At 52.4% G+C, this 51,941-nt stretch overlaps 2 protein-coding genes across 10 annotated transcripts; one reads left to right on the top strand and one right to left on the bottom strand.

Moving 5' to 3' along the window:
* Positions 1-709: 709 nt before the first annotated feature.
* On the top strand, positions 710-23,576 carry TNS2 (tensin 2). 9 transcript variants are annotated; one of them, XM_056798152.1, is made up of 29 exons: positions 710-940; positions 12,802-12,910; positions 13,210-13,247; positions 14,300-14,338; positions 14,515-14,553; positions 14,671-14,720; positions 14,995-15,166; positions 15,383-15,433; positions 15,845-15,967; positions 16,044-16,108; positions 16,404-16,487; positions 16,949-17,061; positions 17,144-17,204; positions 17,365-17,440; positions 17,551-17,680; positions 17,775-17,840; positions 17,910-18,026; positions 19,229-20,416; positions 20,550-20,706; positions 20,842-21,404; positions 21,511-21,600; positions 21,686-21,811; positions 21,923-22,015; positions 22,111-22,188; positions 22,319-22,396; positions 22,534-22,702; positions 22,785-22,853; positions 22,933-22,962; positions 23,045-23,576. In XM_056798152.1, exons 1-29 carry the CDS (start codon positions 890-892, stop codon positions 23,181-23,183), a joined length of 4,164 nt encoding a protein of 1,387 aa, XP_056654130.1. In that variant the 5' UTR covers positions 710-889; the 3' UTR covers positions 23,184-23,576. The 9 variants fall into 9 exon arrangements, with proteins under 9 accessions (XP_056654130.1, XP_056654129.1, XP_056654132.1 ...); XM_056798151.1 differs by having other exon boundaries at positions 734-940; positions 14,992-15,166; XM_056798154.1 differs by lacking the exon at positions 710-940 and adding an exon at positions 6,581-6,605 and having other exon boundaries at positions 14,992-15,166.
* A 64-nt stretch (positions 23,577-23,640) lies between these two features.
* Positions 23,641-39,065, bottom strand: SPRYD3 (SPRY domain containing 3). Its single transcript, XM_056800622.1, has 12 exons — positions 38,971-39,065; positions 38,440-38,583; positions 36,265-36,411; positions 35,210-35,285; positions 34,691-34,815; positions 34,181-34,316; positions 33,092-33,280; positions 26,550-26,699; positions 26,263-26,320; positions 25,300-25,419; positions 25,057-25,229; positions 23,641-24,812 (listed from the first exon to the last, which is right to left on the bottom strand). Exons 1-12 carry the CDS (start codon positions 39,063-39,065, stop codon positions 24,678-24,680), a joined length of 1,548 nt encoding a protein of 515 aa, XP_056656600.1. The 3' UTR covers positions 23,641-24,677.
* Between the last annotated feature and the right edge of the window lie 12,876 nt (positions 39,066-51,941).

Below are 51,941 nucleotides of genomic sequence, written 5' to 3'. Positions count from 1 at the left end.
CCCCAAGGTCTTCTCCAAGGTGGTCCCGGCCCATTTCCCCCGGTCTTGCACAAGGGCCAGGAGTTGTTGAGTGTCGGACAGGGTCAGTCTAGTCGTGCCTTCTTTTCCTCATTCTTATCTTGATCTTCTAATCCTTGAAGAAAGGGCAGCTTCTCCCCCAGCCCTTCATTGCAACAGAAACCCAGGGGTTGGCTCTTCTGTGGGCCAGCGTGGAAGGAGCAGCCGTTGGTGATTGTGCCTTTGGGAGCGGGGAAGGCTCGGGTAGAAGCCAAGAGTCCTGAGGAAGGAAGGAGCCTGGGAAAGGTGGGGCGCGAGGCCTTCACCTGGCAGAAAGGGGTCAGGATTTGGGGATCCTGCTTGGCCTGGGCTCTAGGCATGGGGCTGGCTGTGACTGCCCAAATGGCTAGGAAAGTCACTGCATCTCCAGCGGTGGCCCTGGAGCTCTGAACCCCCTTCTGTTGGGCTCTGGGGCAGGCACAGGCCCCCGTTCTGGCCACGCTGGTCCCCAGAGCATCGCGGCAGGGCGGTGCCTCCCCACCCTCGGCCAACAGCATCTGGTTTCCCAGGGCGCCGCGGGGATCGCACATCTGCTCCAGAAAGTGTATTTGCCAAATAAATTCTGTCTCCCGGCAACAGCGCGGCTGGGGGGGGATGTGGGGCTCCACCTTCCTCACCCTCATCCCTGCTCCAGGAGGGGGGTAGCTGGTCTGCTTTCCACCCGCCAGGCTGGATGACCTTCCTGCAGACAATGCAGCCTCTGTCTTCAGCCTGGAGAGCCGCCCCGGCCCCGGCCCCTCTCTCAGCCCCTCCAACGAATCCCCCCATCCCAGCTGGCGGAACCCGGGACCCTCACCAGCCCTCCGAGAGGAGATAGGAGCCTGCCGGGGCCATGGAAGAGGGGGCGGCGCCGGCCAGGTGGGCCACCCTCTGTGGAATCAAGGTGAGAGGGGAGGCGGCTTGGGAGGGCCCCCTTGTGGGCCTTGGAGGTGGACGGGGAATGAATGGGAGCTATCCGGCACTGCGGGGGAGGAAGCCCAAATCTAAGGCCCCAAGGTAGGGCCGTGGCATGGAGGAGCCTGGGGAGAGGCCGGCCTGTCCGAGGCTTCCCTCATCTGGAGCTCGGGCTGCGGCTCGGGGAAGAGAGAGAGCCTGGGGTCTCTGCTCCGAGTCGGGGCCTTCCTGGCCCCGTTGGCGCCGGCCCTGGCGTCCCGCCCCCTCCTAATCCAGACCAGATTGCTCAGCCCCAGCCAGAGCCAATGACAGGGCAGAAGCGGAGAGGAGAGGAGAAGCCTCCCCGGGCAGGACTGGCCGCTTATTGCAGTCATTCTAGTGTCTGGCTTCGGGACCCTATTGGGGGTTTGCTTGGCAAGGGTACTGGAGTGGTCTCCGGTCATTTGACAGACGGGGAAACTGAGGCCACGACGATGGTTCCCTGCCTCGCTGTCCCCTATTGCCAGACTTCTCATCCTCCGCCCAGAGTGGCTTTCCTAGAGCACTAGTCGGTCATCCCTAGACTCGCTCGCCTCCAGCAGCTCCTTAGGACCTCCAGGATCAGATGTCTAAGTCCGGGCCTTGCCTGGCCCCCTCCCTGCTTTGGCTCGGGCTTCCCAGCCACCCCGGCCGTGCTTGTGCCCTGATAGGCTCCAAGATTCCGTTCGGATCCCTTCTTCGGCAGGGAACCTTTCCTGGCGCCCCCACCCCCACCCCCGGCTCTTAGAGCCTCCCCTCCACGACGTCCAGACTTCTAGAATTTGGGTGTCTCTCTTAGAGCTCCCCGAGGGCAGGGGCTGCTTCTGTCCTTTGTCTCCCAACCCCAGCCCTGTGGCTGGTCTAGAGCAAAGCCAGAGAGAACAATTAGATGGAACGTGGCCGTTGGGAGTCCCTCTGAAATGGGCCGGGATTAGAGAGGAAAATCCTTCCAGACGGGAGACTGCTGATGGTTAGGTGGAAGGGCCTCTCTGGGCTCCCTTCCCCCCTCTTGGTGAATTCTGAGGCAAAGGGGGACAAGGTCTCTGCCAGGAAAGGAAGGGATGGATCTTCCTGTGGCCTCATCTGCTTCAGCACCACGATCCCACCTGGCCTGAGTGTTTGGCCTGAGGCTGGGGGAAGCACATAGGACACGCTCTTCAGTTCAGTCTGCATGATGATTTCCTCAATTGCTGTCTCAGACACGTCCCAGCTGGGTGACCCTGGGCAAGTCACTTGACCCCCACTGCCTAGCCCTTCCCACTCTTCTGCCTTAAGAGTCAATACACAGGATTGATTCTAAGACAGAAGGGAAGAAGAATCAGCATGCCTTCCTGGACATCCTCTCCTCCATTCTTCCAAAGGGACGGAGGATGAGCCTCAAAACAAATCAGTAAATGGGGCCCTGACTTGTGGCATTGGCGGATTCATCCCTGGCTCTTAACAACCTGTCCCTCGAGGCTTTCCATAACCTAGCGCCATCTTGGCACCTTCTCTCATGTATCAGGCTAAGCTGAAGGCTCTATTCCCTAACCCAGGGACCTGTTAGGCTCTTGTTTGAATTCCTTCCCTTCTTTTATTTAAACGTGCATAGAGGCAAGAAATGTTTTGGGGGCTAAAAACGTGAACACCTGAGTAGGGCCTCTCACCCACCAGATCCATATCAGGCCCTCCTTGATGACAAGAACAGATAAGAAAAAGGGCTGACAGCCCATGTAACATTCTGACCCAGTAGCCCCCAGACCTTTCCACTATAAGGGATGAAGAGAGACGATTCATTCTCTCTTCTCCACCATCACTGGCTTTGCCATTTCTCTGAGTTCAATTTTCTTTTATTCTTTAAATACTATTTTTTTCATCAACCTTTTCTCCTTCCCATCCCAACTAGCTCCCCCCTCCCCCACTGACTGAAACACAATAACCCCTTTACCAATTTCCTTGGGGGGGGGGGTTGGATGTGTTGACTTGTTTGTCATCCTCTGCTGTCTCCTCTGTAGTTTGATGTTTCTTTAAGTAGAAATTATTCCCAGTCAAAGGCTTTTTTTTTTTATGTTTACTTTTGGTAGTTACAGGTTGTCATTCTTGGGTGTGGGTGGCCATTGCTAAGTTAGTTTTTCTTCCCTTCCCAGCCAGGAGTCTGCGTGAGGAGAGTAGGCAGCTCTCTGTAGGGAGCTTCAGCAGTTTTGCCCTGAGTCTGCCGCGTCTGCTATGGGCAGCCCCTCTCTGCCCTCTCTGCACCCAAGCTTTGAGTTTCTCAGCCTCCTGGGTCCCAAGTCTCAATGCTCTCAGGGGTAGGTTTGGGGTGTCCTCAGCCCGGCCCAAGAGAACCTGGCCATTGCCCCACACTCCTCTGACTGGTGGAGTAGTTGCAGTGGGGGAGGGTGGTCAGTTCCCACCTTGGTAGGAGTCATTTTATCCCCTTATAGCATGGAAATGTCCAAGTGCTGCCTACCTTCGAGGCTGCACCCTACAGTAGAGCCCCTTTGACCATCTCCTTGTCCTTTTGAGGCTTTTCCCATCGGCTGGTGGTGAGAAGAAAGAGCCCCTTGAGGGAAGCCTTCAATAATCCCGTTACAAGCCGGTAGTCAAGCAGATCAAACTTCTTCATTGGCCATATCATATCCAGAAAACATAGGTCTCATCTTGCACTCTGAGTCTTTCACTAGTCAGGAGGTCGTTAAATGCTTCACCATTAATCTGGAATTGTGGCTGATCATTAAACTGAACATTGTTTCTGAGTCAGTCGGTGCCTTTGCCAAACTGTTGTCATTGTATCACTTACTCTGGTTCTGTAGACTTCACTCTGCATTTGTTCAGACACATCCCAAGTTTCTCTAGAAGTATCCGGTTCTTGTTGAACAATGTATATACCGTCCCTTGTTTATCCATCCACCAAACCCGATTCCCATTCTCGGTCACCTCAAAAACGGCCACAGGTTTCGTGTTTGTCCTGACCCGTTTGTTTTGCTTAGGACTCTTGCCATAACCCTAGAACTGGGCATCCCTCTGCGAACCAACTCCGTGTTCATATTCTTCCCACTATTGACCAGTTCAGATGAGAGTAAGGTCCAAGTGTCCGTCATTCCTCCCCTCCTTGCTTGCTTCTGTGCACAGCAGGCATCAGGGATTCCTGCCTGGGTTATTCCTCTGCAGCCGAGACACTGGTCTGTGCTGCCTGCATGCAGCTTGCTTTTAGACTTGCTTATGCCATCTCTAACCTGGTATTCGCCAGGAGCCCCACCCCTGAGGGCAGGTACTTTGGATCCGTGGCTTGAAACTGGATAAGAGAGGAAGACAACCCAGAAAAGGAGGCTGAAAGGGGTGAGGACACGGCAGAGAAATCCAGAGATGACTGGTCTGAGCAATCTCCTTAACCCTAACCCTAACCTCTACCCCCCTATTAGAAAAGCCCCAAAGGCAGAGGATACTGATAAGACATGAATTCCAGGGTTCAAGTGGTTTTTCAGGCAGAAAGCTGTGTTCCTGGGGCATGATGGTAAATTCCAGACGAGTGCATTTTGGCTCTGCCCTAGCTTCTTTTAAACTTTATTCTATTTCTGCCTTTGTCCTTAAATTAATCATTTCCCACTCCTATCTCCACGAGCCCTCCCCTGGGACAAAGAAAAACATCCTGGGCAGAAACCTTGTCTGATAATTGCATGCGGTATTCTGTCAGGAGAGAGATGGGATGTTTGTAATCCTCGTCTCCAGGACTTTTTTTTTAGCCCTTTGTCTGTTTTTAGTATCCATTCTAAGATAGAGGAGCACCAAGGCATTTGGGTTGAGTAACTTGCCCAGGGTCACACAACTAGGAAGTGTCTAAGGCCAGGTCTGGAACCCAGATCTTCTTGACTATCTGCTACCAGCTGTCCCTTTAAGGCTTTTTCAAAACACCCACATGTCCGGGTGCCTTCCAATGTTACACGTATGAAACATGTTTAAAAACCCAGAACCCTTACCTTCTGTCTCAGCATCAAGTGTCTGATCTCCACTGAGTCCCTTCTCTAGGATTTTGCTGATTTTCCCATGATTCAGAGTTCAACTTTTTTTGTCATCTATTTGTTTACCTTGTTACCGTCATTCTTGGTTTTGCTTGTTTCATCTTGTGACATTAATTCACATAAATCTTTCCATATAGTTTTGAATCCTTCATAAACGTCTGTCAACAAGCATGTATTAAGTGTTTTATGTGCTGGGACACAAAGGCAAAAACAGTCCCTACCCTCAAGGAGCTCATCTTCTAATCAGCTAGGTACAGGATGGCTAGGTGGGTCAGTAGTTAGAGAGCCAGGCATGGAGGAAGGAGGTCCTGGGTTCAAATGTGGCCTCAGACACTTCCTAGCTGTGTGACCCTGGGCAAGTCCCTTGACCCCCATTGCCTAGCCCTTACCACTCTTCTGTCTTGGAACCAATACACAGTATCGACTCCAAGATGGAAGGTGAGGATTAAAAAAAAAAATCTTATTCATCTGACCCACTACTTGAGCAAAAAAAAGGGGAGAAAATCCGCAGATGGGGTTCTGGATGCTTAGAACGCTGGGAGGGCCAGAGGGCCTCCCCTCTCATTCTTTCCGAGGGATGGCTTAGCCTTGCCCTGATCACAGTTCTGAGGGTCTTTCAGAGCTATTTTTCTGGGCGGCGCTCCTCGTCCCAGTTGCTGGAATTTCAGCTCCTCCAGGACTTCCCAGCTTCCTTTGAAGCTGTGGGCTTTGGCCTTTCTTCTGCTGCATAGATTCATGGGCCACAGCGTGGTTAGCCAGCCCCTGCAGGAAGACATCCCTTTCATTTCCGGTTTGGGTGTCTGGGCGCAGGTAGGAGTGGCACCGAGAGGTGGGGGGGCCGACGGAGCCCTGATGACTCTCCAGAATGGCTGGAACCATCCGAGACGCCCCCGGCTGTGGCCCAATGTGTGCTGGTTCGGCTGGGCAGCGTTTGTTCTTTGGCATTTTCCCGTTTGGGGAGGTGTTTCCGGGTCAGCTGGGAACCTGGGGAAGATTCTGCCTTTGGGATGCCGCCCTTGAAGGGCCCCCTCAGACGGGCTCCTGCACCACAAACTTGAAACTCCTGACTTTCCTCCTCAGCAACAACTCTGCCTAGCCCATTGGGGTTCAGTGACTTGCCCAGGGTCACCCCGCGGCGAAGTGTCAGAGGCCAGACCTGAGTCCCCAACTCCGGCCGCCCCCAGATTCCTCCGTGTGCCCCACGGCCACAAGGCTTATTCCCAAATGTGCCTCTGCCCTCCCCCCAGCTCTAAAATCTCCCCGAGGGTCTGAATTCCCTAAAAGTGAATTGGATTCGGGCCGAGGCAGGGGAGGTAAAGTAACTCCGAGGGGCTCAGCCCCAGCCCTGGGGGCGTGCCGCCGGCTGGGAAAGGGAGAGCCTGGCGGGGGAGCCGCGTGCTGCCGGCTGCCTGGGAAACAGGAAGCCGGAGGCCGCCTGGGCCTGACCCCGGGCCCAAGAGCACCGCCGCGGGGCTTGGGAGCGTCCCCGGGGCCCCTGGAACCCGAAGCCTGTTTCCCACCGACAACGGGCGGGGGGGAGGGGAGGGAGAAGGGAGTCCCTCGGTCCCGACGCCCTCCCGGCCTCGAGGGTCTCTCCCGGCCCCTCTGGACTGGGTGTCGCTCAGGCTCCGGGAGAAGGTGGGGAGAGGAGAACGAAGGGGCGGGGAGCGGGGCGGGAAGTGGGGATTGGAGCCGGAGAGAGGGAAGGAGGGAAGAAGGGAGAGAAAGAGGGGGTGAGCGAGCGGCGAGCGAGCGGCCCAGCCGGCCCGGGCAGCACAGCGAGGTAGCGGGGAGCTGGGGCGCGGGGCGGAGGCGGGAGGCGAGCGGAGCGGACGGCGGGATGGGCTGGGCCGGGGGCTCCCCCTGCTGCTGCTGCTGCTGCCCCCCGCGCTCCCGCCCCGCGGGGCGGCCCCCCAAGGTGAGTCAGGGCCCGGGGCTGCGTCACTGCTGCTCGCGGGCCGGCGAGGAGGAGGAGGGCGGTGCCCGGGGCGAGGCTTGGGCGACCAAGAGGCCCCAGGAGCGGGGCTGGGGGGCGGGGACCCCGACTTCTGGAGCGGGGCTCCGAAAGTTGTGCCGCGATGCGCGAGGCTGGGCCCCGAGAGGCTGGGCCCCGGGCTGGCGCACACACCCCCTTCCCCGCACGGCTACGCCCCCCAGCCGCGCGCCACGGACTCTACCTGTAGGTAGGGTTTGGGCCGCAGCCCCACAGCCACACCCAATGGCCCCAAGAGCCCGGCGGCTCCGGGAAAGGCCGCCTCCCCGACCCCCGGCTCCCGGCCCAAGTTAATTATGTCGTGCCCTCGCCCGGCTCCATCTTTGGGGAAACGGAGGCAGGAAGCGGGTAAAGGGGAGACTAGAACTCTGCACCCATCCCCCGTTACCCCGCCGGGACCCCCTCTCCATCCCTCCCCTCCAGTCAGGCCTGGGCTTCCAGCCTCTGGATCCAACCACAGCTATTTCCAGGAGGGGGGAGGAGGGGCGGAGGGGGCTTCTCCAAACAAACCGAGACTTCCTGGCCCAGAATGAGGGGGCCAAGGCAGGGGAGGGAGGAGGAGGCAGGCCGACACTGGAATGTGCCCAGCTAGGATGGTCAGGCCAGGAGGGAGCAGCGGGAGCCCAAGTCCGCCTGAGAGCTGAGCTGGGGGGGGGGGGGGGGGGGGCGGCTTTCTCCCTGCCTTAACCCTCAGCTGCCTGCAGGGGCCCTGAGCTCCTCTGGTGATGCCAGGCAGCCGTGCCCTGGGTGGACACCACCCGGAGACCCGACCCAAGGATTTCCCACCTCCACCTCTAACGGAGCAGAGCATTGGGATGGAAGAGGCCCAGGGCACGGCTGTTAGGGGGCTCTGGCCCTGCCGCTGGGGAGGTGAACGGGAGGCTCCTGGGCCTGCAGTCCAGGGTTCATGGGCCCGCCAAGGGCAAAAGAGCATTCAGCTGAGGTGAGAGGAGCACCAGAAAGAGAAAACACACCTGCAGGGGGCAGCTAGCTTAGCTGACTCCCTGGGTGAATCCGCCCTAGAGATAGGAGGTGCTGGGTTCAAGTCTAGACACTTCTTAGCTGTGGGAGCCTGGGCACCCTTACTGCTTCAAAGATGGAGGTAGGGGCTTAAATGCCTTTCAGATCTCCTTGTGCCAGTCTCCCCCTAGATGTCAGACTTGGGCAGAGGCCCCAAGATCACCTGTCAGGCCTGAACCAGCCTCCTTGGATGTTTCCTTCCTTCATCCTCACTCATTGCTTCTGTCCCTAATCAGGCAGAGGCTCCCTGATCAAGGGGCGTCAGGCTTGGGCAGGCAGCCTCTGCCCCCTCCATTCAGCTAGGCAGAAGAGGAGCCCAGGGGCCTGAGGTTAGGGTCCTACCAGAGCGGAATACGTTCCCAATGGGCTTCGGACAAGCAAGCCCTCTTACCCCCCCCAGTCCTCAGTCACTGCAGTCCTGCATGATTCGGGGTGACCCCGTTTGGGATTTCCTGGGCACCGGTTCTTTGTCCAGCTCATTTGACAGAGGAGGAAACTGAGGCCAACAGGGTTAAGTGACTTGATCCCACAGCTAGTAAGTGTCCGATCTTCCTGACTCCAGGTCCGGTGCTCTATCCACTGCGCCTCCTAGCTGCTCAGGCCTCAGTTTCCTCATCTGTAAAACAAGGGAGATTCCCCCATAACTCAGACCTTATCAAGCATCTCTTGAGAGCACTGCTGACTGCTGGGTAGACCCAGCTGAGGAGAGCTGTCTGGATACAGATGCGCTGCCTCGCCCACGGAAGGCTGGGGAGGGGGGACTGTGGTGGCCCGGCCGAGGGCAGGAATTTCAGGGGGAGGGGGCAGGGCCAGGGGGCACCGGGAAAAGGGAGGGCAGGGCCGGTCGGCTAACTTAACCGGCTGACCGTCAGGAAATACCATGCAAACGAGATGCAAATGAGCGAGGGGGTGGGACATTCTTTCCGCGCTAGCTCAGGTCCCGGGAGTTGGGAGCCTGGGCCGGGGCTTCGGGCACCCGACCGCCCAGATCTTGAAGCCCGCGTATTCAGGGTTTCCTTCATTCCTCCCTTCGGCCCCCCACCTCCACCCCATTCCTGAGACAGGAAACTGGCTGAATTCCCAGGAGGCCGGAGGCCTGTGCTCGGGAGGGGAGAGGAGAGGACGGGAAAGAGGGGGAGAGGCTCCGGCCTGACCCCCTGGACCGGGTGAAGAGTCGGAGGGACACCATGAAGGTGGAGAGAGGGCGTGGGGCGGAGGTGCTGGGGGCTCGGCGGAGTGTCAGGAAGAGGTTCAACCCGCAGGGTGGGAGCCTGCTTACGGTCAGAGCCTGAGAGGGTACACCTGGAAGAGCTTGGGCCCAAAGGGTCGTCCCCCGCGGCATCCCCGCCCACCAATCCCGGGGCGCGACCGGATCTCCGGGTACCCCACTTTCCTCCTTTCCCAGAAGGATTCAGGGGTCCGGGGCTCCTCCTCTCCAAGTGCCAGACTCCGGAGGAGTGGGGAGGAGCGGGTGGCAGGGAGGTGAGAAGGAGGGGAGGTGGTTCCCAGGCCCCCCCGCCCCCGCCTATGGAGGGAGGGGCCAGAAAGTCCCATGGGGCACAGAATGTTCTGGACAGCCAGGACAGCCAGGACACGGTGTCCCCACTTCTTCCTTTCGCTCCACGTTCTTCACGCACTCGCTGAGATCTGGATCCCGGGCAGGGAGAACAGGTCCAGGGCAGGCCAGAGCCGAGAGATCTGCCGCGGCCACAGCCCAACTCTGAGGATCGGGGCAGTCCCCTTTCCCCCCACCCCCACAAGCTAGACCCCTACGAAGGGCCACCCTCCGGCAGATGGGGAGGATGTGACCTGATTGGATCCCTGAACTGACCCTATGGCACAGATCCTGGGAATCGAATCTGACTCGGGCCCCACCCCCACTCCCCATCCTCTTGGCCCTCCCCGCTTCCTGGAGCCTGGCTGTGCCCCCTCCCGCCCTACGCTCTCCCCTCCCCATCCAGGCAGGGGTGGACCTCTAGCATCTGACACAAGCCAGGCCCACCCTCCCCCTTCTCTCCCAGCCCCCGCCCAAGGGAAGCAGCCGCCTCCATCCTGCAGCTTCCAGGAAGCCCCAGGCCCGGTCATTTCATTGTTCCTGGCTCCCCCGCCCAGCCGGACACCCAGTGTCCACCCAAATATCCCAGCCTGGGTGGCCTTTGGCCCCCTGGGGAAACATGAAGTCCAGCAGCCCAGTGGAGAGGCTGCTCCGAGCCTTGGGGCGAAGGGACAGCACCCGGGCTGCCTGCAGGGTAGGAGGGGATAGGCACCTTGGGATCGGGTGGGGGCAGGGCTCCCAGGCTGGGAGATGGGCGCCGGGTTTCTCTCTGGGAGAGGAGAGGTCCCGAGGGGGCACAGGGAGGGATAGCACAGGAGAATGGAGAAGTGGGGACGGAAGCCCTTTGATCTGTTACCTGGCAGGCTCCCTCCTTCCATTCATTCCCCTTAGCCTGGACGGTCTCTGGGTGGGCAAAGCCGGAGTTCTTGGATTCCACCACAATTTAGGAGCAGGAGTGACAAAGAAACCTTCAGACTATCTGGGGGGTAGGGTGGGCACTTGGGTGGTACCCAAGCTTTTTTTTTTAAACCCTCACCTTTTGGAATCAATATTCTGTATCCTACTGGTTTCAAGGCAGAAGAGTGGTAAGGACTAGGCTGTGTGGGTTAAGTGACTTGTTCAGAGTCACACAGCCAGGAAATGTGTCTGAGGCTAGATTTCCCCCAGCTTTTAAGCCCATAATCCCAGAGTCCTTTGGGGCCTTTTCCTGCATGGGGGGCCCTCCATTCAAGTTGGGGTGCTGGACAGGACTCCTAGAGGACTCTGTGGAAGAGGGAACTTAATCAGAGTTAGGATGGAGTTTTCTGGCCCCAGGATGTGGGATGGAAGCCTCCAGACACAATCAGTCCTCCCTTTTGTGTGCATTGGGATCTTGTGGACAGGCTGAGTTAATAGCAAACCCGACCAACACCCTCTAACCCTGCCTGGGTCTTTCAGAAACCAATAGGCTGCCCCATCTTGAAAGAACGCCCCACTGGGTTCCGTCCAGTTTCTTGGGGGATTATTGCAAAAGAGAGGAGTCAGAGGGGAACATATTGGAACAGGAGATGGGGACAGGTTGGGCAATGTGTAGTGAGTGGGTGGTGGGGCAGCAGAGGACCAGAGGACATGCCCTGCATTACCCCCAACTTCCCATCTTCGACCCCAAAGGGTCAACAGAGATTGCCCCTCCAATCCATGATGTCCCCATAGAAGATGAACAGGGGAGCATCCCCTATTTTGGGGGGCCCAGGCCAATGGGAGCCCCCAAATGTCTCCATCCCAGTATCATCTCACAGGAAGTGACCTTTGTCAGTGTGGGTGGGCCACCGGTATGACCTAGCTAGAGATTTAGTTGTGGAAAAAGCAGTTCTGTGTCCAAGAAAGAGCCAGAAGACGGAGTTCAAATTCCACCTCTGGTATCTGGTGTGACCACAAGCCAATGATCAGTTCTCTTTTGTGGGGTTTCAGTTTTCCCATATGTAAAATGAGCAGAGGTTGGACTAGATGACCTCTCGGGCCCTTCTAGCTCTCAATTTATGAGGGAGATTTGAATTTGGGACCAGAGAGTATTTTTTCTTGGCTGTTGGTTTTGGTTTTATTTGGTGGAGTAGGTGAAGTTGTTAAAGCGCCAATGTCTGTGACCCTAAATCCTCGCAGTGAGGGGAGGGAGATGGACCCCCAAAAAGGAAAGCAAGGGCCTCCTCTGAAACATGGAGGAGGAGGCATAGGGACCATTCAACACAACTCCCTCAGTTTACCAAGGAGGAGACTGAGGCCTCGACATGGAATGTGACTTGACCCAAGTCCCAGAGGTGAGGAAGGAGAATTCCAGAATCTGAGTGGAGCCTCTCAGACTAAGAGGCTCCCATTCAGAGAGGCTCCAGGCTGCCCTCTATACCTATTTAGGAATAATAACAAATATTTATATAGCACCTACTATGTGCCAAGCTCTTACAAAGTCTATTGTGCTAAGGTCTTTGCAAATATTGCATCATCCGATCCTTAGACAACCCAGAAGTAGGTGTTATCACCCCCATTTTACAGAGGAGGAAACAAAGAAAAGGGAAGTGACTTGTCCAGGGTCACACAGCTAGGAAGTAACCTTGAACTTGGGTCTTCCTGAATCTCTACCCACGGCACTTCCTAGCTCTTTCTTTCTCTCTTCTCGCCGCAATCCAAGCCTTACAGCCGGCTGCCTCAACCCAGTCAATGAGCAAATATACGTTGCTTTAGCTATGTGGGGCAGCCAGCAGGGAGGGGAGGAGTGGCTACAAGGGGACACGATCACCCTGAATGCCAGGCTGCCACGGCCCACACCGGGAGATTCCGGAATGTGACTGAGAGCCCACCTGCTACTCTGGGGGCAAAGAGAGAGCCAGGCCTTCCTGGGGCAGAAGGCAGCCCTTAGAGCCAGGAGGGCAGCCTGGCCGGGTAGGCAGGGACCCGTGATGAGGAGCCCAGGTTAGGAAAGGAAGCAGATTCCAGGCACATTCCAGCCCCCTCCCCCAGGTGGGGAAGAGGCTGAGAAACTTCCCCAGAGCCACGACTCCTCCCCAGAATTAGCGGCTCTGGAGGGGTCCGGCCTCTTCCAGGGGGGAGGCAGGGGAGGGCAAAAAGGAGAAGGATGTGGATTGTGGCCCTTTATAATTTCCGGTGGGGAGAGGGATCGAGGGAGGGGGAGGGCTCCGAGCTGATGCCTGGGGCAGGACAGGCCAGAGCAAGGACACTAGGGGCCGCGGCGGATGCTAATTGTCATGAATGTCTGCCCATTCCCGCATCCGCAGCCCGGGAAGGCTGAGCCCCACAGCTTCAGGGAGAAGGTTTTCCGGAAGAAGCCGCCAGCCTGTACTGCCTGTAAGGTGACCGTCGATGGGAGCGGCCTGGTGTGCAGAGGTAGAGACAGCCCCCTCCCCGTCGCTTCAGGGATGCTCCCCCCTCCCCGCCCCCGCCCATGACCTCCTCCCGGCTGCTCCGTGAGAAGCAGCCCTTCCTCTCTGCCCTCCGACCCCATTCCCAGCCTCCGACTCCCTTCTAAAGCCCCCGAAGCCCCAGCCCTCGAGACCATCCTCCGCCCCCTGCCCAAGCGCGGCACCACCGTTTCCTCTCAGCCTGGATCCCCGGGAAAGACCCCATCCCCAAAGGGGTTTCCTTCTCATTCCCTCCTTTATCTCTTCATCCCATTTCCCCCTCAGTTTGCAAAGCAGCGGCACATCGGAAATGTGAGGCCAAGGTAAGCCCCCTAACAGCCGGCCGGACTCTAGGGGGTATCAGAAAGAGAACCCAGAGCTCGAGGTCTTTTCTAACCCTTCCCTTCGGTCCTGGAATCCGTACTGAGTACTTGTTCCCAGGCAGAAGAGCCCTAAGGGCTGGGCAATGGGAGTGAAGTGACTTGCCCAGGGACACACAGCTAGAAAGGGTCTGAGGCCATTTTGAATCCCGGGCCTCCCCTCTGGGCCTGGCTCTCAATGCGCTGAGCCACCTCCCGTGCCTGCTTGAGGTCTTTCCCCCTATCTGGCACCCAGTCGCGGGAGGTCTGGTCCCTCTAGTCTCTCCACCTACTACCATCCCAGGCCCTCTGGGATTTCCTGTCACCCCTCCGTAGGCGCCGGTCAGCGCGGAGGATGCCGTGTCTGTCCCTTTAAGAGCTGCTGGGCTCCACCTCCAGGGGGTGTCATGAGCTGGGCGGAGGGGGGAATTGGGAGTTTGTCTTGGTGATGTGCCCGGGCTGCAGCTGGCCCGAAGAGGCCGGGAGGAGAAGGAAGGGGGGAGGGGTGGGGAGCCCGGGCAGGGACGGAGGGGTTGAGGGCAGGGCCCGGGGCCCCCAGCCTCCTGCCAAGTGTTTAAGATGAGAGAAGGGAGGCCCGACCCGGCGGGGAGAGGCACCTCCTTGGGAATCGGGGGTGGCGAGTGCTGGAGGTGGGGGAGGGGGAGCATCAGCCCGGGGGAGCTCTGTGCCCAGGGGCGGGTTCTCCCCCATGAAAGACACCAGTGTGCCTGCCAGGCCCCTGCCCGCCTGCGCTGCGCTATATATAGCTTCTCCTCCCCAGGCCGGGATGAAAGGGGGTCTGTGTGGGGAGGGGGCCGGGAGCCAAGAGCAACAAGCAAGGGGTCTGGGGGGTGGGGGGCCGAGAGGCTGGAGGGGAGCCTGCCTCAGCTCCCTCACATAGAGCCAGTGCTCGGCTGGTACCCGCAGTCCCCTCAGCCATCTCTCCTCGAACGGGTTGCCCCCAGCCACCACCCCTCCTGGGACTGGGCAGCCCCTTCACTAAGGCCCCCTTCCAGGTGACCACGGCGTGTCAGGCCCCGCCCCCTGTGGAGCTGGTGAGTATGGGCAGTCTCTGGAGTCACCCCCAGGTCTGGCGGGCGGACTGGCTCCCCTGGGGGACCCTTGGCATCTTGGGGCCCGTCGGGCATCCAGCACAAGCCCCTTTGTCCCCCACACGGCCCGCTCGGCCCTTCCTCCGCTGACTTATCTCACTGCCTCTTCTCCCTCCCAGCGGAGGAACACGGCGCCTGTGAGACGCATCGAGCATCTGGTAAGGTGGCTCCCAGGGGAAAGGGGAAGGGGGCAGCCAAGGAGTGGGCGATGGGGAGGGCTGAGCGGGAAAGGCCAGGCGTCCCCGCCAAGGCTTCTGGGCTTCTCTCCTCCCCAGGGATCCACCAAGTCCTTGAACCATTCCAAGCAGCGCAGCACCTTGCCCAGGTACCGGGGTGAGAGGGCGTCCTGAGCCTGGCCAGCTTTCCCCGCGCTGGGAGTCTGTCCCCCCGGCCCACCCCATGTACTTAGCGGGGCCACAGAACCTTTCTCCTAAAAGAAGGGTTCCCCGCCGAGCTCCCCCCAGCCGCTACACCCCGTGCCCAGTCCCCCTCATGCCCCAGGCTAAGGGAGGGGAGTCCTGCTCCATCCCCCCGGAGGAGCCGCCTCCTGGGCACAGAGTCCTTCACTCCGCCATTCCTTCCGCTTCTGGGGCCAGCAGGAGTTTCAGCCTGGACCCGCTCATGGAGCGACGCTGGGACCTGGATCTGACCTACGTGACGGAGCGGATCCTGGCTGCCGCCTTCCCAGGGAGGTTCGAGGAGCAGCGGCACCGGGGCCACATCCGGGAGCTGGCCCACTTGCTGCAGTCCAAGCACCGGGACAATTACCTGGTGAGGGCCGGCTAGGCCGGCTAGTTACCGAACGTGGCTCACGTGTGGTTGCCTGGGGAGGCTTCCAGGTGGCCCCGACCAGGAGCTGAGTTCCAGGCCAGCCTCAGCCACGTCCTAGCTGTGTGACCCTGGGCAAGTCCCTTACCCAACAAGGAAAGGGGCAGGGCAGAGGCGCCCCACCAGGAAAATCACAAAGCTGCTCCTCTCTTTTTGCAGCTCTTCAATCTGTCTGAGAAAAGGCATGACCTGAACCGACTGAACCCCAAGGTAGGGGCAGCCTGAACTCCTCCCGGCAAACCCCCCTCTCTGTTCCACACACCTGGGGAGAGCAGGGCAGTCTGGGCTCCCTGGGGATGGGGGACACTAGGGACCTGTGCTGAAGGTCACAGGAAGGGCCCACTGGGGATTCAGAGGCAGGGTCCCAGTTCGAATCCCACCTTTGCCACTTACTCCCTACCTGACTTCTCCGGGGCCTCTGTTTCCCCATCTGTAAACGGAGGGAAGATCCTTCCAGCTCTCAGTGTGATTCCCCAGGATCTGAGCCTGGACCAGTGCAGGGTGCCCTGTCTCCCCTCTGCCCCCAGGCTCCCCTACCTCCTCCTCTGTCCACCCCTGGGATCCCCAGCCCTCGGGAACAGGAAGAGCTCACTGACCCTTGGGGCCCATCGACTCCTGCAGGTCCAGGACTTCGGCTGGCCCGACTTGCATGCGCCGCCTCTGGACAAGCTCTGTTCCATCTGCAAAGCCATGGAAACATGGCTGAGCTCGAGCCCCCAGCACGTGGTGGTGCTCTACTGTAAGGTACGGCCCGCCGGGGCAGCCAGGGCGCCAGGTGGGTGCGGGAAGGACGGTGCCAGCCTGTCTCTGTCCACCTCAGGGCAACAAGGCCAAGCTCGGGGTCATCGTGGCGGCCTACATGCACTACAGCAAGATCTCGGCCAGGTACGACGCAGTGACCCTGGCCCAGTCACTTACCCCCACTGCCTGGGAGCGGGTCCTTAGTACTGATTGTAAGCCAGAAAGGGTGACCGAGGGCATCTGTGAAACAGAGCAGAGAGCTCGGGAGACCTCCAGAGAAAGGAGAGGGGCTCCCCTTGCAGTCACCGCCCATTTCCCCTGGGGTTCCCTGGGGGGCTCCCCTTGCAGTCACCGCCCATTTCCCCTGGGGTTCCCTGGGGGCTCCAGACCCTCAGCCAGGCTCTACACCTCCTTGACTCCCCCTACACCCGTCTCCCAGCGAGGACCAGGCTCTGGCCACGCTCACCATGCGCAAGTTCTGTGAAGACAAAGTGGCCTCCGAGTTCCAGCCCTCCCAGCGAAGGCGAGCAGGGCCCCCCCAGGAGAGGGTGGGGGGGGACCAGACGGGAGGGCTTGAAGGGAAGCGGCACTCGGGGCCAGCTGTGGCCCCCATGGAGGATGGAGACGGGCGGGCAGACCTCCAAACAAGCCGCCCAGGGATCCAGGGGGGATTTCAGAGGGTCCCAGAGCTTGGATGGGGAAAAAATCCTTCCTTTTTCGTCTCTCGCACTTCCTTCAATTCTGAGTCAATAACACAAAGCAATCCAGGCCCCCAAAGGGGCTCCCCGAGATTCCCAAAGGCATTGGTGATAGGAGAAAAGGCTCAGAGTGCGGAGCCTGCCAGAGTCCAGGGACAGTCACAGGACCGTCTCTGCACGAGCCCTCCCTGTGTCCCCCCCCCCCCCCTGCTCCTTCCTCAGACCTCAGGCCCTTGTGTGTGCTTCGCCCCGGCTCTTAGCCGAGAAATTGAACCGACCCATCCAGGTACATCAGCTACTTCAGCGGGCTCCTGTCCGGCTCCATCCGAATGAACAGCAGCCCCCTGTTCCTCCACCACGTGCTCATGCCCGTCCTGCCCGCCTTTGAGCCAGGCGCCGGTGAGTCCCCCTGGGGTGGGCTCAGGGAAGGGCCGGCCTTTCCCAGCCTCCCCCTCCTCCTCACCTTCTGTTCTCCCATCAGGCTACCAGCCCTTCCTCAAGATCTATCAGTCCATGCAGCTAGTCTATACATCTGGAATCTAGTGAGTCGGCAGTGGGCAGCCGCCCCTCCTCCCCATCTGGGTGCACGCGGCCCCGGCCCCGGGGGGCTCCCTTGTTCCCAACTCACCGGGCATAGAATGGCTAAGCGCCCGCTCAGGCCAACTGCTGCCTCATCCCTGCCTTTCCTCTTACCCCCCCAAGTCACATCTCGAACCCGGGGCCCCAGCAGCTCTGCATCAGCCTGGAGCCGGCGCTTCTCCTCAAAGGGGATGTCCTGGTAAGAAGAGCAGAGCCCAGGGGAAGGCGGGGGGCATTCCCAGGAGAGGTGCTTTGGGGTGAGCCACTGTAGTAAGCTCATGGGGGGCCGGGTGCCCCTCCCCCAAACAGGTGACATGCTATCATAAGGGGGGCCGGGAGTCCGAGCGCAGCCTCGTGTTCCGGGTGCAGTTCCACACGTGCACCATTCACGGACCCCACCTCACCTTCTCCAAGGACCAGCTGGATGAGGCCTGGACCGGTGAGCCGGGGGACCCGCACAGGAAGCAGCCGAGGGGCTCGGGGTGGCCATCTCCGGGGCCCTCCTGCTCAGGCTTCTTGTCCTCCTTCTCCAGATGAGAGGTTTCCCTTCCAAGCCTGCGTGGAGTTTGTCTTCTCCTCCGGCCCTGAGAAAATTAAAGGTGAGACCACTTCCCGCCGCCCGGGGCTCCTGCCCGCCTGGCCCGCGTGCTCACTGTCCCCCATCTTAGGCCGGGAGCCCCCACGAAATGATGCCTCCGTCTCTGTGGACTACAACACCACCGACTCGGCCATCCGCTGGGACTCCTACGAGAACTTCAACCAACACCCCGAGGACGGCGGGGACGGTATGAGGGTCACGAGGAGAACCCGGATGGGAGGCTGGGTGGGCCCAAAGGCCAGGGGTTGGGTGGGCTCGGGCTCCCCAAGTCCTTCCCGGCTCTCCTGGCCACCTTTCCTGTTCTCTCGTCTCTTCTCCAGATCCTCGCGATTTCTCTTGGCCCTTCCTTCCAGGACTGATGGCTCTGTCTTCTTTTTGTGTAAAAAATATACCCAATCTAATGGTCCATTTCCATCGACATACTAGAAAGGGAAAAAAAGATTTTCCCAAACCTGGAGACCGCTCTTATGTACGCTTCTTCTTTTTAAGGCATATAATAAATTCAACCTGCATTTTCCAACGCTGTCCTGCTTGTCTGTGCTTCTTTCTGGCCGCCTCCTCTTCACTTCTCATTTCTAGATAACTATAACTCCCCCCTTCCCTCCTTTCCTTTCTCCTTCTTCTTCCTTTTTCTCTTCCTCCTTTCCCTTCTCCTTTTACATCCTCTCTCTTCCTTTCCCTCCTTTCCTTTCTCCTTTTTCGTCCTCTCTCTTCCTCCTTTCCTTTCTCCTTTTACATCCTCTCTTCCTCCTTTCCCTCCTTTCCTTTCTCCTTTTACATCCTCTCTTCCTCCTTTCCCTCCTTTCCCTTCTCCTTTTTCGTCCTCTCTTCCTCCCTTCCTTCCTTTTCTCCTTCTTCCTTTTTTCTTCCTCCCTTCCCTCCTTTTTCCTTCTTCCTTTCTCTCTTCCTTCCCTCCTTTCCTTTCTCCTTCCTTTCTCTCTTCCTCCCTTCCCTCCTTTCCTTTCTCCTTCCTTTCTTCCTCCCTTCCCTCCTTTCCTTTCTCCTTCCTTTCTCTCTTCCTCCCTTCCCTCCTTTCCTTTCTCCTTCCTTTCTCTCTTCCTCCCTTCCCTCCTTTCCTTTAGCCTTCCTTTCTCTCTTCCTCCCTTCCCCCTTTCCTTTCGCCTTCCTTTCTCTCTTCCTCCCTTCCCTCCTTTCCTTTCTCCTTCCTTTCTCTCTTCCTCCCTTCCCTCCTTTCCTTTCTCCTTCTTCTTCCTTTCTTCCTCCCTCCCCCTCTCTCTCCCCCCTCTCCTCTCTCTACTTCTCCAACTTTCTCATGACAGGCCTCCCCCATTGGAACAACAGAGCCTGAGTAAACAGAAATCTCAATCTATCTGTATTCTGTGAGGGCTCCCTCTCCCTCCAGCTCTGCCCAATTTTCCCCCCCTGCAGGTTCCCCAACCCACACCCGGGGACCCCTGGATGGCAGCCCTTATGCCCAGGTACGGCGGGCCCCCAGGCCCTCCCCAGAGGAGAGACACCCCCCACCTCCGCTTCTCTCAGTCAGCAGTGACTCGGGCCACTCTTCCACCTTGACCACGGAGCCCCCGGCTGACTCCCCTTCTCGGCCTCCTCCTACTCCTGCTGAGCGTCAGGAGTTGGAGCGACTTCTGGGAGGCTGCGGCATAGGTGGGGTGGGCCGTGGAGTGGGCCGCGAGACCGCCATTTTGGATGAAGAAGACCAGCTGCTCCCTGGGCGTGGTGCCCCCCTTGGGGTCTACCCGAGCCAAAGGCCCGGCCTGAGCCGACACTGTTCCTGTCGCCACGGCTATAGAGAGCCCTGTGGGGCCCCCAACGGAGGGGGCTACTACAGACCGGAGGGGACCTTAGAAAGAAGGCGGCTCGCCTATGGGGGTTACGAGGCCCTCCCTCCGGGCTATGGGGAAGTGCCCCTGGAGAAGAGACAGCTTTGCCGATCTCTGTCCGAGGGGCCGTACCCTTACCCACCCAAGCTGGGCAAACAGGCCAATGGGGAATTTGGCTACCGCCTGCCTGGCTATCGAGACGTAGTGATCTTGGAGGACGGGGGTCTGCCCGCTTTGTGCTCGTGCCCGGCCTGTGAAGAGAAACTGGCACTGCCCACAGCCGCCCTCTATGGCCTCCGACTGGAGAGGGAGACGGGCGAGGGGTGGGCGGGAGAGCCAGGGAAGCCCCTTTTGCACCCTCTTCGGTCTAGGCACCCGGTGCCATTGCTAATGCCCACTTATGGACACCACCATGCTGCAGTGCCTGACTACAATTGCCTGAAGCAGCCTAAGGCCGGAGAGGACGGCCACGAGGGGTACCCCTATGCTCTCTGCCCTGAAGGAAGGTACGGGCATCCAGGGTACCCTGCCCTGGTGGCATACAGCAGTGGGGGAGCCATGCCCGGGTACTGCCCCACGTATGGGCGGCCCTCCCGGGGCTACGCATCACCCAGTGAGAGCAGAGGCTATCCCAACCCTGGAGGCCACCCTCCCTGCCCTGGCTCCTCCTACCCACCATCCAGCAAGCTGAGTTACGAGATCCCTCCTGAGGAGGGCGGGGATGGGTACCCATTGCCGGGGCACCTGCCCCACCCAGGCCGCCTGGCACCTCCAGGTGAGTAACATCCAGAGGAGGGTCCCGGGAGAGGCTCGGGAGGAGCCGAGGGCCTGGGGAGGGGTGGAGGGAGGTGATGGATTGTTTGCCCCCCTGTATTTTCCTTCACCCTCCCATGATCCCCCTTCTGCAGATTCGCCCGAACCAGGCTTATGGCAGGAGGGCCCCAATGGGCACATCCCTCTCCCGCAGCCAACCCCAAACGCCCAGGGCATGGAGAGTTCTCCATCGGATCTGTCTGGCTCCCCGACCCCTCTTCATACCAGCAGCCCAGTCCAGGGCAAGGAAAGGTACAGGAGGAAGCGGGCATCGGGTGGGCCCAGGGGCCCGCCGAAAGGCTGGCATTTTCTAGCTCCGCCCCTCAATGGGGTGGAGAAGGCGCAGTTCGCTCTGCTGATTCTGCCCCTCCTTCCCTTTCTTCACAGCCCCCAGACCCGAGAGAGTCGGTCCCCCAGCCTGGCCCCTGCCTTGAGACCGAACCCAGGAGAAGCCGCGCTCTCGGCTCCCCAGAACGCCAAAAAGGCTCCAGAGCCGCCCTCTGCCGGTGGGACGGACCCTGCCCCCCCCAGCCCTCTCCACGCAGCCTCTCCTTCCAGCTCCCCCAGGGCCTGGCCCCCCGAGAGGAGCCCCCGGACGCCGGTGCCCACCACGCTGCCGGGCCTCCGTCATGCCCCCTGGCAGGGTCCTCGCGGTCCCTCAGACAGCCCGGACGGGTCCCCCCTCACCCCTGTGCCCGTCCAGATGCCCTGGCTTGTGGCTGCCCCCGAGCCCCCACAGAGCTCACCCACGCCCGCCTTTCCTCTGGCCGCGTCCTATGAGTCCAATGGCACGGCCCAGCCCCCCCTGCCGGAGAAACGGCACCCGCCCGCCAGTGGGCAGCCGGCCGGCCGACCGTGGGGCGGAGAGCAGGCGTCTCCCCCGGGCAGAGGGGCTGCCCACCACGTCACCTTCGCTCCACCGCTCCCCGACGAGGCCCCCAGCTCTCCAGGTATCCCCGGAAGGCCGGGGGGAGGGGAGGGACCCCGGGCCGTGCTCGGCCCATCGTGGGGAGCTTGTGTTGGGGGCTTCCCCATGGCTGTCCTGTGTGCTTCCAGAACCCCCTCCCCTGGAGAGCCAGAGCAACGTCAAGTTTGTGCAGGACACGTCCAAGTTCTGGTACAAGCCCCACCTGTCCAGAGACCAGGGTAAGAAGACCAGGGCGCCCCCGTGGGGGCGGGGCGGGGGCGGGGCAGGGGCGGGACTCCTCCACATCCTTCCTCCCTCCCCCAGCCATCTCCCTGCTGAAGGACCAGGAGCCCGGAGCCTTCCTCATCCGGGACAGTCATTCCTTCCAGGGGGCCTACGGGCTGGCCCTCAAGGTGGCCACCCCCCCACCCAGCGCCCAGGCCTGGAAAGGTGAGCCAGGGGGCAGGGAGGGGAGCCCGCCTGCTTCTCTTTCGGGGGGTGGAGGCAGAGCACCCTGGGGCAGACCGACCCCCTCAGCATCATTTCCTGACCACCCCGCAGGCGACCCCTCCGAACAGCTGGTGCGGCACTTCCTCATCGAGACGGGGCCCAAAGGGGTGAAAATCAAGGGCTGCCCCACGGAGCCCCACTTTGGTGAGACGCCTGGGGGGAGGGAGGGTCCTCTGGGAGCTCCTGGGTCTGACTCGGAGCCGGGAAGCGCGGCTCCTGACAGCCTCCTCCGTCTCCAGGCAGCCTGTCCGCCCTGGTGTCCCAGCACTCCATTGCTCCCATCTCTCTTCCCTGCTGCCTCCGAATCCCCAGTAAAGGTGGGTGCGGCGTTTGCCTTTTAAAACCCTGACCGTCATCTTGGAGGGCGGGCGGGCGGGCCCTGGCGGCTGGTGACTTGGCCAGGGTCTCCTCTGACCACATTGTCTTGGCCCCCCCTCACCGTCCCAGATCCCCTGGACAAGACCCCCGACGTGCTGGTGCACGCCAACATGAGCACTGCGTCCGACCTCCTGCGGCAGGGGGCAGGTACAAGCGTCCCTCCCCCCGAATTTGGCAGGGACCCGCGGGTGGGTTCCTCAGGCAGAAGCCCTCCGTTCGTCCGCAGGGGATGCTGGGAAGGAGGGCGCCTGTCCTTCCCCTCACACGTCCTGCCGCCCCTGCAGCCTGCAGCGTGCTGTATCTGACCTCGGTGGAGACCGAGTCCCTGACGGGCCCCCAGGCGGTGGCCCGGGCCAGCTCGGCAGCCCTGAGCTGCAGCCCCGCCCCGACGCCAGTCACCGTGCACTTCAAGGTCTCGGCCCAAGGCATCACTTTGACGGACAACCATCGGAAGTGAGTCTCTGGGCGCCTGGGCAGCGCGGCCTCCGCCCCCTCCGGGCCGCCGTCATCCCAACCCCTTGGCCTCCATTTCTAGGCTCTTCTTCCGGAGACATTACCCCGTGAACAGCGTCACCTTCTGCAGCACAGACCCTCAGGACCGACGGTGAGTGCCCTGCTCCGCCCCATCCCCCCTCCGAGGAGATCCGTCCCTCTCACACGGGCCCTTTTTTCTTCCCCCGTAGATGGACCAACGCAGACGGAAGCACCTCCAAGTAAGTGTGGCCCCTCAGCCCCGCGCCCCGGGCACCCCTAAACCCTCGGCAACCCCCTCATCTCTACCCCCTGGTTCCCCAGGATCTTCGGTTTCGTGGCCAGGAAGCCGGGCAGCCCCTGGGAAAACGTGTGTCATCTTTTTTCGGAGCTTGACCCAGACCAGCCAGCCGTGGCCATCGTCACTTTCATCACCAAAGTTCTGCTGGGACAAAGGAAGTGAAGAGGCCGAAGCCCCGGCCCGCGCCTGCCCCTTCAGCCCCCACTGATCTTCCCTCACCTGGATTCACAGCCAGGGCCCCACGAGGGGCTCCCTGACTCTCCCCACTCCCCGCCCCCACACCACCCCCAGCCTGACCACCACACACTGGAGGGAGTGAGCCAGCATAGATGGAAACTGTAGGTGAGCAGAGGGGAGGGGGAGAGCTCTGAAGTACTGGGGAGGGGCCCAGGACGTCCTGCCTGGAGCCTGCATGGGCAAAGGGAGAAAGGGAAGGGGGGGGCCTTGGGTCCCCCTCCTGCTTCCTCCTACCGACCAGAGAAAGCAGGACCAGGAAGAGGTTCTATGAAGAAAAAGAGTCTATTTTTGTCTAATAAAGAATTTCTATGAGCTTCAGTCCGCGTTGGCCCCGTCATCCCTCGCCCAACCCCTCCTGCCAAGGCCCTGGTGGATATCCTGATAAATATGGAAACTCCATCTTTATTGGCCGTATAAACAACTCTGGTCTGTACATTCATTTCATACATCATAGTGCAGGGGACGGGGGGAGCCAGAGGGCAGGGTCCCCCAGCAGCACAGCAGCTCAGCCCCTTCTCCTCCCCAGGCCCCATTCCTTCTGTGCCAGCCAGGGCAAGGGGTTCCTGTCCCCCGCCATAGCCAGGGGAAGGGGGTCGGGGAGAGAGCACGAGAGCTGGGATCCAAACACTGACGCAAACCAGGCGACTGGAACAAGCAGCAAGCAGACGGCCCACACCTCCAGGGGACAGTGGGAGGGCAACACCGGGAAAGGGAGGGCCGAGGCAGGCCACCCGGGCATACCCGCGGGGGCGCCACACCTTCCCCACACACTCTTGGCACCAGGCTGTTTTGTGGGGCTGCAGAGACAGGAGCCGGGCATCTCCCAGACCTCAGAAGAAAGAACAGTGACTGTCCCTGGCCACCAGGAATGGGTCAGGACCAGCAAAAAGGCTCACCCCAAGCCCTGCCAGCAGGGGCTGGAGGAGGGACAGACCGGAGCAGGGAATCTCTGACATTCAGCGGAGAGGTCCTCGGGGCACAGCCACATCTCACGGATGGCTAGGTGTCCCGTGGGGGATCTGGCCGTGGCTTCGGGCTCAAGGAAAGATATTGTCGCTTAGTTGTGGCCCTGGGACTCCTCCTTTGACCAGGGAGCCAGGAGTCTGGTGGGGATGGCACCTTGGAGCCATTGGCAAAAAACCAAGGTGCGCACAGCCCGCTGGCACATCCCTGTTGTACTGGGGCTTTGGCCCTAAGTAATGATGATGAAGGGGGCACCGGGACCAGAGAGGCAGATGCCAGGCAGCTGCCAGACTCAGCAGGGACTCGGCCTGGCATTCCGCCAAGGCATGAGGTGGAACGAAGGCCTCCTCGAACCCTGGAAAAGGGGAGCAGGGGAAGGAAGAAGGCAGGAAGGAGAGGCCACGAACTGGTAGATGGTCCCGGCAGGAGGAGGAAAAAGGGGTGCCCACAGAAGCCCTAGCCGCTCAGAGGGTGCAGGTCCACTTTGACCTTCTCCCCACTGCTCAGCATCCCAATGGTGGGGAAGAAGCCTCCAGGGGGCACGAGAGCATCTTTCTTGCCGATGATTTTGCCGTTGCGGGTGAAGAACACCTGTGGGGACAAGAAGCCAGGAGTGCCTGAAGCATTCTGCCAAGGTGCCCACCCCGGCAAGCAGGAGAGAAGAGCAACCACAAGAGGGCGTGCGGGGCTGGCAAACGAGAATCCCTGCCCCGGCCTCCTCGGACCTTCTTCTGCCACAGCCCAGCAAGAGTGCAGGGGCTGGGCCCAGGACCCCCCCCCCCAATCTCTGAGTCCCTCTGGGGCCCCCCTCAGACCCACAGCCACCCACACGTACCACCACCTTTTTGCCCTCATGCCCTTGCTCCATCTCTTCTCCATCCTCCTCCTCCTCCTCCTCTTCCTCCTCCTCCTCCTCCTCTTCCCCCTCCTGGTGCAGGTACATGACATTGCGGACGGCCCGAGGCGTGGGAGACAGGATCACTGTGTCACAACTGTCGTCACTGTCTCCTAGAAGAGCAAGCCGGGTGAGCACAGCCTGGGCCGGGCGCCTGCAGCCCCCCTCCCGTCGCCTGCTCACCTTCGCTGTCCAGAATGTAGTCTCGAGGAAACATGATCCCGCAGCCCATGATGTCTCCTTTGTAACATCGAGGCCCGAAAGGATCCCCCACGCCGCTTCCGTGGAAGATTTTCCCGTCATCTGAGTAGAGGCCGGAGGGAGGGAGAGAACTCACTTGTAGGCCGGGGCCTGGCCGGCTTCTCGGGTCCTCCAAACCTCCGGGAGGATTCTGCCAGCCGGGCAGGCTTCACTGTCCTCGTTCTAGCAGTGAGGACACAGCCAGGCCCATCATCCAGTGACTGGAGGACTAAGGCCCCGGGCACTGGCATGAGCAGCAGAGGGGCAGGCAAAGAGGGCACGGCCCCTCCAGGGAGCAAAGGGGGGTCCAGCAGGGCAGCGCTGGCACTACAAGGTTAAAAACAGGCCATATGGGGGCATCTGGGGGCTCAGGGGATGGAGAGAGGAGGTCCTGGGTTCAAATCGGGCCTCAGACACTAACTTGTTGGGTGACCCTGTTCAAGTCACTTGAGCCCCGTTGCCTGCCTAGCCCTTGTGTTTTGGAACCAATACCCTGGACGGATTCTAGAATGGGAGGTGAGGATTTATCAAGATCAAACAGGCCAAATGGAGTAAGGAGCTCTTGGTATAAGGAAAAGCTGGCATTTGTCAGTTTTGTAAAACCAAAAAAAGGAAATTTAAAGCAAATTTTAGAAGAAAATTCCAGATTAGAAAAGTGCCCAAAGGAGTCAAAACCCAAGAGGAAAAGGCAGACTGTAAGAGCATGTGGGGAGAAGGCCAGCTCAGAGCCCTGGAATGTCCCAGAGCTCCCCCTGCCCAGGGCTGAGAGGAAACCCCCCATGCTCGGAGAGTCAGGCAGACACATGGGGGGGGGGGGACATAGAAACCAAGGTTTCCCTGCACCAAGGCCAACCAGAGGAGGGAGGACGAGGCCCCCAACCCCCGGCCCAGGGGCCCTCTAGTTACCTGCATGGTACGCCACGGAACCTCTACTCCAGCCAGGGTGCCTATTCTTGGGATAATCCTGGCCAAGGCAGGAAAAGAGAGGTCTGGGGGACGGGGAAAGGGGCAGGGCTCTCCCCAAGCTTCCCTCCCCACATCTGAGCCTCGTGAGAAATGCCGATGGGCAGTCAGCCCCAGCCAAGCTTCCCCAGGGGAGAGCGGGTGCCCTGTGGACGCCAAGGCCTTGCTCCTGGGCCTCAGAAGCGTCTGTGCTCTCCCCGCCACCCCTCTCCACTGGGGTCTCTCCTCACCTTTCTCGCCAGCCCCAAGGCAATGTAGCACTTTTCCCCGGGGTCGACTATCTCCACCTCAAAGTAGTGGCTTCTGGTGCTGAGCGGGTGGCGGGCCTGGGCCAGCCCCACATCAATGATGCTCTTGCCCTTCCCCACATACTCCAGCAGCTGTGGAGGGAAGCAGGCGCTGCCAGGGTGCTTGACGATAAAACCCAGCCCAAACTGCCAGTGTGAGCCTCCTCCCAGGACACAGTGCAATCTCAGGCACACCAGGGAGCCAGGGGAGCAGAGGCAGCAGGCAGAATGACGATGACACAGGCCTGCTGGCCCCCCCTACAGTCCCATACCCTGCCCCCTCCCAGGGCTGCCCAGGGCAGTGGCTGAGCCACAGGAACCTGCTGCTCATGCCGCCGCCTTCCGGCCAGGCCAGCCAGCTTCTCCTCGGAGAAGCTCTAGATGGGGGGGAGGGCACAGGAACCCAGGCAATGCACTTGGGGCAAGGGGATGGGGGAGGCAGTGCCAGATAGATGCTGGGGAAAAAGTCAAGAGCAGACCCTGTCTGGGCTGGGGCTGACCCGATTGGCTCAGGGAGAAGCCAAGGGGATCTGGACCCTGGAACGCCCAGGCCCACTCAAATTCAAGGCAAGGCACGTTGTGAAACGAGGTTTTCCCCACCCTCATGCCAGCCGCCCTCTACTGCAAGCCTTAAGGGAAGCAGGAGGGAGGACGTGCTTGTGGGTTCTTGGGGCTACTCAGCCCCACAGTGGCACTCCTTGGGCGTGACAGGACACCCTTACCCCACGCTGGGTGTGTTGACTTATAGGCTGCCATGGTAACAGAGGACTATGACTCATCCTCTTCTCCCAAAATTACCTGGGATTCCTTAATCCGTTTTTAATTAGCCAGAACTACCCTGATGAGAGCCACCTAAAAAACCACTAACTCTCCCTCCACCTGGTCCTGGACCTCCTTGGCAGGGAAGCCTTCCACCTTCCCTGTGCTCTCATGGCCTCAGCCAGGGAAAGATCTCCTGTCTATGAAAGAACATCTCTGTCTCCGAACTGCAGAGACAAAGGAAAAAGGAAGCAGTTTCCCCTTAGCCTTCCCTTTCTGAAGCTCAAGGGACCCCCTTAGAAGAAAACGGGGACTAAGAACAGCCCCAGCCAGCGAGCTCTCCATCCACCTCCAATTCACAGGAGCAGCCATTCGACCAGCTTTTCCATGCAGACATCCTTGTTCTATCAGAGCAGCAATCCTGCTCTGCACCCCAAAGCTTCTCCTTCCTTCCCAGCTGGGCTCTCCCCTCCTTCATTTGGTTTTCCTCACTTCTTTTTTGTCTCAACACCAATATTCTGTGCCAGACTGCTCTCACTTGTTTCTCTCCCTCTTCTTTCCCATCAGGCTAGGCTCCGTGCCCCCTTCCTCTGGATTTCCCAGCATCCAGCCCTTAGGACAGGGCTCTGTGGGGCCAGCAAGAAAGGGAGTAAGGAGGAAAAGAGAAGAAAGGGTGGGATGAGGAGTAGCTATTTTCATCTCCCAAGAGTAGCCCCCAGCCTATCATTTCCTCCCAATGCTGCAAAATAGGATGGGGGACCCCACAGCTGCCCTTAACCACACCATCAACTGGCCCTAATGTGGGAAACACAACGTTCCCTGGCCCCAGGGCCAAGAGGCAACTAGTCCAGACCCTAATCCCTGAGAAAAGTCCGCCCCCAAATTCCCTCTGCCCTAGCTAGCCCTGGGGAGGGCAGCTGTTGTAGCTCAGTCCAAGGAACATGAGACTTTATGGACTAGAACAGCTAAGGAAATCCCATAAGCCAGGAAATGGGGAAATCAAAAGGTCTCTAGATGTATATGGAGTGTAATAACAGAGGCAAGAGGAATAGTCTGCAAATGCTGACCCATAAATCCTTCCCAAGTACTAGAAAACCTAAACAGTCATCTCTTCCGTGTTGAACTCGTTGTCTGGGACCTTGGACTTTCCCCTCTCTCAAGAGAAACCAGCAACTTCTCATGAGTCTTTAAGTAAGGTACCCTAAGATCCATCCCCCTTCAACCAGTTCAGATGGCTCAAACACTGAAGGCATCTGGGCATGGTGGGGGAAGCAGGAGAATGCCCACGGCATCTCTTCTAATCCCCTGTATTTCCTTACCACGATGAGGACACAGATGGACAGGGTAGGGGTCTCTTGATTCTATCCCTCCCCCTGCCCAATGCAAACAGAGAGAAGATGGAAGCACCACACTAGGCACCTTCTTGTCTCCCTCCTGTCTTCTCTCTCCACACAGACCCACATGCAGATGTATATATGCATGCATGCATGAAGCTTTGGCAAGTGTGTCAGAGAGGGAGCTATGCAGGTTCCAAATGGAATGTATGGGGAGGCTTCTTGGAAGAGGTGGAATCTGCTTTGTACCTTAAAAGATGGGTTGAAACAGGTGGTGTTGGAAGTGGAGGGGCACAACATTCCCGGAACAAAATGCAAAGATGTGTTCAATGGGGAGAGTAATTCAATTTGTCTGAAGCCTAGAGTATGGCACAGGACTAGAAAAGCAAGATGTCGTCAATCTATAGGCAAAAGGCAAAAGAGAACACCTTCATCACTGATGGATGGATGATAGAAAGATGGATGGATGGATAAGCTCAATAGCACTAAGGCCCACATGACCCAGAAAGCACAAGCAATGGGCCTGTTGCTACAGAGAAAATAGGCAGAAGAACTGAGAACCTTCTGAACCCTATTTCCCTCCCTGCCTCCCACCCCCAATCCATCACCACCTTTTCTGCTCCTTTCCTTTCCTTTCCTGGCACCCACCCTCTTGACTATGCCAGCTCAGACTCTTAATCTCCCATGACAGAAGGGATAGAAGACACCATGAATTTGCTTTCTGCTGAGCAGGTCAGGCTTGGACATGGTTTCTTCCTGGGCTGGATCTCCAAGGAGGGCCCCTCCTCACAGCCTGCAAGCCCGGGGGGGGAGGGGGGGAGGGTAGTGCTCATTCCATTTTGTACAGTGGAAGCGGCTATCCTATGACTAAAGAGCTTCAAACAGGAAGAAAGAATGAAGGGAGTCTAATCCCCCAGCTCTGCCCTCTGAGCAAGAAGGCAGGTGTGTCTGTCTTCCCAACCACTTAACATAGAAATTCTCAGGCAAAGTCAGAGCTTGGGGCCATGGTTTTATAGGAGGGAAAACTGCACCCTACCCCAGGGAGCAAGAATCACTGACTAAGCAGAGAAGAGACAACAGGGACCAACAAACAATTTCCAAAAGGTGAATTCACCAAGTTAGACATGGGCCAAATCACAAGCAGTAAGGAAAGTGCATTTAAAAGAGCTCCAAACTATGCCCAAAGGACTTTAAAATACTGTCTGTCCTTTGATCCAGCCATAGCATTGCTGGGTTTGTACCCCAAAGAGATAATAAGGAAAAAGACATGTACAAGAATATTCATCGCTGCACTCTTTGTGGTGGCCAAAAATTAGAAAATGAGGGGATGTCCCTCGATTGGGGAATGGCTGAACAAATTGTGGTATTGGATTGGGATGGAATACGATGGAGCTGAAAGGAATGATGAACTACAAGAATTCCATGTGAACTGGAATGACCTCCATGAACTGATGCAGAGCGAAAAGAGCAGAACCAGGAGAACACTGTACATAGGGACTGATACATTATGTCACAATCTAATGTAATGGACTTCTCTACTAGCAGCAATGCAATGATCCAGGACAATTCTGAGGGACTTCTGAGAAAGATGCTACCCACATCCAGAGAAAAAACTGTGGGAGCAGAAACACAGAAGAAAAACAACTGCTTGATTGCATGGTTCTATGGGAATATGATTGGGGATGTAGACTTTAAAAGATCATTCTTGCAAATAGTAATAATATGGAAATAGGTTTTGAACAATGAAATCCAGTGAAATTGCTTGTTGGCTCCAGGAAGAGAGGGGAGGGAAAGAACATGAATCATGTAATCATGGAAAAATATTCTAATTTAATTAATTAAATAAAATTTTAAGATATACAAAATTAAAAAAAAAAGAACTCTGAGGTTTCAGCTTTCATCACACTTTGGTAAAATGTAAATGCTCAACACTGGAAGGTTTGTGTGGAAGGGTTTGTTAATGGAAATGCTGCAGAGAGCAATTTAGAATTAGGCAAAGAAAATGACTAAATTGTCCATCCATTCCCTCTGACTTGCAGGCTCACTACTTTTCCAAGAAAGTCAAAGATTTAAAGAAATGATCACTATGCCATGATATCCAGAGCAGCACTCATTTGGGAACAGAGAACTGGAAGCAAAGTGGGCCGCTATCAATCAGGAGATTATTAAAAGAACACTGGGCAGGGGAAGAAAAGGAAAGAATGTTTCAGATTTTCTTGAGAGGAGCCCAAAAAATGAGCTGAAGGGAAAGGAGAAGACAGGCTCTCAGGTGAACTCCACTGATAAAAAAAGCTAAAAAAGAGAGGAAGCTGGGAGAAAGGTGAGCTAAGCTTAGAGACTCAGGCTTTATCTTATTAGGAAGACAAAGAAGAGGCTGAGTAGAATCCTAAGCTCTAGCTACAGTCTAGCAGTGTTCTCTACACAAGAGGCATGTCATCAATGCCTGCCTATGTGGGGCCAAAGACACAAGTCACCATGCTGACAGGAGATTCAGGGGCCAGAATGCTCATTCTAGCTCTGCCACTCACTTGCTCTTCAAGACTCCAAGGATTCTAGCCTACAATGCTAATTGCAGGGTTCTCTCTCCCCTGATCTGGCAAAACCAATGGACCCCTTCTCAGAATCACATTTTTAAAGGCATAAAATACATAGGATTACAAAGGAAAACATTACGTTCAATTTAATTATGAAAATATTTTTCAAACAAGGCTGTCCTGAGCTCTCTCCCTGAAGCCCTTGGGGTCCCCAGGTCTCATCTACAAGGACACTTGCAAGAGGAAAGATGCTGGTTGTTCTAAGTCTCTATCAAGAGCAAGAGGCAATGAGGTCACAAAGAGTATGTCTAGAGCTGATAAACAGTAAGGCCTTACCAAGATAGGAAGCTGTAAGACAGGACTTAAAAATAGGAGAGGCAAGAACATGGCCAGGATGACTTCTCCCAGGCCCTTACAGATGAATAACCCTTTATAGTCAGTAAGACTGTGGTAGAAGTTAAAAGGAAAGAGAATGACTGTATTGGGGATCAGGGATAAAATAAAAAGGGTAGCAAAATTTCAGGCATTAGTGTGGGCTGAAGAGAAAAAATGACTCCAGAATGGGACTGCTGCACTGCTGCTCCCAAAGAAGGGTGGGAATGGCTGAGAAGAGCCAAGCTCAACAGCCCACACCAGAAGGAAAGTGTTTTTGGACCTGCAGGACTGCTGGGGAGAGCTGGGGGGAAGGGAGAGAGGCTGTGGAGGTAGGAAAGAGGGAAGGTTATTTATAACTGTGGACAGGATCCTCCACCAATGAGAAGGATTGGTTGGAAGGAGCTGGGGTGCTTTGAGAGGGAGCAGGGGCAGGTCCAGGCAGGAGAGGGCAGCAAGAGGATGCCAAGGAAAAGTCAGAGATGCAAACTTGAAAACTGGGACACCTCCCTGGCTTTGTCCCAAGCTCAGCTCCGAAGACGTGGTCAAAATGATGGTGGGAGCAGGAAGAGATGAACATGAGGGTCCCAAAGGGGAGGGTATCTCAGAAGGCAGCAGAGGACTTCTGATCTTCAAACCCCTACACTGGATGGGCAAGGGGATCCCCACCTTTCCTAAGTCCAACTCGCCTAAATATGCACTTTGCAAGGATCTCACTTCTACTGTGTGTGCCATCACCAAATACTGTCCTGAGAACACTGTGGTTGCTGACAGGGATCCTGATGAGGAAGGTCACTTCCACTCACCTGAGAGACAGAAACAGAAAGAGACAGAGAAAGAGAGGAAGAGAGAGTATGTGTGTGTATACACACTTCAGAGAGAAGCCAAACTAATTCTGTCTCTGCCTACAGGAAGAAGGATGATACAGAAACCAAGCACTGTCCTTTTGTGTCTAGAGGAATGGGGGTCAGAATGGTCTCACAGCACTGAGTAAGGAGAGTGCAAAGCAGCAGTGTTAAAGAATTTTAAAAAATGGGGTCCAGAGATTCTGCCTCCAAATAAGCTTCCTACCCATCACACCAAAAATGCTTCTCTAAGCACAGACAGGATATGGGGACCTTGGGTAACCTGATGCTAAAGGCACTAAGGAAGACATACATAAAGAAATGGTGCTGATTTCTGGAGCCAAAGAACTAAATCAAGTTCCTGCCATCACCCTGCGTATGTATTAGGAAGGAGGCAGGGAATTCAGCTTAGGTCAGCACCCTGAGGGCCAGGGATCCTCTTCTCCAAAGATCCTAAGTTCTTCTGCCACTATCCTGAGCAGAGGTCCTTGATCCCTCCTTCACATCCACCTGACCTCCAAGGGCTTCACAAGGAGGGATATCAGACACAACTGGACAACCAAGCTACACCAGCCTCCAGCCTTGCCATCTTCCCAATTCCACCGCTCTGTGCCCTATCCCAGAAGCGGGCCTCTACTCACCGTCCCACATACTTTGACATCATGCAACCGTCCCCACTCATCCTCATAGCTGTCTACCATCATCACGCTGTCATCTTCCTCACTGCCCAGCTCAGCATTCAGGTGCAGCCGCACCTCCTCACCCAGGGAGTGCATGCCCACTGCAGGGAACAGCCCATCCGGGGACACAGGCATAATGGTAGAGCCCACCTGCAAGAGACAAGATGGGGCCCGCAAGGTGTAAGAAGAGGGGCGGCCTGCCTTGCCCCTGGCGCCAGACTTCAATAGTGCTTAGAGCTTTACAAATGCTTTCCCCCCCAATACCCTAGGAGGCAACTAGTGCAGATTACTAATGAGGAAACTGAGGCTCAGAGGGGGCCACAGGAAGCAGTCAGAGCTGCCACTCAAGGCCATGCCCTCGATACCACATAAGATGGGTCAGAATGGCATCACCTGCATTCTACAGATATGGTGCCCAAGGCCTGGAAAGGCTGAGCATATTGTCCAAAGTTCAGGACAAGGACACCATCTGTAAACTAAGCATGCAGTGGGAAAAGTCCTGGGTTGGAAGATTCCAGGAAAGAAATCTCTAGACTGAGAGCTCGATCCATCCATCTTCATTCCCTCCCCCATAGCCTTCTTCTGAAGAGGGTAAAGGAGACAAAATGTACAGAAAGGAAGGCCTGAGCCACCAAGGGGTTTCAAGTCTAAAAGTGCAAGAAGGGCACATGGTCTCAGGGAACACGTGTGGCCTCTGCTCCATTCCTCTTCTGGGAAATCCTGTCGAAGCTCAGGGAGGTCAGGGGCCTCTCTTCCCACCACCCCCAAACAGGATTTCTCTGGCCAGTGCCCCGGGTGCCATTCTGGTCCTCTCTCTCTGGGCCTCGGCCCACTGGAAGCTCTTTGCTGACCAGGTCCATGGCTCCTCCTCCAGCCTGATTCATCGAAAAGCTCAGGACAGAATATAGATGCAATACTGTCGAAGCTGCAGGCTAGAGGGCATCAAAGCTGTTCTCTGGGTCACTGGCAAGGGCCGACCCTTGACTCCACCTTCTGTCCCACAACACTTGGGGAGCCTAAAAGCCCTGGGGGGCAGTGACCTCTACTCACCCGCTTCCCATTCTTAGTAAAGAAGATCTGAGCTGTCTGCACATCAAAGGACACTGGCTCAATGCCACAGCCAATCCGGTCCCCAGAGCTACATTTTGTCCCAAACTGGCGGCCCTTGGCTCGACCACTATACAACCTACAGACAGATGGATAAATAAACAGAAAGTCAAGAGCTGAGTCATGGAGCAAGGGGCCCTTCCCAGACTGGTCCTAAGGTCATTCATTCTAACTTCTCCCCATGCCCCATCATTGCTCAGGCCAGCTGCTACCAGTTTCCCTGTTCATCTTACTATCCTGTCTTTCTCTTCACATTGGAAGTTCCCAGTGGTAAGAAATCCTTTCTCCTCTGTCCACTTTTGAGTGATCCTTCCCAGTATCCAAGGGAGAGGAAGTCTCATCCTATCACATTCTAGGGATGGTAGCAACACACCCACAACCACCATGGTCAGCATCCCATACCACAAAATCCCCCACTGCCCATCCTAGCTGAGAGAACTGAGAGCTACTCACTTGCCATCATCTGCATGGTAGGCAACTGAGTCAGGGAGCCAGCCAGGTTGGTGGTCGAGGCTGTAGTACTGAGGGACCAGCCCCACAGCAATGGTGCCCCGCACTCCGCTGTCCACGATCGACACCTGAGGGGGATAGGAATCTAATCAGCAGGTGCCAAGGGTGCCAGAAGTTAGAAGAACTAAATGTGAGGTGAATAAAAGCATTAGGAGCTCAATAGGAGCTTAGCTAAGGAGAAATGAAAGCTAGGAGGGCCAAAGGAAGAGATTGGGTAGGGAGCTGCCATGATAAGGTGCAAGGAAGCCTGGAGACAGTGGAAAGATGTAGAGAGAGGGAGATCAAGATCCAATATGCTTGGCTGAGAGGGTCAAAAGACAGAAAAAAGGCAAGTGTCTAGAACCCCAGATTCAGGGATCCCAACAGACTATAACCTGAAACAACAGCCTAATAGCACCAGTCCTAGAATTTGGTCAAAGAAGCCCACTGAAGCCCACCCACCCCTACCCATATCTCCATCACCTCAAAGTAATTGCTGTCCTTGGTCAGAGGCCTGGGAGCCACATAGCAGCCAACTTCTCCAGAGTTGCCATGGTAACTGTGGGGGGGGGGGGGCAGGGGATAAGAGGACAGCCATTAGTTCCAGGACCCAGCTCTTGGGGAAGGAGAGTTCAGCACCTCTATCCCTGACCAGCACAGAGAAAGGGGCAAGTCCTGAAACGTCAGCACAACATGAACTATAGGATATTCTCGAGGTCATCCCACCCTTCCCCTTTCTTCCATTCAGGATCTAATCCAGACCAGATCAGAGGAGGTCTGGCTTCTCCAGGGTCGCCAGGAAACACAACATGAAGCCTCCCTCAGTTGCCTATTTGGGATCTCACAACCCTGGCTAACCTCAATCCCTCATGTTGTAGCTTCAGCCCTTCTCCTCTGGCTCTCTCCTCAGTGGGTCTGGAGAATGGCTGGCTTCTATCTCTAGTCTCTGGACCAAACCTTCATTGATCTGAAGATTCAGGGCCCTCTCCTCCAAGCTAAATAACTCTATCTCCTTCCCCCTTCAGCAACAATTTAGGACTGGAAAAAGGGACACAGACGGGACAGAGAGAGAAAGCACAGACAAACACACAAGAGCAGGGAGCAAAGGAACAACATGGGAAGGGGGTGGAATATCTGAGTCTTGCCCAACAACGACTTCTGGATACACACAGAATTGCCCAAATCGGGAAACCCTTTGCCTCTAAAGTGTTACAACCTCTCCAGCCTGGCCCCTGAGACACTGGCAGAAGTAGACTCAAGAGATAAAGAGGGAAAAGATATCCTGGTGACAAGAAAACTTAAGTCCCCTTTTTGGTACAGGAAGCACCCTGATTCTGGACTGATCTTTCCCATCCTCTGAGGTCAGGCAGGGAGCCAGACTCTAGAGAAACCTTGAAACCCAAGAGAGGCAAAGTCTTAGGGAAGGGCAGAATATGCTGGAGTCCCACCTACAAGAATGAAAGCCAACATTCCCTAACCCAATTCCATTCCCAAAACTCAGGCAAGAAGGACACATGGGAGCCCTTGTTCACACCCACCTCAATGTGTCTCCCTCTACCAAAATGTGCTTGAATCTCTCCTGGTATCGGACGGCCCGAACCTCTCGGATCTCTCTTATTCGTCGCCGCCAGTTCAAGAACCGGTAGTGCAGGTTGAGGTCATCCATCTTGTTCACGTGAGCCAGCCTGCTATGGGCAACAAAGAATGAAGGGAGATCAGGGAGGTGGCACAAGCTGGCAGCCAGGAAGGTTTCAGGCCCATGATCCCACACCTTGAAGAGACAGTGGTTCTCTGGTCCCATGACACCCACCCCTTGCTAACAGCAAACCCTATGAACCCATTATCTAGCAGACAGGGGAGAGAGAAGAGAAGCCACTTTGCTCCTCCTGTGGTCAGTGCTAAGCACAGAACCCCCTAACACCTTCATCTGTAAAATGAAGGAACAGACTAGCTGGGTGACCTCAATGTTCTAAATTCTAGGATCCTACACTAACTCAGTTTCTGGTACCATCTAGTCAAAGGTCTGCACATACCAGGCTATCCCTAAAGCTTCGTCTCCAAGGCACCTCATCACAAGTTTGACCAGTACTCAGGAACAGGACACTTAAGATCTAACAGTGACTGTATCCACAAAAAAATGAACAGTAGGCTGCCCATTCTCCTAGGATTTGGGTACCCAAGACATCGTGGCCTAAATATCCTGCCCTGAAAGAATGAGGGTCCTATGCTTTCCTATGCCCTCAGGAGAAGAACACCAAGGCCTTCATAGTTCAGACCCTTTGGCCCTGAAGAATGACTCACCTACTTGCCCAATATTTAGATAGCCAGGACTCAATGGCTGAGATATCTTGGCCCTAATAAATGGGGTATCCCATTTATATAAAAAAATAGGGTATCCATACCCTACTCCTCAACAAAGATCTCAAGAGACCAGATACTCTGGCCTTGGAAAATGATCATGCTCCTATTCTGGTCATCTGGGACCTAAAAGTGCTGTTGCCTCAGCTCTAAAGAACAAAGATCTTTGACTTACCCATTCCCCTATATCTGGATATCCAAGACTTCAAAGTCCCAACACCTTGGTCCTGACAAGATCAGTCTCAATTTTCAGGACTTATCTCCTCCTCCCCATCTGGTAACCCCTATCCCTAAAGGTCCAAAGCACACTGGCCCACGAGAACAAGGATACCTAACCCCCCCCCCCATTCCTTCATCTCTGTCATACACTGGACTTCAGTCCTAGAGACAGGATCCCTGACTCCCCCATTCCCTTTATATCTGGGCCTCAGGACTTCAGAATCCAAACACCTGGGACTAGAGGTCCACTCCCCCACATCTGGGCCCCCAAGATTTTAATGTCCCAACCTCTACAGATGAAGGCTCCTCCACATATAGGCCCCCCAGGACATCAGCATCCCAACCCCTACAAATGGAGGCTTCCCCACATCTGGGTCCCCAGGACTTTAGCACCCTGGTCCCCAGAAGATGGGAGGCTCCCCACATCTGGGCCCCCAGGACATCAGCACCCCAACCCCAACAGATGGAGGCTCTTCATATCTGGCCCAACAGGACTTCAACATTCTGACCCGGACATCTGGGTGCCCAGGACTTCAGCATCTTAATCCCTACCAATGGAGGCTCCTCCACATCTAGGCCCCTAACACTTCGGGGCTCTTCCATCTACGGATGGAAGCTCCCCACATCTGGACCCCCAGGACTTCAGCATTCCGACCTCCACATCTGGGCACCCAGGACTTCAGCATCTTAATCCGTACAGATGGAGGCTCCTCACACACTACGCCCCCCCCCCCCTGCACACTCCACCCCCACCCCAGGCTCCTCAGCACTTTCACCCCACCCCCACCCCGCACATATAGCCCGTGATCCCAGTGACCCCCACAGGCACAGCCCCGGGGCCTGGCAGCCGCCCGACTCCCTTCCTCAATCCGCAGGGGCCCCAGGGCTGCTACCGGCTTCTTTTTGGCCCAAGAGGCGAAGACCTCTCCAGGGCCGGGGGGTGCCGAGTGGGCCCGCCCAGCCATCCCACGGGCAGCCCGCCCCCTGGTCCCCGCCTACCCCAACAGCCCTGTCCTCCTCCTCCATGGGCCTGCCAGACCCTCGCCACTGCCGGGACACAGGTAGCCACCGCCGACATCCGGGTACCCCGCCCTTCCTCCCGGGCCCGCACCAGCTCCGCCCCCCTGTCCACTCACCTAAGGCCAATCCGCGAGGCCGCGCTGACAGGCGCTAAAAGCGACCAATCCCGGAGTTGGAATGCGAGGGGCGGGAAGAGGAGGCGGGGTCTGGAACCTGAGTGCGAGAAGTCTCGGCGAAGTTGAGAGTAGCTGGGGCTTTGTCACGTGATGCGGGGCGGGCCGGCCGGAGTGAGGTGATGTCACAGCCCGATTTACCGGGCCAGCTCGAGAGAGACTGCGGGAGGGAGGTGGTAGGGGTGGTACCTGCGCTCTAGGGTCGGGACGGCCGGACCTCTTCTGCCCGGCGTTCCTAAAGCACTTTACCGAGCGCCTTCCCGTGCACTCCGCCATTCTCCTCCGTGGCACGCGGTCAGCCGTCGCCAGTGTAGACCGAAGCCTAGCCCTGGCGTCCTGCCCTGGGGTCTAGCCTGGTGCTGCGGCTGGGAACGAGGCACCTCCTCTCGGCGCGCTCCCGAGAGAGGAGCTGAGCCATGTGGTCATAGTCACTATCATTTCATTAATAACCGTATCGTTAAGTATGCGCGTGACCCATCCCGAGTGATGAGCAGCCCGGAACTCGGGAAGGTCTCGGGAGAAGGTGCAGATCGGCCCGGGGAAAGAGTCCGCTGCTCTAGGAGCTCCATCGGGTGACAGCCCCCCATCTGTGCCCTTCCAGGGCTGCCCACAGGCTCCAATGAGAGAACCTAGCCAAGCCACACCTCCTAGCTGAGGGACCCTGGGCAAGTCGCTTAACCTTGCTGGCCTCAATGCCCTCCTCTTAAAATGACCTGGAGAAGGACATGGAAACCCCCTCCACGAACTCTGTCAAGAAAACCCTAAATGGGGTCACCAAGAGTCACTTAGCGGCGGCGGGGGTAGGGGGTGGGGACCCTAGGCAAGTAACTCAACCTTGTTGGCCTCAGTGTGGTCATCTGTAAAATGAGCCGCAAGAAAATCCCAAATGGGGTCATGAAGAGTGGGACAACACTATTGTTTATCATCATCCTGTACATATAGAGAGTGTCCCAAAAGTCGTAGTGTAGTTTTAAGCTTTAGTTTAATTATAGATATATTGTTTTATTTCTCTGTTTTATAACCTCTGTATTATTTCCTGTGGTCTTCCAAGACCAATTCTGAAAATAGATTCTGTTTGGATCATTATCTGCACTTTATAGAGGGGATATTTAAGGCCCGGAGAGGTTAAGTGATTGGCCAAACGCTTTACAATTATCTCATTTGATATCAAGATCTGAACTCAGGTCCCTCCTGTCTCCAGGCCCAGCATTTTATATTGCTCCTTTTTTTTCTCCTCAATTACATGAAATATTTTTTTATCCTTTTTTTTTAAGTTAAACTCAAATCTTCACCCTATGATGGCAAACAATCTGATATAGATTTTACATGTGCAATAGCATAAAATAGCAAGGGCAGCTAAGTGGCCCAGAGGATTGAGAGCTAGGCCCAGAGACGGGAGGTCCTGGGTTCAAATTCAGTGTCAGACACTTTCTAGCTATGTGACCCTGGACTAGTCATTTAACCCCCATTTCCTAACCCTTGCTGGATTTCTGCCTTGGAACAAATACACAATACAGATTCTAAGACAGAAGGTAAGGGTTTTAAAAAGTAGTGTTCCATATTAGTCATTTTGTGTAAGAGAACTCAAAGAAACAAAATTAAAATGAAGAAATAAAGTGAAATATAGTATGTCTCAGTCTACTTTCAACCTCCATCAGTTCTTTCTTCAGAAGCAGATGGCATTTGTCATCATGATTCCTTAAGGTACATCACTCTAAGGACCTTTTTAGCATTAAATTTCTTTTATTCTCTACATATCCCCATATCCCACTCCCTTACCCTTCTACATTCTACTATTCCTTTTGGTCCTCAAAGAATTGTAGAATGAGAAAGAGAAAATAAATCAATGCTACCTTTTTCCATCGACTAAATATTCTCTTTGTGGTCCTTCCGTGGTGTCTGGCTTCTCATGACCATAGCAAGCCAGGCCCTTCTATCTTTCATTCTCTCTCAAAATCTCTTCACATTGGTCATAAGGTTTTCTTGTCAAAGATACTGGAGAGGTTTGCCATGTCCTACTGCAGGGAATCACCCTTCATCAGAGCTATCTACTATGACCTGTTCATCTCAGGTAACCCTACACAGCGTAGCTCAAGAGCTTCAGTGACTAATGATCCTTTTGGTCATTAGTATTTTTAATTCTTCAGTGACAGTGGTCCATGATTCATAGCAATCATTGGGAGACTACTAGTATTTTTTAAAGATAGTTTTTCCTAATATTGATTCTGGAGAATATATTTCCCTCTTGTCAGTAGAGAGTAGGAACAGAATGTTGCAGACACTTTTCAGATGCAGGAAATTCACTTAACTGTTTTTCTTTATTAAAAAAAAAAGAGGATTCAATTAAAGGGCAGTAGAGGGAAATAATGGTAGAATATCTAAGACTTTAAGTTATAAAAATAATGGGCATCAATAAAACTACTTTAAAAGTAGATTTTTCATGTCAGGAATGTGCTTGGGGTGTGTTAAAAGATTTTTATGCTGGGGCAGCTGGATGTCTCAGTGGATGGAGAGCCAAGCCCAGAAAAGGGAAGTCCTATGTTCAATTTCCTAGCTGTGTGACCCTGGGCAAGTCACTTAAGCTCATTGCCTAGCCCTTACTTCTCTTCTGCTTGGAACCAATACACAGTATTGATTCTAAAATGGAAAGTAACAGTTTGTTTTGTTTTTAAAGAACTTTTTCAGTTTTTCACATATTGTCCAATCTACTCTCTTCTTCCTACTCAGTTTTAAAACATGTGTCTGTGTGTTACTGGATTAACTTTGTAAACCTTAAAATTCCTTAGACTTATAAATGTTGGAAATTTCACCATTGGGAAATTTTATACTTGGAAAATTTCTTACTGATAGTCTATTGGAATGTGAACCCCATTGGCATGAGAGGTTCCTCCTCCTCCCTTCTTAAGATTACTTTAGGACAGAAACCTTTTGCTGAACAATGGAAAGGACTTTGACCTATGCTTAAGCATAGAACAGGAATTTCTTTGAGTCATGATTGATTTTAGAATTGATACAATGGAGATACTTGGAATCAATCTCCACCCTACTCAGTCCTAACAGGATTGAGGAAGGGCTGTAGCATAGATCAAAATTTAATTATTCCAATCTCTACCCTACTTAGGTTAACAGGATTTAGGAAGGGCTGTAGCAAAGGATCAAAGATTTAATTATTTGAAAATATGACCTTCAACAGACATGTGCAAAGCCAGAGACCTCTGGGTGGTCCTGGGTTAAGCTAGAGCCTCCATTGGCACAGGGAAATTGATGGACAGTGATTGGACTGAGGGGAGGCAACTTGGATGGTTTCCTTAAAGATAGAGGGGTCTGAAGACTCAAGGGGGTGGTTGAGGAGTTTGTCTGAGTGGTTGGAGTGTGCTCTGAGAAGCTTGCTCTGAAGGAAGCTGAAGGTGGGGGCCTCTAAGACTGTTTCTCCATTTTGGTCACGTGAGTAATAGGGACTGATCTCTTTTCTTTGCCCCAGCTATCTAAGGGCTTGGGCCTTTTGGCCCAGCCTAAACAGAAGGGGTATTTAAGCCCTATTCCCTTCTCTCCCCTTTCTCTCTCTCTATCTCTAATTCCTTTCTTCCTCCTGTTTGTAATTAAACTCCATAAAAGGCTGACGGCTGACTTGAGTTTTCATTTAGGAATTACATAGCTGAATTCCTTGGCGACCTTAAATTAATATATATCAGTCTTTTAAAGTGATTTCCTTGTCACAACTTATATTAATGGGACACTCTCATGTAACTACATGTCAAAATATGGGCAAGACCCAGTATTCAGTTAAACAAATTTTGGTATATGATGGTGATGGAACACTATTGTGCTATAAGGAATGATGAACTGCTTGATTTCTATGTGAACTGGGAAGACCTCCATGAACTGATGTGGAGTGAAATGAGCAGAACTGAGAGAACACTGTACACAGAAAGTGAAACATTGTGGATCGATCAAATGTAACGGACTTTGCTACTAGTAGCAATGCAATGATCCAGGACCATCTTGAGGGACTTATACAAAGGGATGCTATCCATACCCAGAGGAAGAACTGTGGGAGTGGAAATGCAGAAGAAAAACATGTGATTGATCACTTGGTTATATGAGTATAAGATTTGGGGTTTAGGTTTTAAAAGATTATTATTAAAAATGAATAACCTGGAAATGGGTTTTGAACAATGCTACATCTATAACCCAGTGGAATTGCTTGTCAGCCCCAGGAGGGGGGAAGGAAGAGGAGAGAGAGAAAAATGAATCATGAAACCATGGAAAGATATTTTAAAATAAAAAAAAAGACCTGTCTTCATCCACTTGTTTTTTCCCATGTGCCTTGCAGTTAGCACAGTATTTATCAGCAAGTAGGGCCAGGTTATTTATAGGGATTATTCCTTGCATTGGACTCTGCAAGACTTCTTCCATGAAAGTGGTTAACATTTTAGTGAGTATATGTCTCCCTGCTTTAGATCTTATTTGATTTAAAAAAAAACTTTGTGGATGACTTTTGTTATATATGACTGAAATATTCACAGTCATTTCAGGATGTGAACCTTCCCTGCCAAACTATCAAGCCTTAAATTAATCAAAACCAATTAACGCAGTGTAAGCAACATTTTGCTTCTATAGTCCTAAATCCTTCCCACAAAACTTAAAGGGCTACTTAAAAGAAAATTTCTTTTTCATGTTGGGCATATCACATGATGGGGGGGGGTCTTGAGCCTCAGTTTTGACTGGGAATCATGAGCTCAATAGCATCATCACTGTTCCCCCACTTTTCTTTTGGAAGTCTCTTAATGATCTCTTCTTGAGACCATAAAAAGTGATTAGAACTGCTCAGAATTCAACTTCCTTTTTGTGTTCTTTTCATTTATTTTTTTGAGAAATGCAAATTAAAACATCTCTGAGGTATATCTCATACCTATAAGACTGGCCAATATAGCAGTAAAAGAAAGTGATAAATGTTGAAGAGGATGTGTTAAAATTTGAATACTTTGAATTTTTTTAATTCAAAATTTGAATGCATTGTTAATGGATCTGTGAACTGATCCAACCATTCTGGAAGGTGATTTGGAACTGTTCCCAAAGGGCTATAAAACAGTGCATACCCTTTGATCCAGTAATACCACTACTGGGTCTGTATCCCAAAGAGATTTTTTAAAAGGGAAGAGGAGCTACTTGTACAAAAATATTTATAGCAGCTCTCTTTGTGGTGGCGAAGAATTGGAATTGACTGGATGTCTATCATTTGGGAAATGGCTGAACAAATTGTTGCATATGATAGTAATTAGAATACTCTTGTGCTGGTAAAGGAATGATGAATAGGATGATTTCAAAAGGAGCTGAGTGAAATAAGCAGAACCAGGAAAACACTGTACACAGTAACAGCAATACTGTGGAATGATCAACTGTGATAGACTTTACCACTCTCAATAATACATGATCCAGGACAAATCTGAGGGACTTATGAGAAAGAATGCTGTTCACTCCCAGAGAAAGAACAGTGGGAGTTGGCATGTGACTTTTCACTTTAGTTTATTTGGATTTTTGGTTTTATATTGTTATTCTCTTATAAAAATGATCAACATGAAAATATGTTTTGTATGATAATACGTGTAGAACTCAGAATGAATTGCATGACAGCTCCAGAAGGGAGGAGGGAAGAAGGGAAGTAGGGAGACAATCTGGATCACATAATTTTGGAAAACTTATATAGAAACGTGTTATTACATGAGATGGGTAAAATACAATATCTTTATAATTCATTTGCATTATTTTAATTATTGTGTCTGTTGGCCTCCTGCTCTGCTTACTTCAACTCTGCATCAGTTCATAAATCTTTTGCAATTTTAAGAAATTATTTGTTTCACTTGTTCCTAATAGACAATATCCTAGCATTTATATACCACAATCTGAATAGCTCTTCTATTATAAATCACAAAATCATAGACTTTAGAGCTAGAAGGGATCTCAGAGCTCATCATTTAAGTGTAAGGATGAGGGCCACCCAGGCTTCTCTACTAAATCAATCAGAAATATGAACAAAGTGTGAATGAAGCCTAACATCTCCAATCAATTACCCCAACCCATTTAAAAGAGCTACCTTTACCAAGTGAGAACATCTCCTACTGAATCAATCCATCAAAGTCATTAGGCTAGGTTTTAAAAGTCCTTGATAGCCAGCCACTGGAGGAAATGAAGTGATGGCCACACAGGAGTATTTGTATTGATTGAAGAATCTCAGTTATGCTGGGTGGACCTTCTATAAAATAGCAACTCAATTTGGAACACCTGAGCATCTGGCAGGCTAGAGGAGAGAGCAATTCCAGCCAAGCTCCTCCAATCTCAGAAAATTTTTTTGACAAAAAGTATTTTTATTTTGACATTTGAATAAGGGTTGATCCCTCAGGACACTGTCTCTAGGATCTTTTCCAACTTATTCATCAGCTTATTACACCGTGCCTTTCTCAGAAACAGATGCCATCCCAAATTTTTGATAGCCTTGTTTTTTAATATTGTGGTCTGTTGGATCAGGGCAGTTGAATTTTATATAAGTTTTGATACAGGAGGAAATAAAACTTCTATTTCCACCTTCCTTTTGGCCCTCTCCCTCTTCTCCTGACCTATGACCATTCTGTGAACTTGGAAGGATTAAAGAATCTGTACACAAACTAGGAAAAAACATCTTCAGGACTCTCAACAGAGCCCTGTAGAAAACTACACCACACTGAAGGGAAACATTTTGAGAATGCCAACAAAAAGACTTCCAGCGGTTATGCTACCCCTTTACAACATGTTCTCCAAACTTCTTCGCCCAGCTTTCTCCTCGACTCTATCTCTATCTGTGAGATTTGGGGAAGGGAATGTTTTGAAACAACCATTCTTACATCACCTTTCCCAGTGGACTGAGTTCAGGGAGTCAGGAACTCATCTTCCCCCAGTTCAAATCTGGTCTGAGACCCTTATTAGTCATGTGGCCCTGAGGAAATCTTTTAACTCTGTTGGCCTCAGTTTTCCTCATCTATAAAGGAGTTGGAGAAGAAAGTGACAAACCACTCTAGGATTTTTGCCAGAAAAAACCTCAAATGGGATAAGGAAGAGTTGAACATGACAAACAACAAAAGTTAATTTAGTCTGGCTAACTAATTGATTTGAATTAATAAAAACTGGGGAAAAGCACAATGATAGGAACTCATGAGCTATATAACATTTAGAAGGACACCCCCAAACCCTAGTGGTTACCCCTAGAATCCCAGGAGGACACATAGTAGGGGATCCAACCTGCCATTTCAGGTGGGACTTGGGGAAAATAGGTTCAGTTCATATGCTACATATACAGACAAGGAAACCAAGGAAAAGGTTAAATATGCTCTCATAGGTAGTCAGGATCTGAGGCAATGTTTTGAACTCAGGTCTTCCTAACTCTAAGTCTAGTTCTTTATCCAATTCATTCTGCTGATTCTCATGCCCAGTTCATGGATACCTATATTGTTTCTGACTCTTATACTACCACAAAAATATGACTGAATATTTTAGTGTAACTTGAATATTTCTTTCTGGGTTTAATCTTCATGGGCTAAATGCCAAGTAGTGGAATTGTAGGAATAGTTTACATTTTAGTCACTTTCTTCTTGACAGTCATTCAATATTTATGGAGTAATGAAGAAACAATTATTTCTATGGTTCAACTCTCGGATGATCCAATGTTTTTGTAACATACACAGGAGAAACGCAATTGAGAAAAAGTCTTTAAAGTTCCCAAGATCCTCCTCTGGCTAAAGTTGGGGAGGGGTGGGAATAGAGAGGGGAAGGATACATAAGGTCAAAGCCAAGGACTCTCCTTCCTTCCCAGGAGATACCTTCTCTGGAGTTTTAGCTAGAACACCATAATCTCTCCACCTTGTTAAACTCTTGACCCATAGAGCTTGAAGAAATCCCTCAGCTAGGACAGGCTTTCGGTCTGCTCAGTTCACTTTCTGCAATGGCTTTCAAAGACTTCACACTATGATCGATTGACAAAGAAGTATTCTCTCTCTTTTTTTAAAATCACTTATACTATTTCCATATTATTCGTTTTTACAATAAAGCAATCTTTTAAAACCAAAACCCCCAATCACATATCCATATAAACAAATGATGAGTCATTTATTTTTCTTCTGTGTTTCTGCTCCCACAGTTCTTTCTCTCAATGTGGATAGTGTTCTTTCTCACAAGTCCCCCTGGATTGTCTTGTAGTAGCAGAGTCTGTTACATTGGATTGTTCCACAATGTTTTACTTTCTGTGTATAATGTTCTCTTGGTTCTGCTCATTTCAATCAGCATCAATTCCTGGACGTTGTTCTAGTGATGGAGAGGTATTTTCAATCCAAATCTAGGCTTAAAGGGGTCAACTCCACCTTTACAAATTTAATAATGAAATGAAGTCAGTAATTTTATTTATTGTAATCAATAAACACAAGATCTTGCTACTTTTTTATTTGGAAATTTTTATTTATTTAATTAATTTAGAATATTTTTCCATGGTTACATGATTCATGTTCTTTCCCTCCCTACCCTCCATCCTCCTCTTGTAGCTTTCTCTACTTTTTAATCAATTATGAAACTATGAAGATGTGATGCTGCAGAAAATTATCTACGTTTACTTCTCATAGTTTCGAGATCTCTTTAATATGTGTATAAACTCATTAAGATTTTGTAGAAATGAGAAAGTAGATCTATGTGACAGTTGTTGCTGATGTTTTCTTTGGTATCTAATGTCATTCGTGCAAAGCCCCACCAGTGTGCTTCCTTCCAAGATTATCAGTTAAGAATCAATTAGTCAGCCAGCCTTTCCCAATTTTTAGAAAGGACCATTTAGTCAGGTGGGCAGTTTGGTAGTGCAGTGGATAGAGCACTGGGTCCGGAGTCAGGAAGACTCATCTTCCTAAGTTCAAATCTGGCCTCAGACACTTACTGGCCCAGGACAAGTCCCCTAACCCTGTTGGCCTTAGTAAAGAAATGGAAAATCACTCTAATATCTTTGCCAAGAAAACCAGTCATGAAGAGTTGCTTATGACTGAAAAATGACTGAACAACATTTACTAAGATAATATAGTAAGAACAATTGGTACAGAACATACTCCCAGGGAAAAAAATCTGTGATAATTCTTCCACAAATACATACAGGGATCAGAGGAGATCCAAGCCCAAGCCTAGAAAGCACAGAATATGTCAAAGGGGTAACTCGCAGCTACTAATTACTGGAAGCCTTTTTCTTCCATTTGGGCAGTGCTTACGATCCATTTAAGCAGATGAATTTGTGTGGCCTGGCCTTTACTCCCAGGGCTGATGCTGCCAACAGCTCTAGCCTCTCTACTGGCCAATGGCTTGGATGTGAAGGGGAAAACAAGGAGGTCCAAGTCCTCCAGACCCTTTATAGTTCCCAAGATCCGAGTCTGGCCAAAGTTGAGGGAGGGGCAGGATAGAGAGGGAAGGATGCTCAAGGTCAAAGCCAAGATCCCTCCTTCCTTCCCAAGACATCCCTTCTTTGGAGTCTTAGCTAGGACGCCATTGTTAAGCGCTTGGATTCTGACTGAATGCCTTTCCATTGGACCCAAAGAGCTTGAAGAAATCCCTCAGCTCCTTAGAACAGACTTCCTGTCTGCTCAGTTCACTTTCTGCAATGGCTTTCAAAGACTTCACACTATGATTGATGGATGGAGAGGTATTCTCAGTTCAAATCTAGGTTAAAATGGGGTGAGGTCATTTCAACTCCACCTTTATAAATTTAAAAGTGAAATGAATTGCTTTTCCAGTGAGGAGGGTCAGCTTTCTCTGATTGGTTTATCCACAAGTATTACCCTTCCTGCCTCACTTGATACATCAGTCATAGAGGAATCAGACAGAAGAGAACTCTTGGTAGACTCAGAAGTCATGGGAACAGGTCTTTTCCAAGGATGGAGAAATTGCTAAAGTGGTTTTAAACAACAAAACAACTCAAATATTTGGGTCTTATCACATTTGAGGACTGAAATGATACCAAAGATTTAGAGGTGGTCATGAAAGAAAGAAAAGTTTCCCAATGGAAAGAAGTTGATTATCCAGGCAGGGCAAATAAATAATAATTGAGGGGCAGCTAGGTGGTTCACTCAGTGAATAGAAAGCCAGGTCTGGAGACTGGAGGTCCTGGGTTCAAATGTGACTTCCTGAGCTGTGTGACCCTGGGCAAGTCATTTAACCCCATTACTGCTTTCTGCTCTTCTGCCTTGTAACCAATACATAGAATTGATTGTAAGACAGAAAATAAGAGTTTTAAACACATATACAAACTCACACACAATAATGCAGACTTATAGATACTTCAACCAGGCTAAGGTGGAGACAGAGTATAGAACTGGGGCTTCTCTGGAGTAGGTAGCTAGGAATTATGGAGGAGGGGACAAGTTTGAGTTTAGATATTGTGGATATAAAGGTTACAGAGATGATTACAGAGATGATTACAACTTGGCAAAAAGAGGCTGACAATTTCTGACACGAGATGGCCAAATTAAACTTTTCTCTCTCTCTCTTTTTTGTCTTCTCTTTAAAGAAAGCTTTTGTCTATTCTTAAGACTTGATTTATTGTTGTTTTTTTGTTTTTTTTTAAGGGCATTATCTTTAACTTTTTGTGTTATTACTTGAGCACTGAGAGTGTGAGGCAAGGCCCCAAACTGTGATAAACCTAAAAAGAAATGAGTTGAATCTCTTTGCTCTTCTTGTTCAGTCATTTCAGCTGTGCCCAGCTCCTCCTGCCCCCATTTAGAGTTTCCTCGGCAGAGATGTTGGAATGCTTTTCCATTTCCTTCTCTAGTCGTTTTATAGGTACTTCTGAACATTACCTTTGCTTCAGTGGATCATTTGTATAAGATTCTCCTCATTTGTAGAAACTTGATGCTCTCCATTTGCTTAAGGGAAGAATTGGTGGTAAGAGCTGGAAAAAAAGGGAGATCCCAGAATTCTGCTGGAATCTCTGGCTTTCTTCAACTCCATATAATTGCATTTATAGATATAAATTTCCCCCTGATAAGATAAAAATTATCTGGAGTTTGTATCTTAAGTTATAATATTTATATATTATAATAATATAATTATAATAATAAATAATATAATATAAAATAATCATTAAAATTATAATATATAAATATATTTATTTTATAAAATTTATATTTTATGAAATATAAATTTTATTTATTTATATTTATAAAATATAATTTTTTTGTATTCATAAAATATAAATTTTATTTATAAAATATAAAAAGTGGGCCAAAGAAAGAAAAGGCACCAGCTATATGTGGCCGGTTGTTCCCTTTTCAAGGAACCCCAACCAACTCCTAAGGCTAGTCAGCCAGCCCTGAGCCTAACAGGGCACCTGTAGCCAGTACTAGCTCATGATCCATGGGTATGCTAGTGCTTACCTAGCCACCTCCTCTCACTATGATTCCAAGGTCAAAGAGTGCAACATCCTTTCCTCTAGTCCAATTTTATATCCCTTGTGACATCACTTTTCTGAGTCACTCTGTTGTGGCAGACTCCAACTTTAATCTGGATCAGAGATAGGTCTTCCAGAAGCCAGCAGTCCCATGGGACGAGAGGCAAGCATCTTCCAAGAACCACAAGGCCAACCCCAAATACACACAAGTTCCCCTTATCTTAAGTAATTTGTTGATGAATAAGAGTGGGATTGAATTGCAATCTCCATCAGAGAATGAGCTATTTTCAAACACAACATGAAACTTTTCCCTTAAAATCCAAGGCTGATCTTTAGGGTACAAAGAGAAAGAAAAGGGGTACAGGCTAGTGTTAAATCCTTACCCCCTAAATACCACTTTGTCTGTATCCCATAAATTTTGATGTCTCCTAATTATCATTTTCTTTAATTAAGTTGTTGATGGTTTCTATGATTTATTCTTGGACCCAATTGTTCTTTAGGATACCATTATTTAGTTTCCAATTCATTTTCAGTATTTCTGCTGTCCTTTGTTGAGTATAATCTTTATTATGTCTGGGGCACATGCATTTAATATTTGTTTTTTTTTAATGGGTGATGAAGTTATTATGCCTTGTTATGTGGTCTTTTTGTGAAGGTGCCATGTATTGCTGAGAAAAAGGTTTATTCCTTTCTACTTCTATTCAGTTTTCACCAGAGCTCTTTCATATTCAATTTTACTAAAGTTCTATTTACTCTCTTAATTTCTTTCTGGTTTATTTTTAATTGGATTTATCTACTTCTAAGAGGAGAAGTTTGAGGTCCAACACTAGTAAAGTTTTACTATCTATTTTCTCCTGAAATTTGAGTAACTTTTCCATTAAGAATCTGGATGTTATGCCATTTGGTGCATATATGTTTAATACTGATATTGTTATATTGTCTTTGATGTCTTTTATCATGACATTATTTCCTTCCTCATCTCTTTTGATTAGATCAATTTTTATTTTTGGTTTGTCCGAGATCATGATTGAGACCTCTTTTTTCTTATTTTGGTTGAGGCATAATAGATTCTGCTCCAGACTCTTGCTTTTACTCTATGTGTGTCTCCCTGTTTAAATGTGTTTCTTGTAAACAGCATATGATAGGGTTCTAGTTTTTAATCCACTCTGCTATCCATTTAGGGGAGAATTTATCCCATTCATATTCACAGTTATGATTACAAATTGTGTGTTTCCCTCCATCTTACTTTCCCCCTTGTTTATTCTCTCTCCTTTTAGCCTTTTTCCTGTTCACAGATGTTTTGTTTTAAACAACTGGCTCCCCCAATTCACCCTTCTTTTTGTCCATTCCCACCTACCTTATTCTCCCTGCCCTCCTACTTCCCTATAAGGCAAAATAGGTTTCTATGGCTAACTGAATGTGGAATGTTATTTCCACTTTGAGCTAGCTCTGATGAGAGTAAGGTAAATCATAGCCACCCCTACCCCCATTTTCTTCTCCATTATATTTACATGTTATATGCCTTTACTCTGCCATCTGTCTTTAGAAGGACGAGAGAGTATCAATGTGGAACATTATCTATGTTGTTAGATTCCAATCAGTTCATCTTGTTGAACTGGGTTTTTTTTCTCTTTATTTTTTGTTACATGGGATAGGTATGGTTTATTGGGTAAGGGAGAGGAAGGGAAATATTAGGAAATGGAGGTAATATAAAAATCAGATCTCTATAATAATTTTTAAAATAAAAATTGGGTTCCAAATTTTAGGGCCACTCAATTTGGGACTGGAGAGATTTCTTTTAGATATATTCCTTTCTAATAACTCACTCTGTTGAAAGAACTGATAAATAAAAACACAAAAGATATAGTTTATATATACTTTTTTGAATTTTATATATACAAAAATACATACTTTTTTGGCATGGGAAGACAGGGAGGGAGATACCAACAAACAAATAAATTAATAAAAATTTAAATTAGTTAATTAAAAATTACTCCTTTGCATTATT

The sequence above is a fragment of the Monodelphis domestica genome, chromosome 5, assembly GCF_027887165.1.
Source record: "Monodelphis domestica isolate mMonDom1 chromosome 5, mMonDom1.pri, whole genome shotgun sequence".
NCBI lineage: Eukaryota > Metazoa > Chordata > Mammalia > Didelphimorphia > Didelphidae > Monodelphis > Monodelphis domestica.
The sequence above is the reverse complement of the archived record's forward strand: the minus strand, read 5'-3'. Positions and strand labels throughout refer to the sequence as shown.

Excerpts from the sequence above, each read along its gene's own strand:
- SPRYD3 (XM_056800622.1), bottom strand. The coding sequence starts at position 39,065 with ATGGAGCTCCTAGAGCAGCGGACTCTTTCCCCGGGCCGATCTGCACCT. Across the intron at positions 35,286-36,264 it reads GTAGAGGGAGACACATTGAG|TTACCATGGCAACTCTGGAG; the intron begins GTGGGTGTGAAC and ends CCCCCCCCACAG. Across the intron at positions 33,281-34,180 it reads TTACTAAGAATGGGAAGCGG|GTGGGCTCTACCATTATGCC; the intron begins GTGAGTAGAGGT and ends TGTCTCTTGCAG.
- TNS2 (XM_056798147.1), top strand. The coding sequence starts at position 6,808 with ATGGGCTGGGCCGGGGGCTCCCCCTGCTGCTGCTGCTGCTGCCCCCCG. Across the intron at positions 16,109-16,403 it reads TACAGCAAGATCTCGGCCAG|CGAGGACCAGGCTCTGGCCA; the intron begins GTACGACGCAGT and ends CCCGTCTCCCAG. Across the intron at positions 22,854-22,932 it reads ACAGACCCTCAGGACCGACG|ATGGACCAACGCAGACGGAA; the intron begins GTGAGTGCCCTG and ends CTTCCCCCGTAG.